General features: G+C 50.3%; 1 protein-coding gene across 1 annotated transcript; it reads left to right on the top strand.

The window, feature by feature from the left end:
• Positions 1–30,875: 30,875 nt before the first annotated feature.
• LOC141938814 (syncytin-2-like) lies at positions 30,876–35,292 on the top strand. The gene is made up of 2 exons (XM_074857825.1): positions 30,876–30,969; positions 33,781–35,292. Exons 1-2 carry the CDS (start codon positions 30,928–30,930, stop codon positions 34,921–34,923), a joined length of 1,185 nt encoding a protein of 394 aa, XP_074713926.1. The 5' UTR covers positions 30,876–30,927; the 3' UTR covers positions 34,924–35,292.
• Positions 35,293–65,504: the final 30,212 nt, after the last annotated feature.

The raw sequence follows: 65,504 nt of genomic DNA, 5'->3' as shown, positions 1-65,504 counted from the left end.
TCTCTTCCTCCTCTCTCTTCCTCCTCTCTCTTCCTCCTCTCTCTTCCTCCTCTCTCTTCCTCCTCTCTCTTCCTCCTCTCTCATTTTCCTCTCTCTTCCTCCTCTCTCTTCCTCCTCTCTCTTCCTCCTCTCTCTTCCTCCTCTCTCTTCCTCCTCTCTCTTCCTCCTCTCTCGTCCTCCTCTCTCGTCCTCCTCTCTCTTTCTCCTCACTTATCCTCCTCTCTACTTTTCCTCTCTGTTCCTCCTCTCCCTTCCTCCTCTCTCGTCCTCCTCTCTACTTTTCCTCTCTCTTCCTCCTCTCTCTTCCTCCTCTCTCCTCTTCCTCTCTCTTCCTCCTCTCTCTCCTCCCTCTCTCTTCCTCCCTCTCTCTTCCTCCTCTCTCTTCCTCATTTCTCCTCTTCCTCTCTCTTCCTCCTCTGTCTTCCTCCTTTCTCCTCTTCCTCACTCTTCCTCCTCTCTCTTCCTCCTCTCTCTTCCTCCTCTCTCTTCCTCCTCTCTCCTCTTCCTCTCTCCTCTTCCTCTCTCTTCCTCCTCTCTCTTCCTCCTCTCTCTTCCTCCTCTCTCTTCCTCCTCTCTCTTCCTCCTCTCTCTTCCTCCTCTCTCTTCCTCCTCTCTCTTCCTCCTCTCTCTTCCTCCTGTCTCCTCCTCCTGTCTCCTTTTCCTCTCTCTTCCTCCTCTCTCTTCCTCCTCTCTCCTCTTCCTCTCTGTTCCTCCTCCCTTTTCCTCCTCTCTCTTCCTCCTCTCTCCTCTTCCTCTCTCTTCCTTCTCTCTCTTCCTCCTCTCTCTTCCTCCTCTCTCTTCCTCCTCTCTCCTCTTCCTCTCTCTTCCTCCTCTGTCTTCCTCGTCTCTCCTCTTCCTCTCTGTTCCTCCTGCCTTTTCCTCCTCTCTCATCCTCCTCTCTCCTCTTCCTCTCTGTTCCTCCTCCCTTTTCCTCCTCTCTCTTCTGCCTCTCTCCCCTTCCTCTCTCTTCCTCCTCTCTCTTCCTCCTCTCTCTTCCTCCTCTCTCTTCCTCCTCTCTCTTCCTCCTCTCTCTTCCTCCTCTCTCTTCCTCCTCTCTCTTCCTCCTCTCTCTTCCTCCTCTCTCTTCCTCCTCTCTCTTCCTCCTCTCTCTTCCTCCTCTCTCTTCCTCCTCTCTCTTCCTCCTCGCTCTTCCTCCTCGCTCTTCCTCCTCGCTCTTCCTCCTCTCTCTTCCTCCTCTCTCTTCCTCCTCTGTCTTCCTCGTCTCTCCTCTTCCTCTCTGTTCCTCCTGCCTTTTCCTCCTCTCTCATCCTCCTCTCTCCTCTTCCTCTCTGTTCCTCCTCCCTTTTCCTCCTCTCTCTTCTGCCTCTCTCCCCTTCCTCTCTCTTCCTCCTCTCTCTTCCTCCTCTCTCTTCCTCCTCTCTCTTCCTCCTCTCTCTTCCTCCTCTCTCTTCCTCCTCTCTCTTCCTCCTCTCTCTTCCTCCTCTCTCTTCCTCCTCTCTCTTCCTCCTCTCTCTTCCTCCTCTCTCTTCCTCCTCTCTCTTCCTCCTCGCTCTTCCTCCTCGCTCTTCCTCCTCGCTCTTCCTCCTCGCTCTTCCTCCTCTCTCTTCCTCCTCTCTCTTCCTCCTCTCTCTTCCTCCTCTCTCCTCTTCCTCTCTGTTCCTCCTCGCTTTTCCACCTCTCTCTTCCTCCTCTCTCCTCTTCCTCTCTCTTCCTCCTCTCTCCACTCCCTCTCTCTTCCTCCTCTCTCTCCCTCCTCTCTCCTCTCCCTCTCCCTTCCTCCTCTCTCTTCCTCCTCTCTCGTCTTCCTCTCTCTTTCTCCTCTCTTTTCCTCCTCTCTACTTTTCCTCTCTCTTCCTCCTCTCTCTCCCTCGTCTCTCCTCTCCCTCTCTCTTCCTCCTCCCTTTTCTTCCTCTCTCTTCCTCCTATCTTCCTCCTCTCTTCCTCCTCTCTTTTCATCCACCACTTCCTCCTCTCTCCTTTTCCTCTCTCTTCCTCCTCTCTCATTTTCATCTCTCTTCCTCCTCTCTCTTCCTCCTCTCTTCTCTTCCTCTCTCTTCCTCCTCTCTCTTCCTCCTCTCTATTCCTCCTCTCTTCTGTTCCTCCTTCTTCCTCCTTTCTCCTCTTCCTCTCTCTTCCTCCTCTCTCTTCCTCCTCTCTCCTCTCCTCTCTCTTCCACCTCTCGCTTTCTCCACTCTCCTCTTCCTCTCTCTTCCTCCTCTCTCTTCCTCCTCTCTTTTCCTCCTATTTTTCTCTCTCTTCCTCCTCTCTCTTCCTCCTCTCTCTTCCTCCACTCTCCTCTTCCTCTCTCTTCCTCCTCTCTCTTTCTCCTCTCTTTTCCTCCTCTCTCTTCCTCCTATTTTTCCTCTCTCTTCCACCTCTCTCCTCTTCCTCTCTCTTCCTCCTCTCTCTTCCTCCTCTCTCCTCTTTCTCTCTCTTCCTTCTCTCTCTTCCTCCTCTCTCATTCTCCTCTCTCATTCTCCTCTTTTTTCCTCCTCTCTATTTTTCCTCTCTCTTCCTCCTCTCTCTTCCTCCTGTCTCCTCTTCCTCTCTCTTCCTTCTCTCTCTTCCTTCTCTCTCTTCCTTCTCTCTCTTCCTCCTCTCTCTTCCTCCTCTCTCTTCCTCCTCTCTCTTCCTCCTCTCTCTTCCTCCTCTCTCTTCCTCCTCTCTCTTCCTCCTCTCTTCCCTTCCTCACTCTTCCTCCTCTCTTTTCCTCCACCACTTCCTCCTCTCTCCTTTTCCTCTTTCTTCCTCCTCTCTCTTCCTCCTCTCTCTTCCTCCTCTCTCTTCCTCCTCTCTCTTCCTCCTCTCTCTTCCTCCTCTCTCTTCCTCCTCTCTCTTCCTCCTCTCTCTTCCTCCTCTCTCTTCCTCCTCTCTCTTCCTCCTCTCTCATTCTCCTCTCTTTTCCTGCTCTCTCCTCTTCCTCTCTCTTCCTCCTCTCTCCTAATCCTCTTTCCTCTTCCTCTCCCTTCCTCCTCTCTCATCCTCCTCTCTCCTCTTCCTCTCTGTTCCTCCTCCATTTTCCTGCTCTCTCTTTCTCCTCTCTTCTCTTCCTCTGTCTTCCTTCTATCTCTTCCTCCTCTCTACTCCTCCTCTCTCCTCTTCCTCTCTATTCCTCCTCTCTCTTCCTCCTCTATCCTCTTCCTCCCTGTTCCTCCCCCGTTTTCCTCCTCTCTCTTCCTCCTTTCTCCTCTTCCTCTCTCCTCTTCCTCTCACTTCCTCCTCTCTCTTCCTCCTCTCTCTTCTTCCTCTCTCTTCCTCCTCTCGCATTCTCCTCTCTTTTCCTCTCTCTACTTTTCCTCTCTCTTCCTCTTCTCTATTCCTCCTCTCTCCTTTTCCTCCCTCTTCCTCCTTTCTCCTCTTCCTCTCTCTTCCTCCTCTCTCCTCTTCCTTTCTCCTCGTCCTCACTCTTCCTCCTCTCTCTTCCTCCTCTCTCGTCTTCCTCTCTCTTCCTCCTCTCTCTTCCTCCTCTCTTCCTCCTCTCCACTCCTCCTCTCTCTTTTTCCTCTCTCTTCCTCCTCCCTTTTCCTCCTCTCTCTTCCTTCTCTCTCCCCTCCCTCTCTCTTCCTCCTCTCTCTTCCTCATTTCTCCTCTTCCTCTCTCTTCCTCCTCTGTCTTCCTCCTTTCTCCTCTTCCTCACTCTTCTTCCTTTCTCTTCTTCCTCTCTCCTCTTCCTCTCTCTTCCTCCTCTCTCTTCCTCCTCTCTCTTCCTCCTCTCTCTTCCTCCTCTCTCTTCCTCCTCTCTCTTCCTCCTCTCTCTTCCTCCTCTCTCTTCCTCCTCTCTCTTTGTCCTCTCTCCTCTTCCTCTCTCTTCCTCCTCTGTCTTCCTCCTCTCTCCTCTTCCTCTCTGTTCCTCCTGCCTTTTCCTCCTCTCTCATCCTCCTCTCTCCTCTTCCTCTCTGTTCCTCCTCCCTTTTCCTCCTCTCTCATCTGCCTCTCTCCCCTTCCTCTCTCTTCCTTCTCTCTCTTCCTCCTCTCTCTTCCTCCTCTGTCTTCCTCCTCTCTCTTCCTCCTCTCTCTTCCTCCTCTCTCTTCCTCCTCTCTCTTCCTCCTCTCTCTTCCTCCTCTCTCATTTTCCTCTCTCTTCCTCCTCTCTCTTCCTCCTCTCTCTTCCTCCTCTCTCTTCCTCCTCTCTCGTCCTCCTCTCTCGTCCTCCTCTCTCTTTCTCCTCACTTATCCTCCTCTCTACTTTTCCTCTCTGTTCCTCCTCTCCCTTCCTCCTCTCTCGTCCTCCTCTCTACTTTTCCTCTCTCTTCCTCCTCTCTCTTCCTCCTCTCTCCTCTTCCTCTCTCTTCCTCCTCTCTCTCCTCCCTCTCTCTTCCTCCCTCTCTCTTCCTCCTCTCTCTTCCTCATTTCTCCTCTTCCTCTCTCTTCCTCCTCTGTCTTCCTCCTTTCTCCTCTTCCTCACTCTTCCTCCTCTCTCTTCCTCCTCTCTCCTCTTCCTCTCTCTTCCTCCTCTCTCCTCTTCCTCTCTCCTCTTCCTCTCTCTTCCTCCTCTCTCTTCCTCCTCTCTCTTCCTCCTCTCTCTTCCTCCTCTCTCTTCCTCCTCTCTCTTCCTCCTCTCTCTTCCTCCTCTCTCTTCCTCCTCTCTCTTCCTCCTGTCTCCTCCTCCTGTCTCCTTTTCCTCTCTCTTCCTCCTCTCTCTTCCTCCTCTCTCCTCTTCCTCTCTGTTCCTCCTCCCTTTTCCTCCTCTCTCTTCCTCCTCTCTCCTCTTCCTCTCTCTTCCTTCTCTCTCTTCCTCCTCTCTCTTCCTCCTCTCTCTTCCTCCTCTCTCCTCTTCCTCTCTCTTCCTCCTCTGTCTTCCTCGTCTCTCCTCTTCCTCTCTGTTCCTCCTGCCTTTTCCTCCTCTCTCATCCTCCTCTCTCCTCTTCCTCTCTGTTCCTCCTCCCTTTTCCTCCTCTCTCTTCTGCCTCTCTCCCCTTCCTCTCTCTTCCTCCTCTCTCTTCCTCCTCTCTCTTCCTCCTCTCTCTTCCTCCTCTCTCTTCCTCCTCTCTCTTCCTCCTCTCTCTTCCTCCTCTCTCTTCCTCCTCTCTCTTCCTCCTCTCTCTTCCTCCTCTCTCTTCCTCCTCTCTCTTCCTCCTCTCTCTTCCTCCTCTCTCTTCCTCCTCGCTCTTCCTCCTCGCTCTTCCTCCTCGCTCTTCCTCCTCGCTCTTCCTCCTCTCTCTTCCTCCTCTCTCTTCCTCCTCTGTCTTCCTCGTCTCTCCTCTTCCTCTCTGTTCCTCCTGCCTTTTCCTCCTCTCTCATCCTCCTCTCTCCTCTTCCTCTCTGTTCCTCCTCCCTTTTCCTCCTCTCTCTTCTGCCTCTCTCCCCTTCCTCTCTCTTCCTCCTCTCTCTTCCTCCTCTCTCTTCCTCCTCTCTCTTCCTCCTCTCTCTTCCTCCTCTCTCTTCCTCCTCTCTCTTCCTCCTCTCTCTTCCTCCTCTCTCTTCCTCCTCTCTCTTCCTCCTCTCTCTTCCTCCTCTCTCTTCCTCCTCTCTCTTCCTCCTCTCTCTTCCTCCTCGCTCTTCCTCCTCGCTCTTCCTCCTCGCTCTTCCTCCTCTCTCTTCCTCCTCTCTCTTCCTCCTCTCTCTTCCTCCTCTCTCCTCTTCCTCTCTGTTCCTCCTCGCTTTTCCACCTCTCTCTTCCTCCTCTCTCCTCTTCCTCTCTCTTCCTCCTCTCTCCACTCCCTCTCTCTTCCTCCTCTCTCTCCCTCCTCTCTCCTCTCCCTCTCCCTTCCTCCTCTCTCTTCCTCCTCTCTCGTCTTCCTCTCTCTTTCTCCTCTCTTTTCCTCCTCTCTACTTTTCCTCTCTCTTCCTCCTCTCTCTCCCTCGTCTCTCCTCTCCCTCTCTCTTCCTCCTCCCTTTTCTTCCTCTCTCTTCCTCCTATCTTCCTCCTCTCTTCCTCCTCTCTTTTCATCCACCACTTCCTCCTCTCTCCTTTTCCTCTCTCTTCCTCCTCTCTCATTTTCATCTCTCTTCCTCCTCTCTCTTCCTCCTCTCTTCTCTTCCTCTCTCTTCCTCCTCTCTCTTCCTCCTCTCTATTCCTCCTCTCTTCTGTTCCTCCTTCTTCCTCCTTTCTCCTCTTCCTCTCTCTTCCTCCTCTCTCTTCCTCCTCTCTCCTCTCCTCTCTCTTCCACCTCTCGCTTTCTCCACTCTCCTCTTCCTCTCTCTTCCTCCTCTCTCTTCCTCCTCTCTTTTCCTCCTATTTTTCTCTCTCTTCCTCCTCTCTCTTCCTCCTCTCTCTTCCTCCACTCTCCTCTTCCTCTCTCTTCCTCCTCTCTCTTTCTCCTCTCTTTTCCTCCTCTCTCTTCCTCCTATTTTTCCTCTCTCTTCCACCTCTCTCCTCTTCCTCTCTCTTCCTCCTCTCTCTTCCTCCTCTCTCCTCTTTCTCTCTCTTCCTTCTCTCTCTTCCTCCTCTCTCATTCTCCTCTCTCATTCTCCTCTTTTTTCCTCCTCTCTATTTTTCCTCTCTCTTCCTCCTCTCTCTTCCTCCTGTCTCCTCTTCCTCTCTCTTCCTTCTCTCTCTTCCTTCTCTCTCTTCCTTCTCTCTCTTCCTCCTCTCTCTTCCTCCTCTCTCTTCCTCCTCTCTCTTCCTCCTCTCTCTTCCTCCTCTCTCTTCCTCCTCTCTCTTCCTCCTCTCTTCCCTTCCTCACTCTTCCTCCTCTCTTTTCCTCCACCACTTCCTCCTCTCTCCTTTTCCTCTTTCTTCCTCCTCTCTCTTCCTCCTCTCTCTTCCTCCTCTCTCTTCCTCCTCTCTCTTCCTCCTCTCTCTTCCTCCTCTCTCTTCCTCCTCTCTCTTCCTCCTCTCTCTTCCTCCTCTCTCTTCCTCCTCTCTCATTCTCCTCTCTTTTCCTGCTCTCTCCTCTTCCTCTCTCTTCCTCCTCTCTCCTAATCCTCTTTCCTCTTCCTCTCCCTTCCTCCTCTCTCATCCTCCTCTCTCCTCTTCCTCTCTGTTCCTCCTCCATTTTCCTGCTCTCTCTTTCTCCTCTCTTCTCTTCCTCTGTCTTCCTTCTATCTCTTCCTCCTCTCTACTCCTCCTCTCTCCTCTTCCTCTCTATTCCTCCTCTCTCTTCCTCCTCTATCCTCTTCCTCCCTGTTCCTCCCCCGTTTTCCTCCTCTCTCTTCCTCCTTTCTCCTCTTCCTCTCTCCTCTTCCTCTCACTTCCTCCTCTCTCTTCCTCCTCTCTCTTCTTCCTCTCTCTTCCTCCTCTCGCATTCTCCTCTCTTTTCCTCTCTCTACTTTTCCTCTCTCTTCCTCTTCTCTATTCCTCCTCTCTCCTTTTCCTCCCTCTTCCTCCTTTCTCCTCTTCCTCTCTCTTCCTCCTCTCTCCTCTTCCTTTCTCCTCGTCCTCACTCTTCCTCCTCTCTCTTCCTCCTCTCTCGTCTTCCTCTCTCTTCCTCCTCTCTCTTCCTCCTCTCTTCCTCCTCTCCACTCCTCCTCTCTCTTTTTCCTCTCTCTTCCTCCTCCCTTTTCCTCCTCTCTCTTCCTTCTCTCTCCCCTCCCTCTCTCTTCCTCCTCTCTCTTCCTCATTTCTCCTCTTCCTCTCTCTTCCTCCTCTGTCTTCCTCCTTTCTCCTCTTCCTCACTCTTCTTCCTTTCTCTTCTTCCTCTCTCTTCCTCCTCTCTCTTCCTCCTCTCTCTTCCTCCTCTCTCTTCCTCCTCTCTCTTCCTCCTCTCTCTTCCTCCTCTCTCTTCCTCCTCTCTCTTCCTCCTCTCTCTTCCTCCTCTCTCTTCCTCCTCTCTCTTCCTCCTCTCTCTTCCTCCTCTCTCTTCCTCCTCTCTCTTCCTCCTCTCTCTTCCTCCTCTCTCCTCCTCCTGTCTCCTTTTCCTCTCTCTTCCTCATCTCTCTTCCTCCTCTCTCTTCCTCCTCTCTCTTTGTCCTCTCTCCTCTTCCTCTCTCTTCCTCCTCTGTCTTCCTCCTCTCTCCTCTTCCTCTCTGTTCCTCCTGCCTTTTCCTCCTCTCTCATCCTCCTCTCTCCTCTTCCTCTCTGTTCCTCCTCCCTTTTCCTCCTCTCTCTTCTGCCTCTCTCCCCTTCCTCTCTCTTCCTCCTCTCTCTTCCTCCTCTCTCTTCCTCCTCTCTCTTCCTCCTCTCTCTTCCTCCTCTCTCATTTTCCTCTCTCTTCCTCCTCTCTCTTCCTCCTCTCTCTTCCTCCTCTCTCTTCCTCCTCTCTCGTCCTCCTCTCTCGTCCTCCTCTCTCTTTCTCCTCACTTATCCTCCTCTCTACTTTTCCTCTCTGTTCCTCCTCTCCCTTCCTCCTCTCTCGTCCTCCTCTCTACTTTTCCTCTCTCTTCCTCCTCTCTCTTCCTCCTCTCTCCTCTTCCTCTCTCTTCCTCCTCTCTCTCCTCCCTCTCTCTTCCTCCCTCTCTCTTCCTCCTCTCTCTTCCTCATTTCTCCTCTTCCTCTCTCTTCCTCCTCTGTCTTCCTCCTTTCTCCTCTTCCTCACTCTTCCTCCTCTCTCTTCCTCCTCTCTCCTCTTCCTCTCTCTTCCTCCTCTCTCTTCCTCCTCTCTCTTCCTCCTCTCTCTTCCTCCTCTCTCTTCCTCCTCTCTCTTCCTCCTCTCTCTTCCTCCTCTCTCTTCCTCCTCTCTCTTCCTCCTCTCTCCTCCTCCTGTCTCCTTTTCCTCTCTCTTCCTCCTCTCTCTTCCTCCTCTCTCCTCTTCCTCTCTGTTCCTCCTCCCTTTTCCTCCTCTCTCTTCCTCCTCTCTCCTCTTCCTCTCTCTTCCTTCTCTCTCTTCCTCCTCTCTCTTCCTCCTCTCTCTTCCTCCTCTCTCCTCTTCCTCTCTCTTCCTCCTCTGTCTTCCTCGTCTCTCCTCTTCCTCTCTGTTCCTCCTGCCTTTTCCTCCTCTCTCATCCTCCTCTCTCCTCTTCCTCTCTGTTCCTCCTCCCTTTTCCTCCTCTCTCTTCTGCCTCTCTCCCCTTCCTCTCTCTTCCTCCTCTCTCTTCCTCCTCTCTCTTCCTGCTCTCTCTTCCTCCTCTCTCTTCCTCCTCTCTCTTCCTCCTCTCTCTTCCTCCTCTCTCTTCCTCCTCTCTCTTCCTCCTCTCTCTTCCTCCTCTCTCTTCCTCCTCTCTCTTCCTCCTCTCTCTTCCTCCTCTCTCTTCCTCCTCTCTCTTCCTCCTCTCTCTTCCTCCTCTCTCTTCCTCCTCTCTCTTCCTCCTCTCTCCTCTTCCTCTCTGTTCCTCCTCGCTTTTCCACCTCTCTCTTCCTCCTCTCTCCTCTTCCTCTCTCTTCCTCCTCTCTCCACTCCCTCTCTCTTCCTCCTCTCTCTCCCTCCTCTCTCCTCTCCCTCTCTCTTCCTCCTCTCTCTTCCTCCTCTCTCTTCCTCCTCTCTCTTCCTCCTCTCTCTTCCTCCTCTCTCTTCCTCCTCTCTCTTCCTCCTCTCTCTTCCTCCTCTCTCTTCCTCCTCTCTCTTCCTCCTCTCTCTTCCTCCTCTCTCTTCCTCCTCTCTCCTCCTCCTCTCTCCTCCTCCTCTCTCCTTTTCCTCTCTTCCTCCTCTCTCTTCCTCCTCTCTCTTCCTTCTCTCTCCTCTTCCTCTCTCTTCCTCCTCTGTCTTCCTCCTCTCTCCTCTTCCTCTCTGTTCCTCCTGCCTTTTCCTCCTCTCTCATCCTCCTCTCTCCTCTTCCTCTCTGTTCCTCCTCCCTTTTCCTCCTCTCTCTTCCGCCTCTCTCCCCTTCCTCTCTCTTCCTTCTCTCTCTTCCTCCTCTCTCTTCCTCCTCTCTCTTCCTCCTCTCTCCTCTTCCGCTCTGTTCCTCCTCCCTTTTCCACGTCTCTCTTCCTCCTCTCTCCTCTCCCTCTCTCTTCCTCCTCTCTCTTCATCCACTCTCCTCTTTCTCTCTCTTCTTCCTCTCTTATCCTCCTATTTTTCCTTTCTCTTCCTCCACTCTCTTCCTCCTCTCTTCCTCCTCTCTTCCTCCTCTCTTTTCCTCCACCACTTCCTCATCTCTCCTTTTCCTCTCTCTTCCTCCTCTCTCATTTTCCTCTCTCTTCCTCCTCCCTCTTCCTCCTCTCTCGTCCTCCTCTCTCTTTCTCCTCACTTTTCCTCCTCTCTACTTTTCCTCTCTCTTCCTCCTCTCTCTTCCTCCTCTCTCCTCTTCCTCTCTCTTCCTCCTCTCTCTTCCTCCTCTCTCTTCCTCCTCTCTCCTCCTCCACTCTCCTTTTCCTCTCTCTTCCTCCTCTCTGTTCCTCGTCTCTGTTCCTCCTCTCTCCTCCTCCTCCCTTTTCCTCCTCTCTCTTCCTCCTCTCTCCTCTTTCTCTCTCCTCTTTCTCTCTCCTCTTTCTCTCTCTTCCTCCTCTCTCTTCCTCCTCTCTCTTCCTCCTCTCTCTTCCTCCTCTCTCTTCCTCCTCTCTCTTCCTCCTCTCTCTTCCTCCTCTCTCTTCCTCCTCTCTCTTCCTCCTCTCTCTTCCTCCTCTCTCTTCCTCCTCTCTCTTCCTCCTCTCTCTTCCTCCTCTCTCTTCCTCCTCTCTCTTCCTCCTCTCTCCACTCCCTCTCTCTTCCTCCACTCTCTTCCTCCACTCTCCTCTATCTCTCTTCCTCCTCTCTCTTCCTTCCTCACTTCCTCCTCTCTTATCCTCCTATTTTTCCTCTCTCTTCCTCCTCTCTTCCTCGTCTCTTCCTCCTCTCTTCCTCCTCTCTTTTCCTCCACCACTTCCTCCTCTCTCCTTTTCCTCTCTCTTCCTGCTCTCTCATTTTCCTCTCTCTTCCTCCTCTCTCTTCCTCCTCTCTCTTCCTCCTCTCTCGTCCTCCTCTCTCTTTCTCCTCTCTTTTCCTCCTCTCTACTTTTCCTCTCTCTTCCTCCTCTCTCTCCCTCCTCTCTCCTCTTCCTCTCTCTACCTCCTCTCTCTTCCTCCTCTCTCTTCCTTCTCTCTCTTCCTCCTCTCTCTTCCTCCTCTCTCTTCCTCCTCTCTCCTCCTCCTCTCTCCTTTTCCTCTCTGTTCCTCCTCCCTTTTCCTCCTCTCTCTTCCTCCTCTCTCCTCTTCCTCTCTCTTCCTTCTCTCTTTTCCTCCTCTATCTTCCTCCTCTCTCTTCCTCCTCTCTCTTCCTCCTCTCTCTTCCTCCTCTCTCTTCCTCCTCTCTCTTCCTCCTCTCTCTTCCTCCTCTCTCTTCCTCCTTTCTCTTCCTCCTCTCTCCTCTTCCTCTCTCTTCCTCCTCCCTTTTCTTCCTCGCTCTTCCTCCTCTCTCCTGTTCCTCTCTCTTCCTTCTCTCTCTTCCCCCTCTCACTTCCTCCTCTCTCATCCTCCTCTCTCTTCCTCCTCCCTTTTCCTCCTATTTTTCCTCTCTCTTACTCCTCTCTCTTCCTCCTCTCTTTTCCTCCACCACTTCCTCCTCTCTCCTTTTCTTCTCTCTTCCTCCTCTCTCATTTTCCTCTCTCTTCCTCCTCTCTCTTCCTCCTCTCTCTTCCTCCTCTCTCGTCCTCCTCTCTCGTCCTCCTCTCTCGTCCTCCTCTCTCGTCCTCCTCTCTCTTTCTCCTCTCTTTTCCTCCTCTCTACTTTTCCTCTCTCTTCGTCCTCTCTCTTCCTCCTCTCTCTACTTCCTCTCTCTTCCTCGTCTCTCTTCCTCCTCTCTCTTCCTCCTCTCTCTTCCTCCGCTCTCCTCCTCCTCTCTCCTCTTCCTCTATGTTCCTCCTGCCTTTTCCTCCTCTCTCTTCCTCCTCTCTCCTCTTCCTCTCTCTTCCTTCTCTCTCTTTCTCCTCTCTCTTCCTCCTCTCTCATCCTCCTCTCTCTTCCTCCTCACTTTTCCTCCTATTTTTCCTCACTCTTCCTCCTCTCTCTTCCTCCTCTCTCTTCCTCCTCTCTCTTCCTCCTCTCTCTTCATTCTCTGTTTTCCTCCTATTTTTCCTCTCTTCCTCCTCTCTCTTCCTCCTCTCTTCCTCCACTCTCCTCTTCCTCTCTCTTCCGCCTCTCTCTTCCTCCTCTCTCTTCCTCCTCTCTTCCTCCTCGCTTTTCCTCCACCACTTCCTCCTCTCTCCTTTTCCTCTCTGTTCCTCCTCTCTCATTTTCCTCTCTCTTTCTCCTCTCTCTTCCTCCTCTCTCTTCCTCCTCTCTCATTCTCCTCACTTTTCCTCTTCTCTACTTTTCCTCTCTCTTCCTTCTCTCTATTCCTCCTCTGTACTTTTTCTCTCTTTTCCTCCTCTCTCCTAATCCTCTTTCCTCTTCCTCTCTCTTCCTCCTCTCTCATTCTCCTCTCTCCTCTTCCTCTATGTCCCTCCTCCCTTTTCCTCCTCTCTCTTCCTCCTCTCTCCTCTTCCTCTCACTTCCTTCTCTCTATTCCTCCTCTCTCTTCCTCCTCTATCCTCTTCCTCCCTGTTCGTCCTCCGTTTTCCTCCTCTCTCTTCCTCCTCTCTCCTCTTTCTCTCTCTTCCTTCTCTCTCTTCCTCCTCTCTCTTCCTCCTCTCTCTTCCTCCTCTCTCTTCCTCCTCTCTCTTCCTCCTCTCTCTTCCTCCTCTCTCTTCCTCCTCTCTCCTCTTCCTCTCTGTTCCTCCTTCCTTTTGCACCTCTCTCTTCCTCCTCTCTCCTCTCCCTCTCTCTTCCTCCTCTCTCTTCCTCCTCTCTCTTCCTCCTCTCTCGTCCTCCTCTCTCTTTCTCCTCACTTTTCCTCCTCTCTACTTTTCCTCTCTCTTCCTCCTCTCTCTTCCTCCTCTCTCCTTTTCCTCCCTCTTCCTCCTTTCTCCTCTTCCTCTCTCTTCCTCCTCTCTCTTCCTCCTCTCTCTTCCTCCTCTTTCTTCGTCCTCTCCACTCCTCCTCTCTCTTTTTCCTCTCTCTTCCTCCTCCCTTTTCCTCCTCTCTCTTCCTCCTCTCTCCCCTCCCTCTCTCTTCCTCCTCTCTCTTCCTCCACTCTTCTCTTCCTCCACTCTCCTCTTCCTCTCTCTTCCTCCTCTCTCTTCCTCCTCTCTTTTCCTCATATTTTTCCTCTCTCTTACTCCTCTCTCTTCCTCCTCTCTCGTCTTCCTCTCTCTTCCTACACTCCCCTCCTCCTCTCTCCTCTTCCTCTCTCTTCTTCCTCTCTCTTCCTCCTATCTCCTCCTCCTCTCTCTTCCTCCTCTCTCTTCCTCCTCTCCATTCCTCCTCTCTCCTTTTCCTCTCTCTTCCTCATTTCCCCTCTTCCTCTCTCTTCCTCCTCTGTCTTCCTCCTTTCTCCTCTTCCTCACTCTTCCTCCTCTCTCTTCCTCCTCTTTCCTCTTCCTCTCTCTTCCTCCTCTCTCTTCCTCCTCTTTCTTCCTCCTCTCTCTTCCTCCTCTCTCCTCCTCCTCTCTCCTTTTCCTCTCTCTTTCTCATCTCTCTTCCTCCTCTCTCTTCCTCCTCTCTCCTCTTCCTCTCTGTTCCTCCTCACTTTTCCTCCTCTCTCTTCCTCCTCTCTCCTCTTCCTCTCTCTTCCTTCTCTCTCTTCCTTCTCTCTCTTCCTTCTCTCTCTTCCTTCTCTCTCTTCCTTCTCTCTCTTCCTCCTCTCTCTTCCTCCTCTCTCTTCCTCCTCTCTCTTCTTCCTCTCTCTTCCTCCTCTCTCTTCCTCCTCTCTCCTCTTCCTCTCTGTTCCTCCTGCCTTTTCCTCCTCTCTCATCCTCCTCTCTCCTCTTCCTCTCTGTTCCTCCTCCCTTTTCCTCCTCTCTCTTCCGCCTCTCTCCTCTTCCTCTCTCTTCCTTCTCTCTCTTCCTCTTCTCTCTTCCTCCTGTCTCTTCCTCATCTCTCCTCCTCCTCTCTCCTCTTCCTCTCTCTTCCTCCTCTCTCTTCCTCCTCTCTCTTCCTCCTCTCTCTTCCTCCTCTCTGCTCCTCCTCTCTTTTCCTACTATTTTTCCTCTCTCTTCCTCCTCTCTCTTCCTCCTCTCTATTCCTCCTCTCTTTTTCTATTTTTCCTCTCTCTTACTCCTCTCTCTTCCTCCTCTCTTCCTCCTCTCTTCCTCCACTCTTTTCCTCAACCACTTCCTCCTCTCTCCTTTTCCTCTCTCTTCCTCCTCTCTCATTTTCCTCTCTCTTCCTCCTCTTTCTTCCTCCTCTCTTTTCCTCATCTCTCTGCCTCCTCTGTCCTCTTCCTCTCTTCCTCCTCTATCTTTCTCCTCTCTTTGCCTACTCTCTCCCAATCCTCTCTCCTCCTCCTCTCTCCTTCTCCTCTCTCCTCTTCTTCAATCTTCCTCCTCTCTCTTCCTCCTTTCTCTTCCTCCTCACTTTTTCTCCTCTCTTCTCCTTCTCTCTCTTCCTCCTCTCTCTTTCTGCTCTCTATTGCTCCTCTCTCATTTTCCTCTCTCTTCCTCCTCTCTCTTCCTCCTCTCTGTTCCTCCTCTCTCTTCCTCCTCTCTCTTCCTCCTCTCTTTTCCTCCTCTGTATTTTTCCTCTCTCTTCCTCCTCTCTCTTCCTCCTCTCTCTTCCTCCTCTCTCTTCCTCCTCACTTTTCCTCCTCTCTCTTCCTCCTCTCTCCTCCTCCTCTCTCCTCTTCCTCTCTCTTCCTCCTCTCTCTTCCTCCTCTCTCCTCTTCCTCTCTGTTCCTCGTCCCTTTTCCACCTTTCTCTTCCTCCTCTCTCTTCCTCCACTCTCCTCTTCCTATCTCTTCCTCCTCTCTCTTCCTTCTCTCTTTTTCTCCTCTCTTATTCTCCTATATATCGTCTCTCTTCCTCCCCTCTAATCCTCCTCTCTCTTCCTCCTCTCTCTTCCTCCTCTCTCCTCCTCCTCTCTCATCTTCCTCTCTCTTCCCCCTCTCTCTTCCTCCTCTCTCCTTTTCCTCTCTGTTCCTCCTCTCTTTTCCTCCTCTCTCTTCCTCCTCTCTCGTCTTCCTCTCTCTTCCTTCTCTCTCTTCCTCCTCTCTCTTCCTCCTGTCTCTTCCTCATCTCTCCTCCTCCTCTCTGCTCTTCCTCTCTCTTCCTCCTCTCTCTTCCTCCTCTCTCCTCTTCCTCTCTGTTCCTCCTCTCTTTTCCTCCTCTCTCTTCCTCCTCTCTCCTCTTCCTCTTTGTTCCTCCTCTCTTTTCCTCCTCTCTCTTCCTCCTCTCTTCTGTTCCTCTCTCTTCCTCCTCACTTTTCCTCCTCTCTCTTCCTCCTCTCTCCTCCTCCTCTCTCCTCTTCCTCTCTCTTCCTCCTCTCTCTTCCTCCTCTCTCCTCTTCCTCTCTGTTCCTCCTCCCTTTTCCACGTCTCTCTTCATCCTCTCTCCTCTCCCTCTCTCTTCCTCCTCTCTCTTCCTCCACTCTCCTCTTCCTATCTCTTCCTCCTCTCTCTTCCTTCTCTCTCGTTCTCCTCTCTTATCCTCCTATTTATCCTCTCTCTTCCTCCTCTCTCTTCCTCCTCTCTCTTCCTCCTCTCTCCTCCTCCTCTCTCATCTTCCTCTCTATTCCTCTTCTCTCTTCCTCCTCTCTCTTCCTCATCTCTCTTCCTCACCTCTCTTCCTCCTCTCTTTTCCTCCTATTTTTCCTCTCTCTTCCTCCTCTCTTTTCCTCCTCTGTTTTCCTTCTATTTTTCCTCTCTCTTCCTCCTCTCTCGTCCTCCTCTCTCTTCCTCCTCTCTCTTCCTCCTCTCTCTTCCTCCACTCTCCTCTTCCTCTCTCTTCCTCCTCTCTTTTCCTCCTATTTTTCCTCTCTCTTACTCCTCTCTCTTCACCCTCTCTCTTCCTCCAATCTCCTCTTCCTCTCTCTTCCTCCTCTCTAATCTTCCTCTCCCTTACTCCTCTCTCCTCCTCCTCTCTCCTTTTCCTCTCTCTTCCTCCTGTCTCCTCCTCCTCTATCCTTTTCCTCTCTCTTCCTCCTCTCTCTTCTTCTTCTCTCTTTTTCCTCTCTCTTCCTCCTCTCTCTTCCTCCTCTCTCCTCTTCCTCTCTGTTCCTCCTCCCTTTTCCTCCTCTCTCTTCCTCTTCTTTCCTCTGCCTTATCTTCCTTCTCTCTCTTCCTCCTCTCTCTTCCTCCTCTCTTTTCCTATTTTTCCTCTCTCTTCCTCCTCTCTCTTCCTTCTCTCTATTTCTCCTCTCTTTTTCTATTTTTCCTCTCTCTTACTCCTCTCTCTTCCTCCTCTCTCTTCCTCCACTCTCCTCTTCCTCTCTCTTCCGCCTCTCTCTTCCTCCTCTCTCTTCCTCCTCTCTTCCTCCTCTCTTCCTCCACTCTTTTCCTCAACCACTTCCTCCTCTCTCCTTTTCCTCTGTCTTCCTTCTCTCTCATTTTCCTCTCTCTTCCTCCTCTCTCTTCCTCCTCTCTGTTCCTCCTCTCCTTTCCTCCTCTCTCTTCCTCCTCACTTTTCCTCATCTCTCTTCCTACTCTCTCCTCTTCCTCTCTATTCCTCCTCTCTCTTCCTCCTCTCTCCTCGTCCTCTCTCTTTATCCTCTCTCTTCCTCCCCTCTTTTCCTCATCTCTCTGCCTCCTCTGTCCTCTTCCTCTCTCTACCTCCTCTCTCTTCCTCCTCTCTTTGCCGAGTCTCTCCCAATCCTCTCTCCTCCTCCTCTCTCGTCCTCCTCTCTTCTTTTCCTCTTTCTTCCTCCTTTCTCTTCCTCCTCTCTCCTCTTTCTCTCTCTTCCTCCTCTCTCTTCCTCCTTTCTCTTCCTCCTCACTTTTCCTCCTCTCTCCTCCTTCTCTCTCTTCCTCCTCTCTCTTTCTGCTCTGTATTCCTCTTCTCTCCTTTTCCTCTCTCTTTCTCCTTTCTCCTCTTCCTCACTCTTCCTCCTCTCTCTTTCTCCTCTCTCTTCCTCCTCTCTCCTCTTCTTCACTCTTCCTCCTCTCTTTTCCTCCTCGCTCTTCCTCCTTTCTCTTCCTCCTCTCTTTTCCTCCTCTCTCCTCCTTCTCTCTATTCCTCCTCGCTCTTTCTCCTCTGTATTCCTTCTCTCTCCTTTTCCTCTCTCTTCCTCCTCTCTCCTCTTCCTCTCTCTTCCTCCTCTCTCTTCCTCCTGTTTTTCCTCTCTCTTCCTCCTCTCTCTTCCTCTTCTCTCTTCCTCCACTCTCCTCTTCCTCTCTGTTCCTCCTCTCTCTTCCTATTCTCTCTCTTCCTCCTCTGTCTTCCTCCTCTCTTTTCCTCCTAATTTTCCTCTCTCTTACTCCTCTCTCTTCCTCCTCTCTCTTCCTCCAATCTCCTCTTCCTCTCTCTTCCGCCTCTCTCTTCCTCCTCTCTCTTCCTCCTCTCTTTCTCCTCTCTTCCTCCTCTCTTTTCCTCCACCACTTCCTTCTCTCTAGTTTTCCTCTCTCTTCCTCCTTTCTCATCCTCCTCTCTCCTCTTTCTCTCTGTTCCTCGTCCCTTTTCCTCCTCTCTCTTCCTCCTCTCTCCTCTTCCTCTCTCTTCCTTCTCTCTCTTCCTTCTCTCTCTTCCTCCTCTCTCTTCCTCCTCTCCCCTTTTCCTCTCTCTTCCTCCTCTCTCTTCCTCCTCTCTCTTCCTCCTCTCTCCTCCTCCTCTCTCCTCTTCCTCTCTCTTCCTCCTCTCTCTTCCTCCTCTCTCCTTTTCCTCTCTGTTCCTCCTCCCTTTTCCACCTCTCTCTTCATCCTCTCTCCTCTCTCTCTCTCTTCCTCCTCTCTCTTCCTCCACTCTCCTCTTCCTATCTCTTCCTCCTTTCTTATACTCCTATTTTTCCTCTCTCTTCCACTTCTCTCTTTCTCCTCTCTCTTCCTCGTCTCTCTTCCTCCTCTCTCCTCCTCCTCTCTCCTCTTCATCTCTGTTCCTCCTCCCTTTTCCTCCTCTCTCTTCCTCCTGTCTCCTCTTCCTATCTCTTCCTTCTCTCTCTTCCTCTTCTCTCTTCCTTCTCTCTCTTCCTCCTCTTTCTTCCTCCTCTTTTTTCCTCCTATTTTTCCTCTCTCTTCCTCCTCTCTCTTCCTCCTCTCTCTTCCTCCTCTCTCTTCCTCCTCTCTTTTCCTCCTATTTTTCCTCTCTCTAACTCCTCTCTCTTCCTCCACTCTCCTCTTACTCTCTCTTCCTCCTCTCTCTTCCTCATCTCTTCCTCCTCTCTTCCTCCTCTCTTTTACTACACCACTTCCTCTCTCCTTTTCCTCTCTCTTCCTCCTCTCTCATTTTCCTCTCTCTTCCTCCTCTCTCCTCTTCCTCTCTCTTCCTCCTCTCTCTTCCTCCTCTCTCTTCCTCCTCTCTCTTCCTCCTCTCTCTTCCTCCTCTCTCTTCCTCCTCTCTCTTTCTCCTCTCTCCTCCTCCTCTCTCCTTTTCCTCTCTCTTCCGCCTCTCTCTTCCTCCTCTCTCTTTCTCCTCTCTCTTCTTCCTCTCTGTTCCTCCTCCCTTTTCCTCCTCTCTCTTCCTTCTCTCTCCTCTTCCTCTCTCTTCCGCCTCTCTCTTCCTCCTCTCTCTTCCTCATCTCTTCCTCCTGTCTTCCTCCTCTCTTTTACTACACCACTTCCTCCTCTCTCCTTTTCCTCTCTCTTCCTCCTCTCTCATTTTCCTCTCTCTTCCTCCTGTCTCCTCTTCCTCTCTCTTCCTCCTCTCTCTTCCTCCTCTCTCTTCCTCCTCTCTCTTCCTCCTCTCTCTTCCTCCTCTCTCTTCCTCCTCTCTCTTTCTCCTCTTTCTTCTTCCTCTCTGTTCCTCCTCCCTTTTCCTCCTCTCTCTTCCTTCTCTCTCCTCTTCCTCTCTCTTCCTTCTCTTTCTTACTCCTCTCTCTTCCTCCTCTCTCTTCCTCCTCTCTCCTCGTCCTCCCTCCTCTTCCGCTCTCTTCCTCCTCTCTCTTCCTCCTCTCTCCTCTTCCTCTCTGTTCCTCCTCCCTTCTCCTCCTCTCTGTTCCTTCTCTCTCCTCTCTCTTCCTCCTCTCTCTTCCTCCTCTCTCCTCTTCCTCTCTGTTCCTCCTCCATTTTCCTCCTCTCTCTTTCTCCTCTCTCCTCTCCCTCTCTCTTCCTCCACTCTCTTCCTCCTCTCTCCTCCTCCTCTCTCCTTTACCTCTCTCTTCCTCCTCTGTCTTCCTCCTCTCTCTTCCTCCTCTGTCCTCGACCTCTCTGTTCCTCCTCCCTTTTACTCCTGTCTCTTCCTCCTCTCTCCTCTTCCTCTCTCTTCTTTCTCTCTCTTCCTCCTCTCTTTTCGTCCACCTTTTCCTACTCTCTTCTCTTCCTCTCTCTTTCTCCTCTCTCCTCGTCCTCTCTCTTTCTCCTCTCTCTTCCTCCTGTATTATCCTCATCTCTCTGCCTCCTCTGTCCTCTTCCTCTCTCTTCCTCCTCTCTTTTCCTCCTCTCTCTTCCTACTCTCTCTCAATCCTCTCTCCTCCTCCTCTCTCCTCCTCTTCTCTTCTTTTCTTCTTTCTTCCTCCTTTCTCCTCTTCCTCTCTCTTCCTCCTCTCTCCTCCTCCTTTCTCCTCTTCCTCACTCTTCTTCCTCTCTCTTCCTCCTCTCTCCTCTTCCTCTCTCTTCCTCCTCTCTCTTCCTCCTCTCTCTTCCTCCTCTCTCTTCCTCCACTCTCTTCCTTCTCTCTCCTTCTCCTCTCTCCTTTTCCTCTCTCTTCCTCCTCTCTCTTCCTCCTCTCTCTTCCTCCTCTCTCTTTCTCCTCTCTCCTCTTCCTCTCTCTTCCTCCTCTCTCTTCCTCCTCTCTCCTCGTCCTCCCTTCTCTTCCTGTCTCTTCCTCCTTTCTCTTCCTCCTCTCTCTTCCTCCTCTCTCTTTCTCCTCTCTTTTCCTCCACCACTTCCTCCTCTCTCCTTTTCCTCTCTTTTCCTCCTCTCTCATTTTCCTCTCTTCATCCTCTCTCTTCCTACTCTCTCCTCTTCCTCTCTCTTCCTCCTCCCTTTTCCTCCTCTCTCTTCCTTCTCTCTCCTCTTCCTCTCTCTTCCTCTCTCTCTTCCTCCTCTCTCTTCCTCCTCTCTCTTCCTCCTCTCTCCTCGTCCTGCCTCCTCTTCCGCTCTCTTCCTCCTCTCTCTTACTCCTCTCTCCTCTTCTTCTCTCTTCCTCTTCTCTTCCTCCACTCTCCTCTTCCTCACTCTTCCTCCTCTCTCTTCCTCTTCTCTCTTCCTCCTCTCTCCTCCTCCTCTCTCCTTTACCTCTCTCTTCCTCCTCTCTCTTCCTCCTCTCTCTTCCTCCTCTGTCCTCTTCCTCTCTGTTCCTCCTCCCTTTTCCTCCTCTCTCTTTCTCCTCTCTCCTCTCTCTCTCTCTTCCTCCTCTGTTCCTCCACTCTCCTCTTCCTCACTCTTCCTCCTCTCTCTTCCTCCTCTCTCTTCCTCCTCTCTCCTCCTCTTCTCTCCTTTACCTCTCTCTTCCTCCTCTCTCTTCCTCCTCTCTCTTCCTCCTCTGTCCTCGTCCTCTCTGTTCCTCCTCCCTTTTCCTCCTCTCTCTTCCTCCTCTCTCCTCTTCCTCTCTCTTCCTTCTCTCTCTTCCTCCTCTCTCTTCCTCCTCTCTCTTACTCCTCTCTTTTCCTTCTCTGCAATTTTCCTCTCTCTTCCTCCTCTCTCTTCCTCCTCTCTCCTCGTCCTCTCTCCTTTTCCTCTTTCTTCCTCCTCTCTCATTTTTCTCTCTTCCTCCTCTCTCTTGCTACTCTCTCCTCTTCCTCTTTCTTCCTCCTCTCTCTTCCTCCTCTCTCCTCGTCCTCTCTCTTTCTCCTCTCTCTTCCTGCTGTATTTTCCTCATCTCTCTGCCTCGTCTATCCTCTTCCTCTCTCTTCCTCCTCTCTCTTCCTCCTCTCTTTTCCTACTCTCTCCCAATCCTCTCGCCGCCTCCTCTCTCCTCCTCCTCTCTTCTTTTCCTCTCTCCTCCTCCTTTCTCCTCTTCCTCACTCTACTTCCTCTCTCTTCCTCCTCTCTCCTCTTCCTCTCTCTTCCTCCACTCTCTTCCTCCTCTCTCTTCCTACTCTCTCTTCCTCCTCTCTCCTCCTCCTCTCTCCTTTTCCTCTCTCTTCCTCCTCTCTCTTCCTCCTCTCTCCTCATTCTCTCTCCTCTTCCTCTCTCTTCCTCCTCTCTCTTCCTCCTCTCTCCTCTTCCTCTCTGTTCCTCCTCCCTTCTCCTCCTCTCTCTTTCTCCTCTCCCCTCTCCCTCTCTCTTCCTCCTCTGTCTTCCTCCACTCTTCTCTTCCTCTGTCTTCCTCCTCTCTCTTCCTCCTCTCTCTTCCTCCTCTCTCCTCCTCCTCTCTCCTTTACCTCTCTCTTTCTCCTCTCTCTTCCTCCTCTCTCTTCCTCCTCTGTCATCGTCCTCTCTGTTCCTCCTCCCTTTTCCTCCTCTCTCTTCCTCCTCTCTCCTCTTCCTCTCTCTTCCTTCTCTCTCTTCCTCCTCTCTCTTCCTCCTCTCTCTTACTCTTCTCTTTTCCTCCTCTGCAATTTTCCTCTCTCTTCCTCCTCTCTCTTCCTCCTCTCTCTTCCTCCACCTCTTCGTCCTCTCTCCTTTTTCTCTCTCTTCCTCCTCTCTCATTTTCCTCTCTTCCTCCTCTCTCTTCCTACTCTCTCCTCTTCCTCTCTCTTCCTCCTCTCTCTTCCTCCTCTCTCCTCGTCCTCTCTTTCTCCTCTCTCTTCCTGCTGTATTTTCCTCATCTCTCTGCCTCCTCTATCCTCTTCCTCTCTCTTCCTCCTCTCTCTTCCTCCTCTCTTTTCCTACTCTCTCCCAATCCTCTCTTCTCCTCCTCTCTCCTCCTCCTCTTTTCTTTTCCTCTCTACTCCTCCTTTCTCCTCTTCCTCACTCTTCTTCCGCTCTCTTCCTCCTCTCTCCTCTTCCTATCTTTTCCTCCTCTCTCTTCCTCCTCTCTCTTCCTACTCTCTCTTCCTCCTCTGTCCTCCTCCTCTCTCCTTTTCCTCTCTCCACCTCCTCTCTCTTCCTCCTCTCTCCTCTTCCTCTCTGTTCCTCCTCCCTTTTCCTCCTCTCTCTTCCTTCTCTCTCCTCTTCCTCTCTCTTCCTTCTCTCTCTTCCTCCTCTCTCTTCCTCCTCTCTATTCCACCTCTCTCCTCCTTCTCTCTCTTCCTCCTCTGTCTTCCTCCTCTCTCCTCTTCCTCTCTTTTCCTTCTCTCTCTTCCTCCTCTCTCTTCCTCCTCTCTCCTCATTCTCTCTCCTCTTCCTCTCTCTTCCTCCTCTCTCCTCGTCCTCTCTCTTTCTCCTCTCTCTTCCTGCTGTATTTTCCTCATCTCTCTGCCTCCTCTATCCTCTTCCTCTCTCTTCCTCCTCTCTCTTCCTCCTCTCTTTTCCTACTCTCTCCCAATCCTCTCTCCTCCTCCTCTCTTCTCCTCCTCTCTTCTTTTCCTCTCTCCTCCTCCTTTCTCCTCTTCCTCACTCTTCTTCCTCTCTCTTCCTCCTCTCTCCTCTTCCTCTTTCTTCCTCCTCTCTCTTCCTACTCTCTCTTCCTCCTCTCTCCTCCTCCTCTCTCCTTTTCCTCTCTCTGCCTCCTCTCTCTTCCTCCTCTCTCTTCCTCCTCTCTCCTCTTCCTCTCTGTTCCTCCTCCCTTTTCCTCCTCTCTCTTCTTTCTCTCTCTTCTTCCTCTCTCTTCCTTCTCTCTCTTCCTCCTCTCTCTTCCTCCTCTCTTCTCCTCCTCTCTCCTCTACCACTCTCTTCCTCCTATCTCTTCCTGCTCTGTCCTCTTCCTCTCTCTTCCTCCTCCCTTTTCCTCCTCTCTCTTCCTTCTCTCTCCTCTTCCTCTCTCTTCCTCTCTCTCTTCCTCCTCTCTCTTCCTCCTCTCTCTTCCTCCTCTCTCCTCGTCCTCCCTCCTCTTCCGCTCTCTTCCTCCTCTCTCTTCCTCCTCTCTCCTCTTCCTCTCTCTTCTTCCTCTCTCTTCCTCCTCTCTCCTCTTCCTCTCTGTTCCTCCTCCCATTTCCTCCTCTCTCTTTCTCCTCTCTCCTCTCCCTCTCTCTTCCTCCTCTCTTCCTCCACTCTCCTCTTCCTCACTCTTCCTCCTCTCTCTTCCTCTTCTCTCTTCCTCCTCTCTCCTCCTCCTCTCTCCTTTACCTCTCTCTTCCTCCTCTCTCTTCCTTCTCTCTCTTCCTCCTCTGTCCTCGTCCTCTCTGTTCCTCCTCCCTTTTCCTCCTCTCTCTTCCTCCTCTCTCCTCTTCCTCTCTCTTCCTTCTCTCTCTTCCTCCTCTCTCTTCCTCCTCTCTCTTACTCCTCTCTTTTCCTCCTCTGCAATTTTCCTCTCTCTTCTTCCTCTCTCTTCCTCCTCTCTCTTCCTCCACCTCTTCGTCCTCTCTCCTTTTCCTCTCTCTTTCTCCTCTCTCATTTTCCTCTCTTTCTCCTCTCTCTTCCTACTCTCTCCTCTTCCTCTCTCTTCCTCCTCTCTCTTCCTCCTCTCTTTTCCTACTCTCTCCCAATCCTCTCTCCTCCTCCTCTCTCCTCCTCCTCTCTTCTTTTCCTCTCTCCTCCTCCTTTCTCCTCTTCCTCACTCTTCTTCCTCTCTCTTCCTTCTCTCTCCTCTTCCTCTCTCTTCCTCCTCTCTCTTCCTCCTCTCTCTTCCTCCTCTCTCTTCCTCCTCTCTCTTCCTCCTCTCTCTTCCTCCTCTCTCTTCCTCCTCTCTCTTCCTCCTCTCTCTTCCTCCTCTCTCTTCCTCCTCTCTCTTCCTCCTCTCTCCTCTTCCTCTCTCTTCCTTCTCTCTCTTCCTCCTCTCTCTTCCTCCTCTCTCTTCCTCCTCTCTCTTCCTCCTCTCTTTTCCTCCTCTGTAATTTTCCTCTTTCTTCCTCCTCTCTCTTCCTCCTCTCTCTTCCTCCTCTCTTTTCCTCCACCACTTCCTCCTCTCTCCTTTTCCTCTCTCTTCTTCCTCTGTAATTTTCCTCTCTTCCTTCTCTCTCTTCCTACTCTCTCCTCTTCCTCTCTCTTCCTCCTCCCTTTTCCTCCTCTCTCTTCCTTATCTCTCCTCTTCCTCTCTCTTCCTTCTCTCTCTTCCTCCTCTCTCTTCGTCCTCTCTCTTCCTCCTCTCTCCTCGTCGTCCCTCCTCTTCCGCTCTCTTCCTCCTCTCTCTTCCTCCTCTCTCATCTTCCTCTCTCTTCCTCCTCTCTCCTCCACCTCTCTCCTCCTTCTCTCTCCTCTTCCTCTCTCTTCCTCCTCTCTCTTCCTTCTCTCTCCTCTTCCTCTCTGTTCCTCCTCCCTTTTCCTTCTCTGTCTTCCTCCTCTCTCCTCTTCCTCTCTCTTCCTTCTCTCTCTTCCTCCACTCTCTTCCTCCTCTCTCTTCCTCCTCTCTTCTCCTTCTTTCTCCTCTTCCTCTCTCTTCCTCCTCTCTCTTCCTCCTCTCTCCTCTTCCTCTCTGTTCCTCCTCCCTTTTCCTCCTCTCTCTTTCTACTCTCTCCTCTCCCTCTCTCTTCCTACTCTCTTCCTGCACACTCCTCTTCTTCTATCTTCCTCCTCTCTCTTCCTACTCTCTCTTCCTCTTCTCTCCTCCTCCTCTCTCATTTACCTCTCTCTTTCTCCTGTCTCTTCCTCCTTTCTCTTCCTCCTCTGTCCTCGTCCTCTCTGTTCCTCCCTCGTTTTCCTCCTCTCTCTTCCTCCTCTCTCCTCTTCCTCTCTCTTCCTTCTCTCTCTTCGTCCTCTCTCTTCCTCCTCTCTCTTACTCCTCTCTTTTCCTCCTCTGTAATTTTCCTCTCTCTTCCTCCTCTCTCTTTCTCCACTCTCTTCCTCCACTCTTCTCTTCCTCTCTCTTCCTCCTTTCTCTTCCTCCTCTCTCTTCCTCCTCTCTTTTCCTCCTATTTTTCCTCTCTCTTACTCCACTCTCTTCCTCCTCTCTCTTCCTCCTCTCTTTCTCCTCTCTTCCTCCTCTCTGTTCCTCCTCTCTCCTCCTCCACTCTCCTTTACCTCTCTCTTCCTCCTATCTCTTCATCCGCTGTCCTCATCCTCTCTGTTCCTCCTCCCTTTTCCTCCTCTCTCTTCCTCCTCTCTCCTCTTCTTCTCTCCTCCTCCTCTCTCCTTTTCCTCTCTCTGCCTCCTCACTCTTCCTCCTCTCTCTTCCTCCTCTCTCCTCTTCCTCTCTCTTCCTTCTGTCTCTTCCTCATCTCTCTTCCTCCTCTCTCTTCCACCTCTCTCCTCCTTCTCTCATTTTCCTACTTCCTCCTCTCTCATTTTCCTCTCTCTTCCTCCTGTTTTTCCTCTCTCTTCCTCCTCTCTCTTCCTCCTCTCTCTTCCTCCTCTCTCTTCCTCCACTCTCCTCTTCCTCTCTGTTCCTCCTCTCTGTTCCTCCTCTCTCTTCCTCCTCTCTTTTCCTCCTATTTTTCCTCTCTCTTACTCCTCTCTCTTCCTCCTCTCTTTTCCTCCTATTTTTCCTCTCTCTTCCTCCTCTATCTTCCTCCTCTCTTTGCCTACTCTCTCCCAATCCTCTCTCCTCCTCCTCTCTCCTCCTCCTCTCTCCTCTTCTTCACTCTTCCTCCTCTCTCTTCCTCCTTTCTCTTCCTCCTCACTTTTTCTCCTCTCTCCTCCTTCTCTCTCTTCCTCCTCTCTCTTTCTGCTCTGTATTCCTCCTCTCTCCTTTTCCTCTCTCTTCCTCCTTTCTCCTCTTCCTCACTCTTCCTCCTGTCTCTTCCTCCTCTCTCTTCCTCCTCTCTCCTCTTCTTCACTCTTCCTCCTCTCTGTTCCTCCTCTCTCTTCCTCCTTTCTCTTCCTCCTCTCTTTTCCTCCTCTTTCCTCCTTCTCTCTATTCCTCCTCGCTCTTTCTCCTCTGTATTCCTTCTCTCTCCTTTTCCTCTCTCTTCCTCCTTTCTCCTCTTCCTCACTCTTCCTCCTCTCTCTTCCTCCTCTCTCCTCTTCCTCTCTCTTCCTCCTCTCTCTTCCTCCTGTTTTTCCTCTCTCTTCCTCCTCTCTCTTCCTCCACTCTCCTCTTCCTCTCTGTTCCTCCTCTCTCTTCCTCCTCTCTTTTCCTTCTATTTTTCCTCTCTCTTCCTCCTCTCTCTTCCTCCTCTCTCTTCCTCCTCTCTTTTCCTCCTGTTTTTCCTCTCTCTTCCTCCTCTCTCGTCCTCCTCTCTCTTCCTCCTCTCTCTTCCTCCTCTCTCTTCCTCCACTCTCCTCTTCCTCTCTCTTCCTCCTCTCTTTTCCTCCTATTTTTCCTCTCTCTTACTCCTCTCTCTTCCTCCTCTCTCTTCCTCCATTCTCCTCTTCATCTCTCTTCCTCCTCTCTAATCTTCCCCTCCCTTACTCCTCTCTCCTCCTCCTCTCTCCTTTTCCTCTCTCTTTCTCCTCTCACCTCCTCCTCTATCCTTTTCGTCTCTCTTCCTCATCTCTCTTCCTCTTCTCTCTTCTGCCTATCTCTTCCTCCTCTCTCTTCCTCCTCTCTCCTCTTCCTCTCTGTTCCTCCTCTCTTTTCCTCCTCTCTCTTCCTCTTCTTTCCTCTTCCTTATCTTCCTTCTCTCTCTTCCTCCTCTCTCTTCCTCCTCTCTCTTCCTCCTCTCTTGTCCTACTATTTTTTCTCTCTCTTCCTCCTCTCTCTTCCTTCTCTCTATTCCTCCTCTCTTTTTCTATTTTTCCTCTCTCTTACTTCTCTCTCTTCCTCCTCTCTCTTCCTCCACTCTCCTCTTCCTCTCTCTTCCGCCTCTGTCTTCCTCCTCTCTCTTCCTCCTCTCTTCCACCCCTCTTCCTCCACTCTTTTCCTCAACCACTTCCTCCTCTCTCCTTTTCCTCTCTCTTCCTCCTCTCTCTTCCTCCTCTCTCTTCCTCCTCTCTCTTCCTCCTCTCTCTTCCTCCTCTCTGTTCCTCCTCTCTCTTCCTCCTCTCTTTTCCTCCTCTGTATTTTTCCTCTCTCTTCCTCCTCTCCTTTCCTCCTCTCTCTTCCTCCTCTCTCTTCCTCCTCACTTTTCCTCATCTCTCTTCCTACTCTCTCCTCTTCCTCTCTATTCCTCCTCTCTCTTCCTCCTCTGTCCTCGTCCTCTCTCTTTCTCCTCTCTCTTCCTCCTCTCTTTTCCTCATCTCTCTGCCTCCTCTGTCCTCTTCCTCTCTCTACCTCCTCTCTCTTCCTCCTCTCTTTGCCTACACTCTCCCAATCGTCTCTCCTCCTCCTCTCTCCTCCTCCTCTCTTCTTTTCCGCTTTCTTCCTCCTTTCTCTTCCTCCTCTCTCCTCTTTCTCTCTCTTCCTCCTCTCTCTTCCTCCTTTCTCTTCCTCCTCGCTTTTCCTCCTCTCTCCTCTTTCTTTCTCTTCCTCCTCTCTTTCTGCTCTGTATTCCTCCTCTCTCCTTTTCCCCTCTCTTCCTCCTTTCTCCTCTTCCTCACTCTTCCTCCTCTCTCTTCCTCCTCTCTCTTCCTCCTCTCTCCTCTTCTTCACTCTTCCTCCTCTCTTTTCCTCCTCTCTCTTCCTCCTTTCTCTTCCTCCTCTCTTTTCCTCCTCTCTCCTCCTTCTCTCTATTCCTCCTCGCTCTTTCTCCTCTGTATTCCTTCTCTCTCCTTTTCCTCTCTCTTCCTCCTCTCTCCTCCTCCTCTCTCCTTTTCCTCTCTCTGCCTCCTCTCTCTTCCTCCTCTCTCTTCCTCCTCTCTCCTCTTCCTCTCTGTTCCTCCTCCCTTTTCCTCCTCTCTCTTCCTTCTCTCTCCTCTTCCTCTCTCTTCCTTCTCTCTCTTCCTCCTCTCTCTTCTTTCTCTCTCTTCCACCTCTCTCCTCCTTCTCTCTCCTCTTCCTCTCTCTTCCTCCTCTGTCTTCCTCCTCTCTCCTCTTCCTCTCTCTTCCTCCTCTCTCTTCCTCCTCTCTCCTCTTCCACTCTGTTCCTCCTCCCTTCTCCTCCTCTCTCTTTCTCCTCTCTCCTCTCCCTCTCTCCTCCTCCTCTCTCTTCCTCCACTCTCCTCTTCCTCTATGTTCCTCCTCTCTCTACCTCCTCTCTCTTCCTCCTCTCTCCTCCTCCTCTCTCCTTTACCTCTCTCTTCCTCCTCTCTCTTCCTCCTCTCTCTTCCTCCTCTGTCATCGTCCTCTCTGTTCCTCCTCCCTTTTCCTACTCTCTCTTCCTCCTCTCTCCTCTTCCTCTTTCTTCCTTCTCTCTCTTCCTCTTCTCTCTTCCTCCTCTCTCTTCCTCCTCTCTTTTCCTCCTCTGTAATTTTCCTCTTTCTTCCTCCTCTCTCTTCCTCCTCTCTCTTCTTCCTCTCTTTTCCTCCACCACTTCCTCCTCTCTCCTTTTCGTCTTTCTTCCTCCTCTCTCATTTTCCTCTCTTCCTCCTCTCTCTTCCTACTCTCTCCTCTTCCTCTCTCTTCCTCCTCCCTTTTCCTCCTCTCTCTTCCTTATCTCTCCTCTTCCTTTCTCTTCCTTCTCTCTCTTCTTCCTCTCTCTTCGTCCTCTCTCTTCCTCCTCTCTCCTCGTCGTCCCTCCTCTTCCGCTCTCTTCCTCCTCTCTCTTCCTCCTCTCTCATCTTCCTCTCTCCTCCTCCTCTCTCCTCCACCTCTCTCCTCCTTCTCTCTCCTCTTCCTCTCTCTTCCTCCTCTCTCTTCCTCCTCTCTCCTCTTCCTCTCTATTCCTCCTCCCTTTTCCTCCTCTCTGTTCCTCCTCTCTCCTCTCTCTTCCTCCTCTCTCTTCCTCCTCTCTCATTTTCCTCTCTCTTCCTCCTCTCTCCTCTTCCTCTCTGTTCCTCCTCCCTTTTCCTCCTCTGTCTTCCTCCTCTCTTCTCTTCCTCTCTCTTCCTTCTCTCTCTTCCTCCACTCTCTTCCTCCTCTCTCTTCCTCCTCTCTCCTCCTTCTCTCTCCTCTTCCTCTCTCTTCCTCCTCTCTCTTCCTCCTCTCTCCTCTTTCTCTGTGTTCCTCCTCCCTTTTCCTCCTCTCTCTTTCTACTCTCTCCTCTCCCTCTCTCTTCCTACTCTCTTCCTGCACACTCCTCTTCCTCTATCTTCCTCCTCTCTCTTCCTACTCTCTCTTCCTCCTCTCTCCTCCTCCTTTCTCATTTACCTCTCTCTTCCTCCTCTCTCTTCCTCCTCTCTCTTCCTCCTCTGTCCTCGTCCTCTCTGTTCCTCCTCCGTTTTCCTCCTCTCTCTTCCTCCTCTCTCCTCTTCCTCTCTCTTCCTTCTCTCTTTTCGTCCTCTCTCTTCCTCCTCTCTCTTACTCCTCTCTTTTCCTCCTCTGTAATTTTCCTCTCTCTTCCTCCTCTTGTCGGGGGAGGCAGCGGGTCTGCCTCTAGTCTAACTGAAGAAGAATTTAACCTTGAAGAAATTCCAGTGTATCCATGAGAGGCGAGAAAGTCCCGAGAAGTGCCATGGAAACAAGATTAGAGAACTAAGATAAGAAGAACTGTCCTGACGATTCAGGCGAGAAACTATCACCCAATCGTGAACTGTTAGTTACTAAAGTAAACCAATCCTGTATGAACACCTACTTTGAAGAAGGTTATAAAAAAGCTTGTTAGAACAATAAAGGGGCTTTTGCAGCCATTTTGGTCGCTTTCACACAATCTGATGTTTGTCGTGTCCGTCTCAACTGCGACAAATGGTGACCCCGGTGTGATAAATTAGAGCGACGTGATAAATTAGAGCGACGTGATTGATTAGAGCAACGTGATTAGAGCAAAGTGGTCATTTAAAGTAGAATTATAACGGCGGCGGGAAGAGCCGCGGAGACGGAGCCCGGTGTAGCTGAGAGCAGAGGGAATCTGCCTGGTCCGGACCTGAATTTCGACACCTAAAAAGGTGAGCCACCGGGAACGGGACTGTAATTATGGGGCAGTCATTAACAAAGGAAGAGGAGACAATTTTGTCTACCTGGAAAGCCCTATTAAAAAGAAAGGGGGTTAAAACCTCAGAACAAAGCCTGAAAAAGATTTTGCTATGGAGTAAGATGCAAGGCTTTGAAGCCACAACAGTTACTGCATTCAGTGTGAGTGCATGGCAAGCAGTAGGATTGAAAATATTGGATGAGGTCTCTAAAGGACAAAAAGAGGCATGTGAGTTGGCAACCACATGGCGCTTATTGAGTGAAACCTTAAAGGAATGGAAGATAGAGCGTGAGGCCTCTGATGGGAAACTAACAGACATTCGACCTGAAGACAATGACGGGGAGGACTGTGGCAAAGGGACAAAGGCAGTGGATACCTCAGCCTCAGGAATAGCAGGCAGGAAACCCCTCACGGGCAAAAGCAGATCGCGCCCTCGCCCACCTCCTCCTCCTCCACCATTAAATATTTTGCGGGGCGATGAGGAGCCCCCCCCATCTAGCGGTGCAGCGGCGGCCCCTAGCGGCGCAGCAGCAGAAGGGGTGATTCCATCAGCCCCCCCCGAGGAGGAAAATAGGGCGGGTAACACAGAGCCAGAGAGCGAGAGCGAAAATGAAAGTGAGGGAGAAGAAGCTTTAACCACGGCTTTACAAACTCTACATATCACAGATAAACCCATGGTGAAGAAAGCCCAGCCATGGACTCTCCCTCCATCCACAGTAACTGTAATTCCAAGGTCCCCTGATCGATTTTGGGAGGGAGTTAGAAAGTATGCTGCTGAGGCTGGCAACTGGGATCTGGTTGAACGCCTCAGCCCATACTCTCCAACCCCGGCATGTCCAAAGCCTGTAGATATAGCAGCAGAGGCTTATGGTGCATTCCCTGTTTATAAAGCTGTTGCAGGCACAAATGAGCATGATGAGCACAATCCGATCAGTTGGAAGGTGGTGCAGGATTTGCAGAATAAAGCACAGAAATTTGGAATCAATTCTCCTGAGGTGATGCAACTTATTCAAATAATCCGCACAGATTTGCTGTGTCCATATCATGTTACACATCTCGCACAAGTGCTGTTTCAGCCAGTACAATTACAAGCGTTTCAATCTACTTGGAGGCAGATGGCACGTGCAGCCGCGCAGAATAATTTACGACTACCACAGGATGACCCAAGACTAGACATTAGAGAGGATACTTTGCTTAGTGAAGGGCCATTTAGTAATACTCAACTGCAGGCCACTTGGCCCCCTATTATATTGGAACAATCTCAACAGGAGGGACTCACCGCATTGAGAAAGACAATGGAATTACGAGGTCTAAGTGCCCTTTTGGTTGGAAGATCTAGTAGCACTTCGAATGGATTAATTGTGCATGTAGGAATTATTGATGCTGATTTTACTGAACAAATTTGTGCTATGATTTCTACTCCTTATCCACCTGTAACGATTCCAAAAGGCACTCTCATTGCTCAACTTGTTCCTTTTTTGAGTTGTGTCCCAAAAGCAGAACAGCGACTGCGAGGTGATGGAGGCTTCGGTTCTACAGGACCCCCTCAAGTGTGCTGGTCTCAGACTGTCTCATCATCTCGACCACATATGACGTGCACGCTGTCAAATCATGGACATTCACCGACTACAGTAAGGCTTGCGGGGCTCCTAGATACGGGCGCCGATGTGACTATTATTTCTAACTATCTGTGGCCATCCACCTGGCCAACAGAGGATGTGGACACAGGGGTAGTGGGGCTGGGAGGCTCCGCACGAGCAAGAACAGCAGCTACGGCAATTCTGATCACCAATCCTGAGGGCCAACAAGCAGTCGTTAAACCATATGTGACAGCAGCTCCCCTCAATCTATGGGGGAGAGATTGCTTGTCACAGTGGGGGGTGAAGATTACTACGGATTTTTAACGGGGGCCACTGTGCTGCAGGGTGTTAGGCAACCCACGCTTGTTTTAACTTGGTTAACGAATAACCCTGTGTGGGTGGATCAGTGGCCCCTACCAATGGAGAAATTAAAGGCCCTGCAAGAATTGGTGGCAGAACAGCTAGCTGCTGGACACATTGAACCCTCTCAGAGCCCCTGGAATACTCCAGTGTTTGTGATAAAAAAGAAATCAGGAAAATGGCGATTTTTGCATGACCTGCGGCAGATCAATGCTGTCATGGCCACGATGGGGGCTCTACAACCAGGCATGCCTTCACCGGCCATGATCCCTCAAGATTGGGAAATCATTGTCATGGATCTCAAGGATTGTTTTTTTACAATACCATTAGCCTTTCAAGACAGAGAAAAATTTGCATTCTCTGTGCCTTCTGTCAATCATGCAGAACCTGCAAAAAGATATCAATGGAAAGTTCTGCCGCAGGGCATGAAAAATTCACCAACAATTTGTCAATGGTTTGTGGCACAAGCTTTGTCACCTGTAAGGGAAAGATTCCCTACCAGTTATTGTTACCATTACATGGATGACATCCTGTTAGCATCAAACAAGGAGCAGTTGAATGACATGGAGAATTTAGCCAGAGATTCGTTACAACAATATGGATTAGTTATCGCCCCCGAAAAGGTGCAGAAAGTAGAACCCTGTAAGTATTTAGGACTAACAGTCACAGGTAGGCAGGTAATGCCTCAACCTGTGAAACTTAACCTTGAAGTTAAAACCCTTAATGATGTACAGAAGTTAATGGGATCTCTGAATTGGATTAGACCCTATCTCGGACTGACCAATTCACAACTGCAACCTTTATTGGAATTATTAAAAAATTCCAATGATCCAACAGAACCCAGAGTATTAACTGAGGAAGCATTAAAGGTAATTCACATGGTGGAATGATCTATACATGAGAAATTTGTTTCTCGAATAGATCTGTCTCAATTGGTGCAACTCTTTGTACTAATTGACAAAACTGTACCATTTGGTGCTTTGGTGCAGTGGAATTCTGAGTGGGATGACCCACTGCACATTCTAGAATGGATGTTTCTGTCATTCCGACCACGAAAAACTGCTCCTGGACTGTTTGAGCTTATTGCTGATGTAATCATAAAAGCCAGAAAACGATGTACAGAACTAACAGGGCGTGACCCAGCTAAGATTGTTTTACCTGTTCAGAATTGGTATTTTGAATGGTGCTTGGCAAATAATTATGAACTACAGGCGGCCATGGCGGGTTTTCAAGGACAGGTGTCATATCACCTGCCGTCACATCCGCTACTGAAATTTGCTTGAGAAATACCATTTGGTCAAAAAAATTTAAGCCGCCCAGAACCAGTGAACGGCCCTACTGTTTTTACAGATGGCTCAGGAAAAACAGGTAAAGCAGCAGTAGTATGGTATGAAAACAACAACTGGAACAACAAAGTAGTATATCAAAATGGTTCTCCACAAGTAGTAGAGCTACGTGCAATGGCTGTTGTTTTTTCTATTTTTTCTGTTCCTGTAAATATTGTAACTGACTCAGCATATGTAGCTAACTTAGTTTCTAGACTAGACAAAGTGGTTTTGACCATGTCAGACAATCAATTACTATTTGATGTACTTTTAGAACTCTGGAAAAGTATTCAACTACGGACAGAACCTTATTTTATCATGCACATCCGTAGTCATACCACTTTACCAGGATTTTATACAGAAGGTAATGCCAGAGCGGATGCTCTTGTTTCCGCTATGGCTCTGAATACTGTTCCTAACATAAAGCAACAAGCTGTATTATCACATCAATTTTTTCACCAAGGATATTGAGCTTTACGACGGCAGTTCGGTTTGTCTCATGCGGAAGCTCGGTCTATTGTAGCCGCCTGCCCTGACTGCCAAGGAACTCACACACCAGTGTATTTTGGTACTAACCCCAGAGGTATGCAGGCTTTACAGATTTGGCAAAGTGATGTTACTCACATAAATGAATTTGGCCGACAGAAGTATGTTCATGTTTCCATTGATACTTATTCTCATGCCTTAGTAGCAACAGCACATAACGGGGAGACAGGAAAAGATGTAGTTCGACACTTCCAAAAGGCTTTCTCTATGCTTGGGGTACCACGCCAAATAAAAACGGACAATGGCCCAGCATACATTTCACAGAAGGTTCAAACATTTTTTAATTTGTGGGGTGTTACTCATGTTACAGGAATTCCCCATTCCCCAACAGGACAAGCAATTGTTGAGCGTGCACATAGTACGTTGAAGCGGCAGCTTCAAAAACAAAAAGGGGGAATGATTGGGGAACCACCACAGGCATGTTTAGATAAAGCAGTTTATGTTCTTAACTTTCTCCATTACGGGGATAATTCTTCTTTACCTCCTCTTTTTCAGCATTTCTCTTCTCTTTTTTCAAAACAGGATTTGCAAAAAGACATCAAAGTGCATGTTAGAGATCTAATTACTGGCCAGTGGAGTGGACCATGTGAATTATTAACCTGGGGCAGGGGTTATGCTTGTGTCTCTACAGATGCCGGCCCTCGCTGGGTTCCTGCTCGGTGTGTTCGGCCTGTGCTGGAACCTGCATCAGGCTGAAGGATGGGTAGTTCCACAACCCAAGCAGAATGTCTGGGTAACTTTGGCAAATATGACACATCAAGAAACCTTGTGCCTTTCTACTGCGAACCCGGAAAATCCATTCTCCACCTGTTTGGTGGGAGTGCCAGTAGACACATGGCCAATCCCACAAACCCTTCAGGCTTTCTCTCTTTGCAACTCTTCAAAAAATTGTACAGATAATTGGGATGGTGTATATAGTCACCTTCCACAGGTTACGCAAGAACCCCAAGAGCTAGAGTTGCTAGGCTCTGTTATAATGGATGCTTGTGTGTTTTTTAATTACTCCTATAACACCACACGGAGAGGGCAAAATGTGAATGCAACTAATGCTGCTTATCATAATTCAACTGCTTGGTGCAATTATACTTCGACTAACATCTCACGATCTTTTGCTGTTCCTCTTGCATTACCTCCTGGTGTGTTTCTAATCTGTGGAGATCGTGCCTGGGGAGGCGTCCCATCTAAACTGAATGGAGGCCCGTGTAGCCTCGGACGTCTCACGTTATTAACACCAAATGTGTCAATGATTCTGAATATGACTCGAAAACATAAGCGAGTCCCAAGGACCGTTCATCGGTTTGAAAGTTCTTGTCGAGATAACGTTGAATTCTGGAATCCAGGCCAGATCATAACGGCCTCCATATTGGCACCAGGAGTTGGTGTTGCAAATGCCTTAACGACTTTGAATAAGTTGGGATGTTGGCTTAGCAAACAGACTAATGCTACTTCTTTAGCTTTAAGTGGCCTTTTAACTGATGTTGATAGTGTTAGACATGCTACTTTACAGAACAGGGCTGCAATTGACTTTTTGCTTTTAGCGCAAGGACATGGATGTGAAGATTTTGAAGGAATGTGTTGCATGAATTTGTCTGACCACTCAGAATCTATTTTTAAAAGTATACAGCAGCTGAAGGATGGTGTGAGGCGTCTAACAGAAGAGGACGGATTGGATTGGCTTACAAGGATGTTTAAAGGATGGGGACTTTCTGGATGGTTGATATCTCTGGTCAAAACTGTGGGGGTCATGATCTTGGTAATTGTGACTGTGCTTTGATGTTGCCATGTCTTGTCAGTCTTCTGCAAAGGGCCCTGCAGAAGACTGCTTCTGCAATATTTCTAGCACAAATACAAAAAGGGGGAATTGTCGGGGGAGGCAGCGGGTCTGCCTCTAGTCTAACTGAAGAAGAATTTAACCTTGAAGAAATTCCAGTGTATCCATGAGAGGCGAGAAAGTCCCGAGAAGTGCCATGGAAACAAGATTAGAGAACTAAGATAAGAAGAACTGTCCTGACGATTCAGGCGAGAAACTATCACCCAATCGTGAACTGTTAGTTACTAAAGTAAACCAATCCTGTATGAACACCTACTTTGAAGAAGGTTATAAAAAAGCTTGTTAGAACAATAAAGGGGCTTTTGCAGCCATTTTGGTCGCTTTCACACAATCTGATGTTTGTCGTGTCCGTCTCAACTGCGACATCCTCTCTCTTTCTCCACTCTCTTCCTCCACTCTCCTCTTCCTCTCTCTTCCTCCTCTCTCTTCCTCCTCTCTCTTCCTCCTCTCTTTTCCTCCTATTTTTCCTCTCTCTTACTCCACTCTCTTTCTCCTCTCTGTTCCTCCTCTCTCCTCCTCCACTCTCCTTTACCTCTCTCTTCCTCCTATCTTTTCCTCCTCTGTCCTCATCCTCTCTGTTCCTCCTCCCATTTCCTCCTCTCTCTTCCTCCTCTCTCCTCTTCCTCTCTCCTCCTCCTCTCTCCTTTTACTCTCTCTGCCTCCTCACTCTTCCTCCTCTCTCTTCCTCCTCTCTCTTCCTCCTCTCTCCTCTTCCTCTCTCTTCCTTCTCTCTCTTCCTCATCTCTCTTCCTACTCTCTCTTCCACCTCTCTCCTCCTTCTCTCATTTTCCTACTTCCTCCTCTCTCATTTTCCTCTCTCTTCCTCCTGTTTTTCCTCTCTCTTCCTCCTCTCTCTTCCTCCTCTCTCTTCCTCCACTCTCCTCTTCCTCTCTGTTCCTCCTCTCTCTTCCTCCTCTCTCTTCCTCCTCTCTTTTCCTCCTATTTTTCCTCTCTCTTACTCCTCTCTCTTCCTCCTCTCTTTTCCTCCTATTTTTCCTCTTTCTTTCTCCTCTATCTTCCTCCTCTCTTTGCCTACTCTCTCCCAATCCTCTCTCCTCCTCCTCTCTCCTCCTCCTCTCTCCTCTTCTTCACTCTTCCTCCTCTCTCTTCCTCCTTTCTCTTCCTCCTCACTTTTTCTCCTCTCTCCTCCTTCTCTCTCTTCCTCCTCTCTCCTCCTCCTCTCTCCTTTACCTCTCTCTTCCTCTTCTCTCTTCCTCCTCTCTCTTCCTCCTCTCTTTTCCTCCTCTGTAATTTTCCTCTTTCTTCCTCCTCTCTCTTCCTCCTCTCTCTTCTTCCTCTCTTTTCCTCCACCACTTCCTCCTCTCTTCTTTTCGTCTCTCTTCCTCCTCTCTCATTTTCCTCTCTTCCTCCTCTCTCTTCCTACTCTCTCCTCTTCCTCTCTCTTCCTCCTCCCTTTTCCTCCTCTCTCTTCCTTATCTCTCCTCTTCCTCTCTCTTCCTTCTCTCTCTTCCTCCTCTCTCTTCGTCCTCTCTCTTCCTCCTCTCTCCTCGTCGTCCCTCCTCTTCCGCTCTCTTCCTCCTCTCTCTTCCTCCTCTCTCATCTTCCTCTCTCCTCCTCCTCTCTCCTCCACCTCTCTCCTCCTTCTCTCTCCTCTTCCTCTCTCTTCCTCCTCTCTCTTCCTCCTCTCTCCTCTTCCTCTCTGTTCCTCCTGCCTTTTCCTCCTCTCTCTTCCTCCTCTCTCCTCTATCTTCCTCCTCTCTCTTCCTCCACTCTCCTCTTCCTCTCTCTTCCTCCTCTCTCATTTTCCTCTCTCTTCCTCCTCTCTCCTCTTCCTCTCTGTTCCTCCTCCCTTTTCCTCCTCTGTCTTCCTCCTCTCTTCTCTTCCTCTCTCTTCCTCCACTCTCTTCCTCCACTCTCTTCCTCCTCTCTCTTCCTCCTCTCTCCTCCTTCTCTCTCCTCTTCCTCTCTCTTCCTCCTCTCTCTTCCTCCTCTCTCCTCTTCCTCTGTGTTCCTCCTCCCTTTTCCTCCTCTCTCTTTCTACTCTCTCCTCTCCCTCTCTATTCCTACTCTCTTCCTGCACACCTCTCTTCCTCTATCTTCCTCCTCTCTCTTCCTACTCTCTCTTCCTCCTCTCTCCTCCTCCTCTCTCATTTACCTCTCTCTTCCTCCTCTCTCTTCCTCCTCTCTCTTCCTCCTCTGTCCTCGTCCTCTCTGTTCCTCCTCCGTTTTCCTCCTCTCTCTTCCTCCTCTCTCCTCTTCCTCTCTCTTCCTTCTCTCTCTTCGTCCTCTCTCTTCCTCCTCTCTCTTACTCCTCTCTTTTCCTCCTCTGTAATTTTCCTCTCTCTTCCTCCTCTCTCTTTCTCCACTCTCTTCCTCCACTCTCCTCTTCCTCTCTCTTCCTCCTCTCTCTTCCTCCTCTCTCTTCCTCCTCTCTTTTCCTCCTATTTTTCCTCTCTCTTACTCCACTCTCTTCCTCCTCTCTCTTCCTCCTCTCTTTCTCCTCTCTTCCTCCTCTCTGTTCCTCCTCTCTCCTCCTCCACTCTCCTTTACCTCTCTCTTCCTCCTATCTCTTCCTCCGCTGTCCTCATCCTCTCTGTTCCTCCTCCCTTTTCCTCCTCTCTCTTCCTCCTCTCTCCTCTTCTTCTCTCCTCCTCCTCTCTCCTTTTCCTCTCTCTGCCTCCTCACTCTTCCTCCTCTCTCTTCCTCCTCTCTCCTCTTCCTCTCTCTTCCTTCTGTCTCTTCCTCATCTCTCTTCCTCCTCTCTCTTCCACCTCTCTCCTCCTTCTCTCATTTTCCTACTTCCTCCTCTCTCATTTTCCTCTCTCTTCCTCCTGTTTTTCCTCTCTCTTCCTCCTCTCTCTTCCTCCTCTCTCTTCCTCCACTCTCCTCTTCCTCTCTGTTCCTCCTCTCTCTTCCTCCTCTCTCTTCCTCCTCTCTTTTCCTCCTATTTTTCCTCTCTCTTACTCCTCTCTCTTCCTCCTCTCTTTTCCTCCTATTTTTCCTCTCTCTTCCTCCTCTATCTTCCTCCTCTCTTTGCCTACTCTCTCCCAATCCTCTCTCCTCCTCCTCTCTCCTCCTCCTCTCTCCTTTTCTTCACTCTTCCTCCTCTCTCTTCCTCCTTTCTCTTCCTCCTCACTTTTTCTCCTCTCTCCTACTTCTCTCTCTTCCTCCTCTCTCTTTCTGCTCTGTATTCCTCCTCTCTCCTTTTCCTCTCTCTTCCTCCTTTCTCCTCTTCCTCACTCTTCCTCCTGTCTCTTCCTCCTCTCTCTTCCTCCTCTCTCCTCTTCTTCACTCTTCCTCCTCTCTCTTCCTCCTCTCTCTTCCTCCTTTCTCTTCCTCCTCTCTTTTCCTCCTCTTTCCTCCTTCTCTCTATTCCTCCTCGATCATTCTCCTCTGTATTCATTCTCTCTCCTTTTCCTCTCTCTTCCTCCTTTCTCCTCTTCCTCACTCTTCCTCCTCTCTCTTCCTCCTCTCTCCTCTTCCTCTCTCTTCCTCCTCTCTCTTCCTCCTGTTTTTCCTCTCTCTTCCTCCTCTCTCTTCCTCCACTCTCCTCTTCCTCTCTGTTCCTCCTCTCTCTTCCTCCTCTCTTTTCCTTCTATTTTTCCTCTCTCTTCCTCCTCTCTCTTCCTCCTCTCTTTTCCTCCTATTTTTCCTCTCTCTTCCTCCTCTCTCGTCCTCCTCTCTCTTCCTCCTCTCTCTTCCTCCTCTCTCTTCCTCCACTCTCCTCTTCCTCTCTCTTCCTCCTCTCTTTTCCTCCTATTTTTCCTCTCTCTTACTCCTCTCTCTTCCTCCTCTCTCTTCCTCCATTCTCCTCTTCCTCTCTCTTCCTCCTCTCTAATCTTCCCCTCCCTTACTCCTCTCTCCTCCTCCTCTCTCCTTTTCCTCTCTCTTCCTCCTCTCACCTCCTCCTCTATCCTTTTCGTCTCTCTTCCTCATCTCTCTTCCTCTTCTCTCTTCTTCCTATCTCTTCCTCCTCTCTCTTCCTCCTCTCTCCTCTTCCTCTCTGTTCCTCCTCTCTTTTCCTCCTCTCTCTTCCTCTTCTTTCCTCTTCCTTATCTTCCTTCTCTCTCTTCCTCCTCTCTCTTCCTCCTCTCTTTTCCTCCTCTCTTGTCCTACTATTTTTCCTCTCTCTTCCTCCTCTCTCTTCCTCCTCTCTATTCCTCCTCTCTTTTTCTATTTTTCCTCTCTCTTACTTCTCTCTCTTCCTCCTCTCTCTTCCTCCACTCTCCTCTTCCTCTCTCTTCCGCCTCTGTCTTCCTCCTCTCTCTTCCTCCTCTCTTCCACCCCTCTTCCTCCACTCTTTTCCTCAACCACTTCCTCCTCTCTCCTTTTCCTCTCTCTTCCTCCTCTCTCTTCCTCCTCTCTCTTCCTCCTCTCTCTTCCTCCTCTCTGTTCCTCCTCTCTCTTCCTCCTCTCTTTTCCTCCTCTGTATTTTTCCTCTCTCTTCCTCCTCTCCTTTCCTCCTCTCTCTTCCTCCTCTCTCTTCCTCCTCACTTTTCCTCATCTCTCTTCCTACTCTCTCCTCTTCCTCTCTATTCCTCCTCTCTCTTCCTCCTCTGTCCTCGTCCTCTCTCTTTCTCCTCTCTCTTCCTCCTCTCTTTTCCTCATCTCTCTGCCTCCTCTGTCCTCTTCCTCTCTCTACCTCCTCTCTCTTCCTCCTCTCTTTGCCTACACTCTCCCAATCGTCTCTCCTCCTCCTCTCTCCTCCTCCTCTCTTCTTTTCCGCTTTCTTCCTCCTTTCTCTTCCTCCTCTCTCCTCTTTCTCTCTCTTCCTCCTCTCTCTTCCTCCTTTCTCTTCCTCCTCGCTTTTCCTCCTCTCTCCTCTTTCTCTCTCTTCCTCCTCTCTTTCTGCTCTGTATTCCTCCTCTCTCCTTTTCCCCTGTCTTCCTCCTTTCTCCTCTTCCTCACTCTTCCTCCTCTCTCTTCCTCCTGTCTCTTCCTCCTCTCTCCTCTTCTTCACTCTTCCTCCTATCTTTTCCTCCTCTCTCTTCCTCCTTTCTCTTCCTCCTCTCTTTTCCTCCTCTCTCCTCCTTCTCTCTATTCCTCCTCGCTCTTTCTCCTCTGTATTCCTTCTCTCTCCTTTTCCTCTCTCCTCCTCCTCTCTCCTTTTCCTCTCTCTGCCTCCTCTCTCTTCCTCCTCTCTCTTCCTCCTCTCTCCTCTTCCTCTCTGTTCCTCCTCCCTTTTCCTCCTCTCTCTTCCTTCTCTCTCCTCTTCCTCTCTATTCCTCCTCTGTCTTCCTCCTCTCTCTTCCTCCTCTCTCTTCCTCCTCTCTCCTCATTCTCTCTCCTCTTCCTCTCTCTTCCTCCTCTCTCTTCCTCCTCTCTCCTCTTCCACTCTGTTCCTCCTCCCTTCTCCTCCTCTCTCTTTCTCCTCTCTCCTTTACCTCTCTCTTCCTCCTCTCTCTTCCTCCTCTCTCTTCCTCCTCTGTCATCGTCCTCTCTGTTCCTCCTCCCTTTTCCTCCTCTCTCTTCCTCCTCTCTCCTCTTCCTCTCTCTTCCTTCTCTCTCTTCCTCTTCTCTCTTCCTCCTCTCTCTTCCTCCTCTCTTTTCCTCCTCTGTAATTTTCCTCTTTCTTCCTCCTCTCTCTTCCTCCTCTCTCTTCTTCCTCTCTTTTGCTCCACCACTTCCTCCTCTCTTCTTTTCGTCTCTCTTCCTCCTCTCTCATTTTCCTCTCTTCCTCCTCTCTCTTCCTACTCTCTCCTCTTCCTCTCTCTTCCTCCTCCCTTTTCCTCCTCTCTCTTCCTTATCTCTCCTCTTCCTCTCTCTTCCTTCTCTCTCTTCCTCCTCTCTCTTCGTCCTCTCTCTTCCTCCTCTCTCCTCTTCGTCCCTCCTCTTCCGCTCTCTTCCTCCTCTCTCTTCCTCCTCTCTCATCTTCCTCTCTCCTCCTCCTCTCTCCTCCACCTCTCTCCTCCTTCTCTCTCCTCTTCCTCTCTCTTCCTCCTCTCTCTTCCTCCTCTCTCCTCTTCCTCTCTGTTCCTCCTCCCTTTTCCTCCTCTCTGTTCCTCCTCTCTCCTCTATCTTCCTCCTCTCTCTTCCTCCACTCTCCTCTTCCTCTCTCTTCCTCCTCTCTCATTTTCCTCTCTCTTCCTCCTCTCTCCTCTTCCTCTCTGTTCCTCCTCCCTTTTCATTCTCTTCCTCCTCTCTTCTCTTCCTCTCTCTTCCTTCTCTCTCTGCCTCCACTCTCTTCCTCCTCTCTCTTCCTCCTCTCTCCTCCTTCTCTCTCCTCTTCCTCTCTCTTCCTCCTCTCTCTTCCTCCTCTCTCCTCTTCCTCTGTGTTCCTCCTCCCTTTTCCTCCTCTCTCTTTCTACTCTCTCCTCTCCCTCTCTATTCCTACTCTCTTCCTGCACACTCCTCTTCCTCTATCTTCCTCCTCTCTCTTCCTACTCTCTCTTCCTCCTCTCTCCTCCTCCTCTCTCATTTACCTCTCTCTTCCTCCTCTCTCTTCCTCCTCTCTCTTCCTCCTCTGTCCTCGTCCTCTCTGTTCCTCCTCCGTTTTCCTCCTCTCTCTTCCTCCTCTCTCCTCTTCCTCTCTCTTCCTTCTCTCTCTTCGTCCTCTCTCTTCCTCCTCTCTCTTACTCCTCTCTTTTCCTCCTCTGTAATTTTCCTCTCTCTTCCTCCTCTCTCTTTCTCCACTCTCTTCCTCCACTCTCCTCTTCCTCTCTCTTCCTCCTCTCTCTTCCTCCTCTCTCTTCCTCCTCTCTTTTCCTCCTATTTTTCCTCTCTCTTACTCCACTCTCTTCCTCCTCTCTCTTCCTCCTCTCTTTCTCCTCTCTTCCTCCTCTCTGTTCCTCCTCTCTCCTCCTCCACTCTCCTTTACCTCTCTCTTCCTCCTATCTCTTCATCCGCTGTCCTCATCCTCTCTGTTCCTCCTCCCTTTTCCTCCTCTCTCTTCCTCCTCTCTCCTCTTCTTCTCTCCTCCTCCTCTCTCCTTTTCCTCTCTCTGCCTCCTCACTCTTCCTCCTCTCTCTTCCTCCTCTCTCCTCTTCCTCTCTCTTCCTTCTGTCTCTTCCTCATCTCTCTTCCTCCTCTCTCTTCCACCTCTCTCCTCCTTCTCTCATTTTCCTACTTCCTCCTCTCTCATTTTCCTCTCTCTTCCTCCTGTTTTTCCTCTCTCTTCCTCCTCTCTCTTCCTCCTCTCTCTTCCTCCACTCTCCTCTTCCTCTCTGTTCCTCCTCTCTCTTCCTCCTCTCTCTTCCTCCTCTCTTTTCCTCCTATTTTTCCTCTCTCTTACTCCTCTCTCTTCCTCCTCTCTTTTCCTCCTATTTTTCCTCTCTCTTCCTCCTCTATCTTCCTCCTCTCTTTGCCTACTCTCTCCCAATCCTCTCTCCTCCTCCTCTCTCCTCCTCCTCTCTCCTTTTCTTCACTCTTCCTCCTCTCTCTTCCTCCTTTCTCTTCCTCCTCACTTTTTCTCCTCTCTCCTACTTCTCTCTCTTCCTCCTCTCTCTTTCTGCTCTGTATTCCTCCTCTCTCCTTTTCCTCTCTCTTCCTCCTTTCTCCTCTTCCTCACTCTTCCTCCTGTCTCTTCCTCCTCTCTCTTCCTCCTCTCTCCTCTTCTTCACTCTTCCTCCTCTCTCTTCCTCCTCTCTCTTCCTCCTTTCTCTTCCTCCTCTCTTTTCCTCCTCTTTCCTCCTTCTCTCTATTCCTCCTCGATCTTTCTCCTCTGTATTCCTTCTCTCTCCTTTTCCTCTCTCTTCCTCCTTTCTCCTCTTCCTCACTCTTCCTCCTCTCTCTTCCTCCTCTCTCCTCTTCCTCTCTCTTCCTCCTCTCTCTTCCTCCTGTTTTTCCTCTCTGTTCCTCCTCTCTCTTCCTCCACTCTCCTCTTCCTCTCTGTTCCTCCTCTCTCTTCCTCCTCTCTTTTCCTTCTATTTTTCCTCTCTCTTCCTCCTCTCTCTTCCTCCTCTCTTTTCCTCCTATTTTTCCTCTCTCTTCCTCCTCTCTCGTCCTCCTCTCTCTTCCTCCTCTCTCTTCCTCCTCTCTCTTCCTCCACTCTCCTCTTCCTCTCTCTTCCTCCTCTCTTTTCCTCCTATTTTTCCTCTCTCTTACTCCTCTCTCTTCCTCCTCTCTCTTCCTCCATTCTCCTCTTCCTCTCTCTTCCTCCTCTCTAATCTTCCCCTCCCTTACTCCTCTCTCCTCCTCCTCTCTCCTTTTCCTCTCTCTTCCTCCTCTCACCTCCTCCTCTATCCTTTTCGTCTCTCTTCCTCATCTCTCTTCCTCTTCTCTCTTCTTCCTATCTCTTCCTCCTCTCTCTTCCTCCTCTCTCCTCTTCCTCTCTGTTCCTCCTCTCTTTTCCTCCTCTCTCTTCCTCTTCTTTCCTCTTCCTTATCTTCCTTCTCTCTCTTCCTCCTCTCTCTTCCTCCTCCCTTTTCCTCCTCTCTTGTCCTACTATTTTTCCTCTCTCTTCCTCCTCTCTCTTCCTCCTCTCTATTCCTCCTCTCTTTTTCTATTTTTCCTCTCTCTTACTTCTCTCTCTTCCTCCTCTCTCTTCCTCCACTCTCCTCTTCCTCTCTCTTCCGCCTCTGTCTTCCTCCTCTCTCTTCCTCCTCTCTTCCACCCCTCTTCCTCCACTCTTTTCCTCAACCACTTCCTCCTCTCTCCTTTTCCTCTCTCTTCCTCCTCTCTCTTCCTCCTCTCTCTTCCTCCTCTCTCTTCCTCCTCTCTGTTCCTCCTCTCTCTTCCTCCTCTCTTTTCCTCCTCTGTATTTTTCCTCTCTCTTCCTCCTCTCCTTTCCTCCTCTCTCTTCCTCCTCTCTCTTCCTCCTCACTTTTCCTCATCTCTCTTCCTACTCTCTCCTCTTCCTCTCTATTCCTCCTCTCTCTTCCTCCTCTCTCCTCGTCCTCTCTCTTTCTCCTCTCTCTTCCTCCTCTCTTTTCCTCATCTCTCTGCCTCCTCTGTCCTCTTCCTCTCTCTACCTCCTCTCTCTTCCTCCTCTCTTTGCCTACACTCTCCCAATCGTCTCTCCTCCTCCTCTCTCCTCCTCCTCTCTTCTTTTCCGCTTTCTTCCTCCTTTCTCTTCCTCCTCTCTCCTCTTTCTCTCTCTTCCTCCTCTCTCTTCCTCCTTTCTCTTCCTCCTCGCTTTTCCTCCTCTCTCCTCTTTCTCTCTCTTCCTCCTCTCTTTCTGCTCTGTATTCCTCCTCTCTCCTTTTCCCCTCTCTTCCTCCTTTCTCCTCTTCCTCACTCTTCCTCCTCTCTCTTCCTCCTCTCTCTTCCTCCTCTCTCCTCTTCTTCACTCTTCCTCCTCTCTTTTCCTCCTCTCTCTTCCTCCTTTCTCTTCCTCCTCTCTTTTCCTCCTCTCTCCTCCTTCTCTCTATTCCGCCTCGCTCTTTCTCCTCTGTATTCCTTCTCTCTCCTTTTCCTCTCTCCTCCTCCTCTCTCCTTTTCCTCTCTCTGCCTCCTCTCTCTTCCTCCTCTCTCTTCCTCCTCTCTCCTCTTCCTCTCTGTTCCTCCTCCCTTTTCCTCCTTTCTCTTCCTTCTCTCTCCTCTTCCTCTCTATTCCTCCTCTGTCTTCCTCCTCTCTCCTCTTCCTCTCTCTTCCTTCTCTCTCTTCCTCCTCTCTCTTCCTCCTCTCTCTTCCTCCTCTCTTTTCCTCCTATTTTTCCTCTCTCTTACTCCTCTCTCTCCCTCCTCTCTTTTCCTCCTATTTTTCCTCTTTCTTCCTCCTCTATCTTCCTCCTCTCTTTGCCTACTCTCTCCCAATCCTCTCTCCTCCTCCTCTCTCCTCCTCCTCTCTCCTCTTCTTCACTCTTCCTCCTCTCTCTTCCTCCTTTCTCTTCCTCCTCACTTTTTCTCCTCTCTCCTCCTTCTCTCTCTTCCTCCTCTCTCCTCCTCCTCTCTCCTTTACCTCTCTCTTCCTCCTCTCTCTTCCTCCTCTCTCTTCCTCCTCTGTCATCGTCCTCTCTGTTCCTCCTCCCTTTTCCTCCTTTCTCTTCCTCCTCTCTCCTCTTCCTCTCTCTTCCTTCTCTCTCTTCCTCTTCTCTCTTCCTCCTCTCTCTTCCTCCTCTCTTTTCCTCCTCTGTAATTTTCCTCTTTCTTCCTCCTCTCTCTTCCTCCTCTCTCTTCTTCCTCTCTTTTCCTCCACCACTTCCTCCTCTCTCCTTTTCGTCTCTCTTCCTCCTCTCTCATTTTCCTCTCTTCCTCCTCTCTCTTCCTACTCTCTCCTCTTCCTCTCTCTTCCTCCTCCCTTTTCCTCCTCTCTCTTCCTTATCTCTCCTCTTCCTCTCTCTTCCTCCTCTCTCATTTTCCTCTCTCTTCCTCCTGTTTTTCCTCTCTCTTCCTCCTCTCTCTTCCTCCTCTCTCTTCCTCCACTCTCCTCTTCCTCTCTGTTCCTCCTCTCTCTTCCTCCTCTCTCTTCCTCCTCTCTTTTCCTCCTATTTTTCCTGTCTCCTCCTCCTCTCTCCTCCTCCTCTCTCCTCTTCTTCACTCTTCCTCCTCTCTCTTCCTCCTTTCTCTTCCTCCTCACTTTTTCTCCTCTCTCCTCCTTCTCTCTCTTCCTCCTCTCTCTTTCTGCTCTGTATTCCTCCTCTCTCCTTTTCCTCTCTCTTCCTCCTTTCTCCTCTTCCTCACTCTTCCTCCTGTCTCTTCCTCCTCTCTCTTCCTCCTCTCTCCTCTTCTTCACTCTTCCTCCTCTCTCTTCCTCCTCTCTCTTCCTCCTTTCTCTTCCTCCTCTCTTTTCCTCCTCTCTCCTCCTTCTCTCTATTCCTCCTCGCTCTTTCTCCTCTGTATTCCTTTTCTCTCCTTTTCCTCTCTCTTCCTCCTTTCTCCTCTTCCTCACTCTTCCTCCTCTCTCTTCCTCCTCTCTCCTCTTCCTCTCTCTTCCTCCTCTCTCTTCCTCCTGTTTTTCCTCTCTCTTTCTCCTCTCTCTTCCTCCTCTCTCTTCCTCCACTCTCCTCTTCCTCTCTGTTCCTCCTCTCTCTTCCTCCTCTCTTTTCCTTCTATTTTTCCTCTCTCTTCCTCCTCTCTCTTCCTCCTCTCTTTTCCTCCTATTTTTCCTCTCTCTTCCTCCTCTCTCGTCCTCCTCTCTCTTCCTCCTCTCTCTTCCTCCTCTCTCTTCCTCCACTCTCCTCTTCCTCTCTCTTCCTCCTCTCTTTTCCTCCTATTTTTCCTCTCTCTTACTCCTCTCTCTTCCTCCTCTCTCTTCCTCCATTCTCCTCTTCCTCTCTCTTCCTCCTCTCTAATCTTCCCCTCCCTTACTCCTCTCTCCTCCTCCTCTCTCCTTTTCCTCTCTCTTCCTCCTCTCACCTCCTCCTCTATCCTTTTCGTCTCTCTTCCTCATCTCTCTTCCTCTTCTCTCTTCTTCCTATCTCTTCCTCCTCTCTCTTCCTCCTCTCTCCTCTTCCTCTCTGTTCCTCCTCTCTTTTCCTCCTCTCTCTTCCTCTTCTTTCCTCTTCCTTATCTTCCTTCTCTCTCTTCCTCCTCTCTCTTCCTCCTCTCTTTTCCTCCTCTCTTGTCCTACTATTTTTCCTCTCTCTTCCTCCTCTCTCTTCCTCCTCTCTATTCCTCCTCTCTTTTTCTATTTTTCCTCTCTCTTACTTCTCTCTCTTCCTCCTCTCTCTTCCTCCACTCTCCTCTTCCTCTCTCTTCCGCCTCTGTCTTCCTCCTCTCTCTTCCTCCTCTCTTCCACCCCTCTTCCTCCACTCTTTTCCTCAACCACTTCCTCCTCTCTCCTTTTCCTCTCTCTTCCTCCTCTCTCTTCCTCCTCTCTCTTCCTCCTCTCTCTTCCTCCTCTCTGTTCCTCCTCTCTCTTCCTCCTCTCTTTTCCTCCTCTGTATTTTTCCTCTCTCTTCCTCCTCTCCTTTCCTCCTCTCTCTTCCTCCTCTCTCTTCCTCCTCACTTTTCCTCATCTCTCTTCCTACTCTCTCCTCTTCCTCTCTATTCCTCCTCTCTCTTCCTCCTCTCTCCTCGTCCTCTCTCTTTCTCCTCTCTCTTCCTCCTCTCTTTTCCTCATCTCTCTGCCTCCTCTGTCCTCTTCCTCTCTCTACCTCCTCTCTCTTCCTCCTCTCTTTGCCTACACTCTCCCAATCGTCTCTCCTCCTCCTCTCTCCTCCTCCTCTCTTCTTTTCCGCTTTCTTCCTCCTTTCTCTTCCTCCTCTCTCCTCTTTCTCTCTCTTCCTCCTCTCTTTCTGCTCTGTATTCCTCCTCTCTCCTTTTCCCCTCTCTTCCTCCTTTCTCCTCTTCCTCACTCTTCCTCCTCTCTCTTCCTCCTCTCTCTTCCTCCTCTCTCCTCTTCTTCACTCTTCCTCCTCTCTTTTCCTCCTCTCTCTTCCTCCTTTCTCTTCCTCCTCTCTTTTCCTCCTCTCTCCTCCTTCTCTCTATTCCGCCTCGCTCTTTCTCCTCTGTATTCCTTCTCTCTCCTTTTCCTCTCTCCTCCTCCTCTCTCCTTTTCCTCTCTCTGCCTCCTCTCTCTTCCTCCTCTCTCTTCCTCCTCTCTCCTCTTCCTCTCTGTTCCTCCTCCCTTTTCCTCCTTTCTCTTCCTTCTCTCTCCTCTTCCTCTCTATTCCTCCTCTGTCTTCCTCCTCTCTCCTCTTCCTCTCTCTTCCTTCTCTCTCTTCCTCCTCTCTCTTCCTCCTCTCTCTTCCTCCTCTCTTTTCCTCCTATTTTTCCTCTCTCTTACTCCTCTCTCTCCCTCCTCTCTTTTCCTCCTATTTTTCCTCTTTCTTCCTCCTCTATCTTCCTCCTCTCTTTGCCTACTCTCTCCCAATCCTCTCTCCTCCTCCTCTCTCCTCCTCCTCTCTCCTCTTCTTCACTCTTCCTCCTCTCTCTTCCTCCTTTCTCTTCCTCCTCACTTTTTCTCCTCTCTCCTCCTTCTCTCTCTTCCTCCTCTCTCCTCCTCCTCTCTCCTTTACCTCTCTCTTCCTCCTCTCTCTTCCTCCTCTCTCTTCCTCCTCTGTCATCGTCCTCTCTGTTCCTCCTCCCTTTTCCTCCTTTCTCTTCCTCCTCTCTCCTCTTCCTCTCTCTTCCTTCTCTCTCTTCCTCTTCTCTCTTCCTCCTCTCTCTTCCTCCTCTCTTTTCCTCCTCTGTAATTTTCCTCTTTCTTCCTCCTCTCTCTTCCTCCTCTCTCTTCTTCCTCTCTTTTCCTCCACCACTTCCTCCTCTCTCCTTTTCGTCTCTCTTCCTCCTCTCTCATTTTCCTCTCTTCCTCCTCTCTCTTCCTACTCTCTCCTCTTCCTCTCTCTTCCTCCTCCCTTTTCCTCCTCTCTCTTCCTTATCTCTCCTCTTCCTCTCTCTTCCTCCTCTCTCATTTTCCTCTCTCTTCCTCCTGTTTTTCCTCTCTCTTCCTCCTCTCTCTTCCTCCTCTCTCTTCCTCCACTCTCCTCTTCCTCTCTGTTCCTCCTCTCTCTTCCTCCTCTCTCTTCCTCCTCTCTTTTCCTCCTATTTTTCCTGTCTCCTCCTCCTCTCTCCTCCTCCTCTCTCCTCTTCTTCACTCTTCCTCCTCTCTCTTCCTCCTTTCTCTTCCTCCTCACTTTTTCTCCTCTCTCCTCCTTCTCTCTCTTCCTCCTCTCTCTTTCTGCTCTGTATTCCTCCTCTCTCCTTTTCCTCTCTCTTCCTCCTTTCTCCTCTTCCTCACTCTTCCTCCTGTCTCTTCCTCCTCTCTCTTCCTCCTCTCTCCTCTTCTTCACTCTTCCTCCTCTCTCTTCCTCCTCTCTCTTCCTCCTTTCTCTTCCTCCTCTCTTTTCCTCCTCTCTCCTCCTTCTCTCTATTCCTCCTCGCTCTTTCTCCTCTGTATTCCTTTTCTCTCCTTTTCCTCTCTCTTCCTCCTTTCTCCTCTTCCTCACTCTTCCTCCTCTCTCTTCCTCCTCTCTCCTCTTCCTCTCTCTTCCTCCTCTCTCTTCCTCCTGTTTTTCCTCTCTCTTTCTCCTCTCTCTTCCTCCTCTCTCTTCCTCCACTCTCCTCTTCCTCTCTGTTCCTCCTCTCTCTTCCTCCTCTCTTTTCCTTCTATTTTTCCTCTCTCTTCCTCCTCTCTCTTCCTCCTCTCTTTTCCTCCTATTTTTCCTCTCTCTTCCTCCTCTCTCGTCCTCCTCTCTCTTCCTCCTCTCTCTTCCTCCTCTCTCTTCCTCCACTCTCCTCTTCCTCTCTCTTCCTCCTCTCTTTTCCTCCTATTTTTCCTCTCTCTTACTCCTCTCTCTTCCTCCTCTCTCTTCCTCCATTCTCCTCTTCCTCTCTCTTCCTCCTCTCTAATCTTCCCCTCCCTTACTCCTCTCTCCTCCTCCTCTCTCCTTTTCCTCTCTCTTCCTCCTCTCACCTCCTCCTCTATCCTTTTCGTCTCTCTTCCTCATCTCTCTTCCTCTTCTCTCTTCTTCCTATCTCTTCCTCCTCTCTCTTCCTCCTCTCTCCTCTTCCTCTCTGTTCCTCCTCTCTTTTCCTCCTCTCTCTTCCTCTTCTTTCCTCTTCCTTATCTTCCTTCTCTCTCTTCCTCCTCTCTCTTCCTCCTCTCTTTTCCTCCTCTCTTGTCCTACTATTTTTTCTCTCTCTTCCTCCTCTCTCTTCCTCCTCTCTATTCCTCCTCTCTTTTTCTATTTTTCCTCTCTCTTACTTCTCTCTCTTCCTCCTCTCTCTTCCTCCACTCTCCTCTTCCTCTCTCTTCCGCCTCTGTCTTCCTCCTCTCTCTTCCTCCTCTCTTCCACCCCTCTTCCTCCACTCTTTTCCTCAACCACTTCCTCCTCTCTCCTTTTCCTCTCTCTTCCTCCTCTCTCTTCCTCCTCTCTCTTCCTCCTCTCTCTTCCTCCTCTCTGTTCCTCCTCTCTCTTCCTCCTCTCTTTTCCTCCTCTGTATTTTTCCTCTCTCTTCCTCCTCTCCTTTCCTCCTCTCTCTTCCTCCTCTCTCTTCCTCCTCACTTTTCCTCATCTCTCTTCCTACTCTCTCCTCTTCCTCTCTATTCCTCCTCTCTCTTCCTCCTCTCTCCTCGTCCTCTCTCTTTCTCCTCTCTCTTCCTCCTCTCTTTTCCTCATCTCTCTGCCTCCTCTGTCCTCTTCCTCTCTCTACCTCCTCTCTCTTCCTCCTCTCTTTGCCTACACTCTCCCAATCGTCTCTCCTCCTCCTCTCTCCTCCTCCTCTCTTCTTTTCCGCTTTCTTCCTCCTTTCTCTTCCTCCTCTCTCCTCTTTCTCTCTCTTCCTCCTCTCTCTTCCTCCTTTCTCTTCCTCCTCGCTTTTCCTCCTCTCTCCTCTTTCTCTCTCTTCCTCCTCTCTTTCTGCTCTGTATTCCTCCTCTCTCCTTTTCCCCTCTCTTCCTCCTTTCTCCTCTTCCTCACTCTTCCTCCTCTCTCTTCCTCCTCTCTCTTCCTCCTCTCTCCTCTTCTTCACTCTTCCTCCTCTCTTTTCCTCCTCTCTCTTCCTCCTTTCTCTTCCTCCTCTCTTTTCCTCCTCTCTCTTCCTTCTCTCTATTCCGCCTCGCTCTTTCTCCTCTGTATTCCTTCTCTCTCCTTTTCCTCTCTCCTCCTCCTCTCTCCTTTTCCTCTCTCTGCCTCCTCTCTCTTCCTCCTCTCTCTTCCTCCTCTCTCCTCTTCCTCTCTGTTCCTCCTCCCTTTTCCTCCTTTCTCTTCCTTCTCTCTCCTCTTCCTCTCTATTCCTCCTCTGTCTTCCTCCTCTCTCCTCTTCCTCTCTCTTCCTTCTCTCTCTTCCTCCTCTCTCTTCCTCCTCTCTTTTCCTCCTATTTTTCCTCTCTCTTACTCCTCTCTCTCCCTCCTCTCTTTTCCTCCTATTTTTCCTCTTTCTTCCTCCTCTATCTTCCTCCTCTCTTTGCCTACTCTCTCCCAATCCTCTCTCCTCCTCCTCTCTCCTCCTCCTCTCTCCTCTTCTTCACTCTTCCTCCTCTCTCTTCCTCCTTTCTCTTCCTCCTCACTTTTTCTCCTCTCTCCTCCTTCTCTCTCTTCCTCCTCTCTCCTCCTCCTCTCTCCTTTACCTCTCTCTTCCTCCTCTCTCTTCCTCCTCTCTCTTCCTCCTCTGTCATCGTCCTCTCTGTTCCTCCTCCCTTTTCCTCCTTTCTCTTCCTCCTCTCTCCTCTTCCTCTCTCTTCCTTCTCTCTCTTCCTCTTCTCTCTTCCTCCTCTCTCTTCCTCCTCTCTTTTCCTCCTCTGTAATTTTCCTCTTTCTTCCTCCTCTCTCTTCCTCCTCTCTCTTCTTCCTCTCTTTTCCTCCACCACTTCCTCCTCTCTCCTTTTCGTCTCTCTTCCTCCTCTCTCATTTTCCTCTCTTCCTCCTCTCTCTTCCTACTCTCTCCTCTTCCTCTCTCTTCCTCCTCCCTTTTCCTCCTCTCTCTTCCTTATCTCTCCTCTTCCTCTCTCTTCCTCCTCTCTCATTTTCCTCTCTCTTCCTCCTGTTTTTCCTCTCTCTTCCTCCTCTCTCTTCCTCCTCTCTCTTCCTCCACTCTCCTCTTCCTCTCTGTTCCTCCTCTCTCTTCCTCCTCTCTCTTCCTCCTCTCTTTTCCTCCTATTTTTCCTGTCTCCTCCTCCTCTCTCCTCCTCCTCTCTCCTCTTCTTCACTCTTCCTCCTCTCTCTTCCTCCTTTCTCTTCCTCCTCACTTTTTCTCCTCTCTCCTCCTTCTCTCTCTTCCTCCTCTCTCTTTCTGCTCTGTATTCCTCCTCTCTCCTTTTCCTCTCTCTTCCTCCTTTCTCCTCTTCCTCACTCTTCCTCCTGTCTCTTCCTCCTCTCTCTTCCTCCTCTCTCCTCTTCTTCACTCTTCCTCCTCTCTCTTCCTCCTCTCTCTTCCTCCTTTCTCTTCCTCCTCTCTTTTCCTCCTCTCTCCTCCTTCTCTCTATTCCTCCTCGCTCTTTCTCCTCTGTATTCCTTTTCTCTCCTTTTCCTCTCTCTTCCTCCTTTCTCCTCTTCCTCACTCTTCCTCCTCTCTCTTCCTCCTCTCTCCTCTTCCTCTCTCTTCCTCCTCTCTCTTCCTCCTGTTTTTCCTCTCTCTTTCTCCTCTCTCTTCCTCCTCTCTCTTCCTCCACTCTCCTCTTCCTCTCTGTTCCTCCTCTCTCTTCCTCCTCTCTTTTCCTTCTATTTTTCCTCTCTCTTCCTCCTCTCTCTTCCTCCTCTCTTTTCCTCCTATTTTTCCTCTCTCTTCCTCCTCTTTCGTCCTCCTCTCTCTTCCTACTCTCTCTTCCTCCTCTCTCTTCCTCCACTCTCCTCTTCCTCTCTCTTCCTCCTCTCTTTTCCTCCTATTTTTCCTCTCTCTTACTCCTCTCTCTTCCTCCTCTCTCTTCGTCTATTCTCCTCTTCCTCTCTCTTCCTCCTCTCTAATCTTCCCCTCCCTTACTCCTCTCTCCTCCTCCTCTCTCCTTTTCCTCTCTCTTCCTCCTTTCTCTTCCTCCTCTATCCTTTTCCTCTCTCTTCCTCCTCTCTCTTCCTCCTCTCTCCTCTTCCTCTCTGTTCCTCCTCTCTTTTCCTCCTCTCTCTTCCTCTTCTTTCCTCTTCCTTATCTTCCTTCTCTCTCTTCCTCCTCTCTCTTCCTCCTCTATCTTCCTCCTCTCTTGTCCTACTATTTTTCCTCTCTCTTCCTCCTCTCTCTTCCTCCTCTCTATTCCTCCTCTCTTTTTCTATTTTTCCTCTCTCTTACTCCTCTCTCTTCCTCCTCTCTCTTCCTCCACTCTCCTCTTCCTCTCTCTTCCGCCTCTGTCTTCCTCCTCTCTCTTCCTCCTCTCTTCCACCCCTCTTCCTCCACTCTTTTCCTCAACCACTTCCTCCTCTCTCCTTTTCCTCTCTCTTCCTCCTCTCTCATGTTCCTCTCTCTTCCTCCTCTCTCTTCATCCTCTCTGTTCCTCTTCTCTCTTCCTCCTCTCTTTTCCTCCTCTGTATTTTTCCTCTCTCTTCCTCCTCTCCTTTCCTCCTCTCTCTTCCTCCTCTCTCTTCCTCCTCACTTTTCCTCATCTCTCTTCCTACTCTCTCCTATTCCTCTCTATTCCTCCTCTCTCTTCCTCCTCTCTCCTCGTCCTCTCTCTTTCTCCTCTCTCTTCCTCCTCTCTTTTCCTCATCTCTCTGCCTCCTCTGTCCTCTTCCTCTCTCTACCTCCTCTCTCTTCCTCCTCTCTTTGCCTACACTCTCCCAATCCTCTCTCCTCCTCCTCTCTCCTCCTCCTCTCTTCTCCTCCTCTCTTCTTTTCCGCTTTCTTCCTCCTTTCTCTTCCTCCTCTCTCCTCTTTCTCTCTCTTCCTCCTCTCTCTTCCTCCTTTCTCTTCCTCCTCGCTTTTCCTCGTCTCTCCTCCTTCTCTCTCTTCCTCCTCTCTCTTTCTGCTCTGTATTCCTCCTCTCTCCTTTTCCCCTCTCTTCCTCCTTTCTCCTCTTCCTCTCTCTTCCTCCTCTCTCCACTTCTTCACTCTTCCTCCTCTCTTTTCCTCCTCTCTCTTCCTCCTTTCTCTTCCTCCTCTCTTTTCCTCCTCTCTCCTACTTCTCTCTATTCCTCCTCGCTCTTTCTCCTCTGTATTCCTTCTCTCTCCTTTTCCTCTCTCTTCCTCCTCTCTCCTCTTCCTCTCTCTTCCTCCTCTCTCTTCCTCCTGTTTTTCCTCTCTCTTCCTCCTCTCTCTTCCTCCTCTCTCTTCCTCCACTCTCCTCTTCCTCTCTGTTCCTCCTCTCTCTTCCTCCTCTCTCTTCCTCCTCTGTTTTCCTCCTATTTTTTCTCTCTCTTACTCCTCTCTCTTCCTCCTCTCTCTTCCTCCAATCTCCTCTTCCTCTCTCTTCTGCCTCTCTCTTCCTCCTCTCTCTTCCTCCTCTCTTTCTCCTCTCTTCCTCCTCTCTTTTCCTCCACGACTTCCTCCTCTCTACTTTTCCTCTCTCTTCCTCCTCTCTCTTCCTCCTCTCTCCTCTTCCTCTCTCTTCCTCCTCTCTCCTAATCCTCATTCCTCTTCCTCTCTCTTCCTCCTTTCTCATCCTCCTCTCTCCTCTTCCTCTCTGTTCCTCCTCCCTTTTCCTCCTCTCTCTTCCTCCTCTCTCCTCTTCCTCTCTCTTCCTTCTCTCTCTTCCTCCTCTCTCTTCCTCCTCTCTAGTTTTCCTCTCTCTTCCTCCTCTCTCTTCCTCCTCTCTCCTCCTCCTCTCTCCTCTTCCTCTCTCTTCCTCCTCTCTATTCCTCCTCTCTCCTCTTCCTCTCTGTTCCTCCTCCCTTTTCCACCTCTCTCTTCATCCTCTCTCCTCTCCCTCTCTCTTCCTCCTCTCTCTCCCTCCACTCTCCTCTTCCTTCTCTCTCTTCCTCCTCTCTCTTCCTTCTCTCTCTTCCTCCTCTTTCTTCCTGCTCTTTTTTCCTCCTATTTTTCCTCTCTCTTCCTCCTCTCTCTTCCTCCTCTCTCTTCCAACTCTCTTTTCCTCCTATTTTTCCTCTCTCTAACTCCTCTCTCTTCCTCCACTCTCCTCTTCCTCATCTCTTCTTCCTCTCTTCCTCCTCTCTTTTACTACACCACTTCCTCCTCTCTCCTTTTCCTCTCTCTTCCTCCTCTCTCATTTTCCTCTCTCTTCCTCCTCTCTCCTCTTCCTCTCTCTTCCTCCTCTCTCTTCCTCCTCTCTCTTCCTCCTCTCTCTTCCTCCTCTCTCCTCCTCCTCTCTCCTTTTCCTCTCTCTTCCGCCTCTCTCTTCCTCCTCTCTCTTCCTCCTCTCTCCTCTTCCTCTCTGTTCCTCCTCCCTTTTCCTCCTCTCTCTTCCTTCTCTCTCCACTTCCTCTCTCTTACTTCTCTTTCTTACTCCTCTCTCTTCCTCCTTTCTCTTCCTCCTCTCTCCTCTCTCTTCCTCCTCTCTCTTCCTCCTCTCTCCTCTTCCTCTCTCTTCCTTCTCTCTCTTCCTCCTCTCTTTTCCTCCACCTTTTCCTACTCTCTCCTCGTCCTCTCTCTTTCTCCTCTCTCTTCTTCCTGTCTTTTCCTCATCTCTCTGCCTCCTCTGTCCTCTTCCTCTCTCTTCCTCCTCTCTCTTCCTCCTGTCTTTTCCTACTCTCTCCCAATCCTCTCTCCTCCTCCTCTCTCCTCCTCCTCTCTTCTTTTCCTCTCTCCTCCTCCTTTCTCCTCTTCCTCACTCTTCTTCCTCTCTCTTCCTCCTCTCTCCTCTTCCTCTCTCTTCCTCCTCTCTCTTCCTCCTCTCTCTTCCTACTCTCTCTTCCTCCTCTCTCCTCCTCCTCTCTCCTTTTCCTTTCTCTGCCTACTCTCTCTTCCTACTCTCTCCTCCTCCTCTCTCCTCTTCCTCTCTGTTCCTCCTCCCTTTTCCTCCTCTCTCTTCCTTCTCTCTCTTCCTCCTCTCTCCTCCTTCCTCTCCTCTTCCTCTCTCTTCCTCCTCTGTCTTCCTCCTCTCTCCTCATCCTCTCTCTTCCTTCTCTCTCTTCCTCCTCTCTCTTTCTCCTCTCTCTTCCTCCTCTCTCCTCATTCTCTCTCCTCTTCCTCTCTCTTCCTCCTCTCTCTTTCTCCTCTCTCCTCTCCCTCTCTCTTCCTCCTCTCTCTTCCTCCACTCTCCTCTTTCTCTATCTTCCTCCTCTCTCTTCCTCCTCTCTCTTCCTCCTCTCTCCTCCTCCTCTCTCCTTTTCCTCTCTCTTCCTCCTCTCTCTTCCTCCTCTCTCTTCGTCCACTCTAGTCTTCCTCTCTCTTCCTCCTCTGTCATTTTCCTCCCTCTTCCTCCTCTCTCCTCTTCCTATCTGTTCCTCCTCCCTTTTCCTCCTCTGTCTTCCTCCTCTCTCCTCTCCCTCTCTCTTCCTCCTCTCTCTTCCTCCACTCTCCTCTTCCTCTCTCTTCCTCCTCTCTCATACTCCTCTCTCTTCCTCCTCTCTCCTCCTCCTTTCTCCTTTACCTCTATCTTCCTCCTCTCTCTTCCTCCTCTCTAGTCCTCCTCTGTCCTCGTCCTCTCTGTTCCTCCTCCCTTTTCCTCCTCTCTCTTCCTCCTCTCTCCTCTTCCTCTCTCTTCCTTCTCTCTCTTCCTCCTCTCTATTCCTCCTCTCTCTTCCTCCTCTCTTTTCCTCCTATTTTTCCTCTCTCTTCCTCCTCTCTCCTCCTCCTCTCTCATCTTCCTCTCTCTTCCTCCTCTCTCTTCCTCCTCTCTCCTCTTCCTCTCTGTTCCTCCTCTCTTTTCCTCCTCTCTCTTACTCCTCTCTCCTCTTCCTCTCTCTTCCTTCTCTCTCTTCCTCCTCTCTCTTTCTCCTCTCTCTTCCTCCTCTCTCCTCATTCTCTCTCCTCTTCCTCTCTCTTCCTCCTCTCTCTTTCTCCTCTCTCCTCTCCCTCTCTCTTCCTCCTCTCTCTTCCTCCACTCTCCTCTTTCTCTATCTTCCTCCTCTCTCTTCCTCCTCTCTCTTCCTCCTCTCTCCTCCTCCTCTCTCCTTTTCCTCTCTCTTCCTCCTCTCTCTTCCTCCTCTCTCTTCGTCCACTCTAGTCTTCCTCTCTCTTCCTCCTCTGTCATTTTCCTCCCTCTTCCTCCTCTCTCCTCTTCCTATCTGTTCCTCCTCCCTTTTCCTCCTCTGTCTTCCTCCTCTCTCCTCTCCCTCTCTCTTCCTCCTCTCTCTTCCTCCACTCTCCTCTTCCTCTCTCTTCCTCCTCTCTCATACTCCTCTCTCTTCCTCCTCTCTCCTCCTCCTTTCTCCTTTACCTCTATCTTCCTCCTCTCTCTTCCTCCTCTCTATTCCTCCTCTGTCCTCGTCCTCTCTGTTCCTCCTCCCTTTTCCTCCTCTCTCTTCCTCCTCTCTCCTCTTCCTCTCTCTTCCTTCTCTCTCTTCCTCCTCTCTATTCCTCCTCTCTCTTCCTCCTCTCTTTTCCTCCTATTTTTCCTCTCTCTTCCTCCTCTCTCCTCCTCCTCTCTCATCTTCCTCTCTCTTCCTCCTCTCTCTGCCTCCTCTCTCCTCTTCCTCTCTGTTCCTCCTCCCTTTTCCTCCTCTCTCTTCCTCTTCTTTCCTCTTCCTTGTCTTCCTTCTCTCTCTTCCTCCTCTCTCTTCCTCCTCTCTCTTCCTCCTCTCTTTTCCTACTATTTTTCCTCTCTCTTCCTCCTCTCTCTTCCTCCTCTCTTCCTCCTCTCTTTCTCCACTCTATTCCTCAACCACTTCCTCCTCTCTCCTTTTCCTCTCTCTTCCTCCTCTCTCATTTTCCTCTCTCTTCCTCCTCTTTCTTCCTCCTCTCTGTTCCTCCTCTCTCTTCCTCCTCTCTTTTCCTCTTCTGTATTTTTCCTCTCTCTTTCTCCTCTCTCGTCCTCCTCTCTCCTCCTCCTCACTTTTCCTCATCTCTCTTCCTCCTCTCTCTTCCTAGTCTCTCCTCTTCCTCTCTCTTCCTCCTCTCTCTTCCTCCTCTCTCCTCTTCTTCACTCTTCCTCCTCTCTCTTCCTCCTCTCTCTTCCTCCTCTCTTCCTCTCTCTTCCTCTTCTCTCTTCCTACTCTCTCCTCTTCCTCTCTCTTCCTCCTCTCTCTTCCTCCTCTCTCCTCTTCTTCACTCTTCCTCCTCTCTTTTCCTCCTCTCTCTTCCTCCTTTCTCTTCCTCCTCTCTTTTCCTCCTCTCTCCTCCTTCTCTCTATTCCTCCTCGCTCTTTCTCCTCTGTATTCCTTCTCTCTCCTTTTCCTCTCTCCTCCTCCTTTCTCCTCTTCCTCACTCTTCCTCCTCTCTCTTCCTCCACTCTCCTCTTCCTCTCTCTTCCGCCTCTCTCTTCCTCCTCTCTCTTCCTCATTTCTTCCTCCTCTCTTCCTCCTCTCTTTTACTACACCACTTCCTCCTCTCTCCTTTTCCTCTCTCTTCCTCCTCTCTCATTTTCCTCTCTCTTCCTCCTCTCTCCTCTTCCTCTCTCTTCCTCCTCTCTCTTCCTCCTCTCTCCTCCTGCTCTCTCCTTTTCCTCTCTCTTCCGCCTCTCTCTTCCTCCTCTCTCTTTCTCCTCTCTCCTATTTCTCTCTGTTCCTCCTCCCTTTTCCTCCTCTCTCTTCCTTCTCTCTCCTCTTCCTCTCTCTTCCTTCTCTTTCTTACTCCTCTCTCTTCCTCCTCTCTCTTCCTCTTCTCTCCTCCTCCTCCCTCCTCTTCCGCTCTCTTCCTCCTCTCTCTTCCTCCTCTCTCCTCTTCCTCTCTGTTCCTCCTCCCTTCTCCTCCCCTCTGTTCCTCCTCTCTCCTCTCTCTTCCTCCTCTCTCTTCCTCCTCTCTCCTCTTCCTCTCTGTTCCTCCTCCATTTTCCTCCTCTCTCTTTCTCCTCTCTCCTCTCCCTCTCTCTTCCTCCACTCTCTTCCTCCTCTCTCCTCCTCCTCTCTCTTCTACCTCTCTCTTCCTCCTCTGTCTTCCTCCTCTCTCTTCCTCCTCTGTCCTCGACCTCTCTGTTCCTCCTCCCTTATACTCCTCTCTCTTCCTCCTCTCTCCTCTTCATCTCTCTTCCTTCTCTCACTTCCTCTTCTCTTTTCCTCCACCTTTTCCTACTCTCTCCTCTTCCTCTCTCTTCCTCCTCTCTCTTCCTCCTCTCTCCTCGTCCTCTCTCTTTCTCCTCTCTCTTCCTCCTGTCTTATCCTCATCTCTCTGCCTCCTCTGTCCTCTTCCTCTCTCTTCCTCCTCTCTCTTCCTCCTCTCTTTTCCTACTCTCTCCCAATCCTCTCTCCTCCTCCTCTCTCCTCCTTCTCTCTTCTTTTTTTCTTTCTTCCTCCTTTCTCCTCTTCCTCTCTCTTCCTCCTCTATCCTCCTCCTTTCTCCTCTTCCTCACTCTTCTTCCTCTCTCTTCCTCCTCTCTCCTCTTCCTCTCTCTTCCTCCTCTCTCTTCCTCCTCTCTCTTCCTCCACTCTCTTCCTCCTCTCTCCTCCTCCTCTCTCCTTTTCCTCTCTCTTCCTCCTCTCTCTTCCTCCTCTTTCTTCCTCCTCTCTCCTCTTCCTCTCTCTTCCTCCTCTCTCTTCCTCCTCTCTCCTCGTCCTCCCTCGTCTTCCGCTCTCTTCCTCCTCTCTCTTCCTCCTCTCTCTTCCTCCTCTCTCTTCCTCCTCTCTTTTCCTCCACCACTTCCTCCTCTCTCCTTTTCCTCTCTCTTCCTCCTCTCTCATTTTCCTCTCTTCTTCCTCTCTCTTCCTACTCTCTCCTCTTCCTCTCTCTTCCTCCTCCCTTTTCATCCTCTCTCTGCCTCCTCTATCCTCTTCCTCTCTCTTCCTCCTCTCTCTTCCTCCTCTCTTTTCCTACTCTCTCCCAATCCTCTCTCCTCCTCCTCTCTCCTCCTCCTCTCTTCTTTTCCTCTCTCCTCCTCCTTTCTCCTCTTCCTCACTCTTCTTCCTCTCTCCTCCTCCTCTCTCCTTTTCCTCTCTCTGCCTCCTCTCTCTTTCTCCTCTCTCTTCCTCCTCTCTCCTCTTCCTCTCTGTTCCTCCTCCCTTTTCCTCCTCTCTCTTCATTCTCTCTCCTCTTCCTCTCTCTTCGTTCTCTCTCTTCCTCCTCTCTCTTCCTCCTCTCTCTTCCACCTCTCTCCTCCTTCTCTCTCCTCTTCCTCCCTCTTCCTCCTCTGTTTTCTTCCTCTCTCCTCTTCCTCTCTCTTCCTTCTCTCTCTTCCTCCTCTCTCTTCCTCCTCTCTCTTCCTTCTCTCTCCTCATTCTCTCTCCTCTTCCTCTCTCTTCCTCCTCTCTCTTCCTCCTCTCTCCTCTTCCTCTCTCTTCGTTCTCTCTCTTCCTCCTCTCTCTTCCTCCTCTCTCTTCCACCTCTCTCCTCCTTCTCTCTCCTCTTCCTCTCTCTTCCTCCTCTGTTTTCCTCCTCTCTCCTCTCCCTCTCTCTTCCTCCTCTCTCTTCCTCCACTCTCCTCTTCCTCTATCTTCCTCCTCTCTCTTCCGCCTCTCTCTTCCTCCTCTCTCCTCCTCCTCTCTCCTTTACCTCTCTCTTCCTCCTCTCTCTTCCTCCTCTCTCTTCCTCCTCTGTCATCGTCCTCTCTGTTCCTCCTCCCTTTTCCTCCTCTCTCTTATTCCTCTCTCCTCTTCCTCTCTCTTCCTTCTCTCTCTTCCTCCTCTCTCTTCCTCCTCTCTTTTCCTCCTCTCTTTTCCTCCTCTGTAATTTTTCTCTTTCTTCCTCCTCTCTCTTCCTCCTCTCTCTTCCTCCTCTCTTTTCCTCCACCACTTCCTCCTCTCTCCTTTTCCTCTCTCTTCCTCCTCTCTCATTTTCCTCTCTTCCTCCTCTCTCTTCCTACTCTCTCCTCTTCCTCTCTCTTCCTCCTCCCTTTTCCTCCTCTCTCTTCCTTATCTCTCCTCTTCCTCTCTCTTCTTCCTCTCTCTTCGTCCTCTCCCTTCCTCCTTTCTCCTCGTCGTCCCTCCTCTTCCGCACTCTTCCTCCTCTCTCTTCCTCCTCTCTCATTTTCCTCTCTCTTCCTCCTCTCTCCTCCACCTGTCTCCTCCTTCTCTCTCCTCTTCCTCTCTCTTCCTCCTCTCTCTTCCTCCTCTCTCCTCTTCCTCTCTGTTCCTCCTCCCTTTTCCTCCTCTCTGTTACTCCTCTCTCCTCTCTCTTTCTCCTCACTCTTCCTCCACTCTCCTCTTCCTCTCTCTTCCTCCTCTCTCATTTTCCTCTCTCTTCTTCCTCTCTCCTCTTCCTCTCTGTTCCTCCTCCCTTTTCCTCCTCTGTCTTCCTCCTCTCTCCTCTTCCTCTCTCTTCCTTCTCTCTCTTCCTCCACTCTCTTCCTCCTCTCTCTTCCTCCTCTCTCCTCCTTCTCTCTCCTCTTCCTCTCTCTTCCTCCTCTCTCTTCCTCCTCTCTCCTCTTCCTCTCTGTTCCTCCTCCCTTTTCCTCCTCTCTCTTTCTACTCTCTCCTCTCCCTCTCTCTTCCTACTCTCTTCCTGCACACTCCTCTTCCTCTATCTTCCTCCTCTCTCTTCCTACTCTCTCTTCCTCCTCTCTCCTCCTCCACTCTCATTTACCTCTCTCTTCCTCCTCTCTCTTACCTCCTCTCTCTTCCTCCTCTGTCCTCGTCCTCTCTGTTCCTCCTCCGTTTTCCTCCTCTCTCTTCCTCCTCTCTCCTCTTCCTCTCTCTTCCTTCTCTCTCTTCGTCCTCTCTCTTCCTCCTCTCTCTTACTCCTCTCTTTTCCTCCTCTGTAATTTTCCTCTCTCTTCCTCCTCTCTCTTTCTCCACTCTCTTCCTCCACTCTCCTCTTCCTCTCTCTTTCTCCTCTCTCTTCCTCCTCTCTCTTCCTCCTCTCTTTTCCTCCTATTTTTCCTCTCTCTTACTCCACTCTCTTCCTCCTTTCTCTTCCTCCTCTCTTTCTCCTCTCTTCCTCCTCTCTCCTCCTCCTCTCTCCTCCTCCACTCTCCTTTACCTCTCTCTTCCTCCTATCTCTTCCTCCTCTGTCCTCATCCTCTCTGTTCCTCCTCCCTTTTCCTCCTCTCTCCTCTTCCTCTCTCTTCCTACACTCTCTTCCTCCTCTCTCCTTTTCCTCTCTCCTCTTCCTCTCTGTTCCTCCTCTCTCTTCCTCATCTCTCCTCCTCCTCTCTGCTCTTCCTCTCTCTTCCTCCTCTCTCTTCCTCCTCTCTGCTCTTCCTCTCTGTTCCTCCTCCCTTTTCCTCGTCTCTCTTCCTCTTCTTTCCTCTTCCTTGTCTTCCTTCTCTCTCTTCCTCCTCTCTCTTCCTCCTCTCTCTTCCTCCTCTCTCTTCATCCTCTCTTTTCCTACTATTTTTCCTCTCTCTTCCTTCTCTCTGTTCCTCCTCTCTATTCCTCCTATCTTTTTCTATTTTTCCTCTCTCTAACTCCTCTCTCTTCCTCCTCTCTCTTCCTCCACTCTCCTCTTCCTCTCTCTTCCTCCTCTCTCTTCCTCCTCACTCTTCCTGCTCTCTTCCTCCACTCTTTTCCTCAACCACTTCCTCCTCTCTCCTTTTCCTCTCTCTTCCTCCTCTCTCATTTTCCTCTCTCTTCCTCCTCTATTCCTCCTCTCTGTTCCTCCTCTCTCTTCCTCCTCTCTTTTCCTCCTCTGTATTTTTCCTCTCTCTTCCTCCTCTCTCTTCCTCCTCTCTCTTCCTCCTCTCTCTTCCTCCTCACTTTTCCTCCTCTCTCTTCCTCCTCTCTCTTCCTCCTCTCTCCTCGTCCTCTCTCTTCCTCCTCTCTCTTCCTCCTCTCTTTGCGTACTCTCTCCCAATGCTCTCTCCTCCTCCTCTCTTCTTTTCCTCTTTCTTCCTCCTTTCTCTTCCTCCTCTCTCCTCTTTCTCTCTCTTCCTCCTCTCTCTTCCTCCTTTCTCTTCCTCCTCACTTTTCCTCCTCTCTCCTCCTTCTCTCTCTTCCTCCTCTCTCTTTCTCCTCTGTATTCCGCCTCTGTCTTCCTCCTCTCTCTTCCTCCTCTCTTCCTCCACTCTTTTCCTCAACCACTTCCTCCTCTCTCCTTTTCCTCTCTCTTCCTCCTCCCTCATTTTCCTCTCTCTTCCTCCTCTCTCTTCCTCCTCTCTGTACCTCCTCTCTCTTCCTCCTCTCTTTTCCTCCTCTGTATTTTTCCTCTCTCTTCCTCCTCTCTCTTCCTCCTCTCTCTTCCTCCTCTCTCTTCCTCCTTACTTTTCCTCCTCTCTCTTCCTCCTCTCTCCTCCTCCTCTCTCCTCTTCCTCTCTCTTCCTCCTCTCTCTTCCTCCTCTCTCCTCTTCCTCTCTGTTCCTCCTCCCTTTTCCACCTCTCTCTTCATCCTCTCTCCTCTCCCTCTCTCTTCCTCCTCTCTCTTCCTCCACTCTCCTCTTCCTATCTCTTCCTCCTCTCTCTTCCTTCTCTCTCTTCCTCCTCTCTTATCCTCCTATTTATCCTCTCTCTTTCTCCTCTCTCTTCCTCCTCTCTCTTCCTCCTCTCTCTTCCTCCTCTCTCCACCTCCTCTCTCATCTTCCTCTCTCTTCCTCCTCTCTCTTCCTCCAATCTCCTCTTCCTCTCTGTTCCTCCTCTCTTTTCCTCCTCTCTCTTGCTCCTCTCTCCTCTTCCTCTCTCTTCCTTCTCTCTCTTCCTCCTCTCTCTTCCTCCTGTTTCTTCCTCATCTCTCCTCCTCCTCTCTCCTCTTCCTCTCTCTTCCTCCTCTCTCTGCCTCCTCTCTCCTCTTCCTCTCTGTTCCTCCTCCCTTTTCCTCCTCTCTCTTCCTCTTCTTTCCTCTTCCTTGTCTTCCTTCTCTCTCTTCCTCCTCTCTCTTCCTCCTCTCTCTTCCTCCTCTCTTTTCCTACTATTTTTCCTCTCTATTCCTCCTCTCTCTTCCTCCTCTCTATTCCTCCTCTCTTTTTCTATTTTTCCTCTCTCTTACTCCTCTCTCTTCCTCCTCTCTTCCTCCTCTCTTCCTCCACTCTTTTCCTCAACCACTTCCTCCTCTCTCCTTTTCCTCTCTCTTCCTCCTCTTTCTTCCTCCTCTCTGTTCCTCCTCTCTCTTCCTCCTCTCTTTTCCTCCTCTATTTTTCTTCTCTCTTTCTCCTCTCTCTTCCTCCTCTCTCCTCCTCCTCACTTTTCCTCATCCCTCTTCCTCCTCTCTCTTCCTACTCTCTCCTCTTCCTCTCTCTTCCTTCTCTCTCTTCCTCCTCTCTCCTCGTCCTCTCTCTTCCTCCTCTATCTTCCTCCTCTCTTTGCCTACTCTCTCCCAATCCTCTCTCCTCCTCCTCTCTCCTCCTCCTCTCTCCTCTTCTTCACTCTTCCTCCTCTCTCTTCCTCCTTTCTCTTCCTCCTCACTTTTTCTCCTCTCTCCTCCTTCTCTCTCTTCCTCCTCTCTCTTTCTGCTCTGTATTCCTCCTCTCTCATTTTCCTCTCTCTTCCTCCTTTCTCCTCTTCCTCACTCTTCCTCCTGTCTCTTCCTCCTCTCTCTTCCTCCTCTCTACTCTTCCTCTCTCTTCCTCCTCTCTCTTCCTCCTGTTTTTCCTCTCTCTTCCTCCTCTCTCTTCCTCCTCTCTCTTCCTCCACTCTCCTCTTCCTCTCTGTTCTTCCTCTCTCTTCCTCCTCTCTCTTCCTCCTCTCTTTTCCTTCTATTTTTCCTCTCTCTTCCTCCTCTCTCTTCCTCCTCTCTTTTCCTCCTATTTTTCCTCTCTCTTCCTCCTCTCTCTTCCTCCTCTCTCTTCCTCCACTCTCCTCTTCCTCTCTCTTCCTCCTCTCTTTTCCTCCTATTTTTCCTCTCTCTTACTCCTCTCTCTTCCTCCTCTCTCTTCCTCCATTCTCCTCTTCCTCTCTCTTCCTCCTCTCTAATCTTCCCCTCCCTTACTCCTCTCTCCTCCTCCTCTCTCCTTTTCCTCTCTCTTCCTCCTCTCTCCTCCTCCTCTATCCTTTTCCTCTCTCTTCCTCATCTCTCTTCCTCTTCTCTCTTCTTCCTCTCTCTTCCTCCTCTCTCTTCCTCCTCTCTCCTCTTCCTCTCTGTTCCTCCTCCCTTTTCCTCCTCTCTCTTCCTCTTCTTTCCTCTTCCTTATCTTCCTTCTCTCTCTTCCTCCTCTCTCTTCCTCCTCTCTCTTCCTCCTCTCTCTTCCTCCTCTCTTTTCCTACTATTTTTCCTCTCTCTTCCTCCTCTCTCTTCCTCCTCTCTATTCCTCCTCTCTTTTTCTATTTTTCCTCTCTCTTACTCCTCTCTCTTCCTCCTCTCTTCCACCCATCTTCCTCCACTCTTTTCCTCAACCACTTCCTCCTCTCTCCTTTTCCTCTCTCTTCCTCCTCTCTCATTTTCCTCTCTTCCTCCTCTCTCTTCCTCCTCTCTGTTCCTCCTCTGTATTTTTCCTCTCTCTTCCTCCTCTCCTTTCCTCCTCTCTCTTCCTCCTCTCTCTTCCTCCTCACTTTTCCTCATCTCTCTTCCTACTCTCTCCTCTTCCTCTCTATTCCTCCTCTCTCTTCCTCCTCTCTCCTCGTCCTCTCTCTTTCTCCTCTCTCTTCTCCTCTCTTTTTCTCATCTCTCTGCCTCCTCTGTCCTCTTCCTCTCTCTACCTCCTCTCTCTTCCTCCTCTCTTTGCCTACTCTCTCCCAATCCTCTCTCCTCCTCCTCTCTCCTCCTCCTCTCTTCTTTTCCGCTTTCTTCCTCCTTTCTCTTCCTCCTCTCTCCTCTTTCTCTCTCTTCCTCCTCTCTCTTCCTCCTTTCTCTTCCTCCTCGCTTTTCCTCCTCTCTCCTCCTTCTCTCTCTTCCTCCTCTCTCTTTCTGCTCTGTATTCCTCCTCTCTCCTTTTCCCCTCTCTTCCTCCTTTCTCCTCTTCCTCACTCTTCCTCCTCTCTCTTCCTCCTCTCTCTTCCTCCTCTCTCCTCTTCTTCACTCTTCCTCCTCTCTTTTCCTCCTCTCTCTTCCTCCTTTCTCTTCCTCCTCTCTTTTCCTCCTCTCTCCTCCTTCTCTCTATTCCTCCTCGCTCTTTCTCCTCTGTATTCCTTCTCTCTCCTTTTCCTCTCTCTTCCTCCTCTCTCTTCCTCCTGTTTTTCCACTCTCTTCCTCCTCTCTCTTCCTCCTCTCTCTTCCTCCAATCTCCTCTTCCTCTCTGTTCCTCCTCTCTCTTCCTCCTCTCTCTTCCTCCTCTCTCTTCCTCCTCTCATTTCCTCCTCTATCATCCTTCTCTCACTTCCTCCTCTCTCATTTTCCTGTCTATTCCTCCTCTCTCTTCCTACTCTCTCCTCTTCCTATCTCTTCCTCCTCTCTTTTCCTCCTCTCTCTTCCTCCTCTCTCTTCCTCCTCTCTCTTCCTCCTCACTCCTCCTACTCTCTCTCTTCCTCCTCTCTCCTCTTCCTCTCTCTTCCTCCTCTCTCTTCCTCCTCTCTCTTCCTCCTCTCTCT

Source organism: Strix uralensis, unplaced genomic scaffold, assembly GCF_047716275.1.
Source record: "Strix uralensis isolate ZFMK-TIS-50842 unplaced genomic scaffold, bStrUra1 scaffold_322, whole genome shotgun sequence".
NCBI classification, from domain to species: domain Eukaryota; kingdom Metazoa; phylum Chordata; class Aves; order Strigiformes; family Strigidae; genus Strix; species Strix uralensis.
The sequence above is the reverse complement of the archived record's forward strand: the minus strand, read 5'-3'. Positions and strand labels throughout refer to the sequence as shown.

Coding starts and splice junctions, on each gene's coding strand:
- LOC141938814 (XM_074857825.1), top strand. CDS start 30,928: ATGACGTGCACGCTGTCAAATCATGGACATTCACCGACTACA. Junction 30,970..33,780: donor ATGGACATTCACCGACTACA/GTAAGGCTTGCG, acceptor GTGTCTCTACAG/ATGCCGGCCCTCGCTGGGTT.